At 56.3% G+C, this 60,948-nt stretch overlaps 1 protein-coding gene across 1 annotated transcript; it reads left to right on the top strand.

Annotated features, from left to right (window-relative positions):
- The first annotated feature begins 1,302 nt into the window (after positions 1–1,302).
- On the top strand, positions 1,303–45,943 carry ATP6V1H (ATPase H+ transporting V1 subunit H). The gene is given in 15 exon segments (XM_055128221.1): positions 1,303–1,460; positions 3,005–3,152; positions 5,361–5,463; positions 7,602–7,691; positions 10,138–10,214; positions 10,216–10,246; positions 12,641–12,745; positions 14,765–14,818; positions 19,029–19,126; positions 21,067–21,259; positions 26,716–26,894; positions 28,279–28,404; positions 34,105–34,206; positions 34,514–34,627; positions 45,614–45,943. Coding segments are annotated over 14 exon segments (1,446 nt in total). The 5' UTR covers positions 1,303–1,460; positions 3,005–3,039; the 3' UTR covers positions 45,675–45,943.
- The last annotated feature ends 15,005 nt before the right edge of the window (positions 45,944–60,948 follow it).

The raw sequence follows: 60,948 nt of genomic DNA, 5'->3' as shown, positions 1-60,948 counted from the left end.
CTGCCCGTGCAGAGAGCATCTGCACCTCCCGAGGGTGTCGTCTGTGTCCCTGAGGGTGACTGTCCCCCCCCGGGTGTCTGTGTCCCTGAGGGTGTCCCTATGTCCCCGAGGGTATCCGTGTGTCCCCGAGGGTATCTGTGTCCCTGAGGGTGTGTGTCCCCGAGGGTGTCCATGCCCGGACGGCATCCTGCAGCTCACCGGCAGGCGCGGGGGAAGCCCCTCTGGCCAGCGGGTCCCGCGCACAGCCCCACCGCGGCGCCAAGTGCTGTTCCAGGGCGCAAGGGTGGGGACAGTCACAGAGCAGCGAGAAGCAGAGAGCCTAGAACATTCCACCCGGGCTGCCACTGCGACGCCTTCACCGTGCAGCCCGCCGCCCCTCACAGCTGTCTCGCCCCCTCTCCCGGCCCGCAGCAGCACTGGGGGGCGCCGGCCCGACCCCGGATGGTGCCCCAGCCCCGCCCGGTGCAGAGCCCGGGGGACCCTGCGTCCCACCGGGTGCAGAGCCCGAGGGACGCCCCCAGCCCCGCCCGGTGCAGAGCCCGGGGGACCCTCAGTCCCGCCCGGTGCAGAGCCCGAGGGACGCCCCCAGCCCCGCCCGGTGCAGAGCCCGGGGGACCCTCAGTCCCGCCCGGTGCAGAGCCCGGGGGACGCCCCCAGCCCCGCCGGGTGCAGAGCCCGGGGGACGCCCCCAGCCCCGCCCGGTGCAGAGCCCGGGGGACCCTGAGTCCCGCCCGGTGCAGAGCCCGGGGGACGCCCCCAGCCCCGCCCGGTGCAGAGCCCGGGGGACCCTGAGTCCCGCCGGGTGCAGCCCGAGGGACGCCCGAGCACCCCTGGACCCCGGTGCAAAGCCCGAGAGACCCCCCCCCAGCCCCGCCCGGCTCGGGGCTGAGCACGCCCCGCCTCTCGCTCGGGCCCCCGGTGGGCCCCGGGCCACGCTCCGCGGAGACCCTTTTTGGCCCCTCTCGCCTCCCGCTGGCTCCGGCCGCGCTCCGCGGAGACCCTTTTGGCCCCTCCCGGCCGCCGGCGCCGGCGCCACTTCCGCCCTCGGTCACGTGCCGCGTCACGTGAGGCAGTCGCGCCCGCCCGGCTTCCTGCTGCGCGTCAACGTCCGGCTCGGGTCTCCTTGCGGGCTGCGACCCCGCCGCTCGGACCCGGTAGGCGCCCGCCGCCGCCCCGGGGGTCGCCGTGACCCCGGGCGCCCCTCCCCGCCGCGCCCCTGCGCCCCCGCGCCCCGCGAAGCCCCGCCGTGGTCTCCGGGCGGGCCGGGCGGGCCGGAGACGGGCAGGGGGAGGCCGGGAGCCGCCGCGGGGCGGGAGCGCAGGGGCGCCGGCCTGCGGGTGACCCGGCCCCAAGGGTGCGCCGGACCCGCAGGGGGCCTGACCTGCGGGAATGCGGCTGGACCGCAGGGGTGCGCCTTAAGGGGTGCACCTTACCTGCAGGGGTGCGGTTGACCTGCAGGGGTGAGGCTGAACTGCAGGGTGACCTGATCTGGAGGGGTCACCAGACCTGAAGGGGTGCATCCGTCCTGCAGGGGTGTGGCTGACTTGCAGGGGTACACCTTACCTGTAGGATGGGCCTTACCGGGTGCGCCTTGCCTGCAGGGGTGCGGTTGACCTGCAGGGATGTGGTTGACCTGCAGGGGTGAGGCTGAACTGCAGGGTGACCTGATTTGGAGGGGTCACCAGGCCTGAAGGGGTGCATCTGGCCTGCAGGGTGATCTGACCTGCAGGGGTGTGCCTGGCCTGCAGGGGTGCGCCTGGCCTGCAGGGGTGTGGCTGACTTGCAGGGGTACACCTTATCTGTAGGATGTGCCTAGCCGGGTGCGCCTTGCCTGCAGGGGTGCATCTTGCTTGCAGGGATGCGTCTTCCCTGCAGGGGTACGTCTTGCTTACAGGGGAGCATGTTACCTGCAGGGGTGTGCTGTGCCTGCAGGGGTGCGTGTTACCGGCAGGGGTGCATCTTGCCTGCAGGGGTGCATGTCACCTGCAGGGGTGCGCCTTACTGCCAGAGCCGCCGAGGTTGCGGGGGCCGGGGCCCATCACGGCGGGCCGGGTTCTGTTGGGTGTCAGCCATCCCAGCAGGGCAGCTGTCGCCGGAGCTTCCTCAGTTGCCCCAGATGGCGGCGGTTGCCTGTCCCCTAGATTCCCCCAAGGCAGGTGGACGAGTCAGAGTCCAGGGAGCTCTGTCCGCTGGGGAGTCGGCCCCCGCCAGCAGAGAGTGTAGAGAGGAGTGCAGGGTCGACTGTCTCTCCAGACAGGAGCGCGGGGCCGCTGTGCCCCCCGGGGGTGGCTGGGCCCGGTGTGTGCGTTTCCGAGTTGCCTGTGTGGTCCTGGTCGTGCTTAGGCTCTCTGGCTCCTTGGAGACAGTGACTGTAGGATGCTCTAAACAGCTTCCCGGAGATAGGCCGGGAGGGGCGGGGAGGGAGGGGCCGCGGGGTGGCGGGGTCGGGGTTGGACCTTGGCCAGCGGCAACTGTCTGGTTGTAAATGCCCACGGAGAACAGAGAACGCGTTTGTGGGGAGAGCTCAGTGGCCAAGGCTTGACATGTGTTGTTAACGATGCTTCTCGGGTTTTTGTTTTTTTGCTTTGGGGGCCATCGAGGCAGTGCTCAGGGGCTGCTCCAGTTGGGTGGGCGGGGGTCCTTGCCTGTGCTTTGGGCCAGGCCTTCTGCAGGTGATGCGTGTCCTGAGCCCCTTGAGGGGTTTCTTTGCTTTGGGGTGTTTTGGGTTTGGACTGAGCCCTGGGGAGACTGAAGTGGGAGTAATGATGACCCCCGTGACCCTGCTGGTCCTCGTTAAAGGCCAGGCTGGCCAGCTGGGGTAGCTCGGGGAGGTACCGGGAGGGCTGGAACTCAGCCGCCCCTTGTTCTGTCCCCGGTACCGCCTGGTCCCCAGCCAGCGCTGGCGCTACCCCCGAGCACTGCACAGGGAGCACTCCCAGCACTGCTGAGCGTGACCTGCAGCGGAACAGTAAGGACAGTGTGTTTCCTGTCTGTGCCGTGACAGGTCTGTCACGGAAGGCTGCACACCCTCCGACTTCGATGACCAAGATGGATATCCGGGGCGCCGTGGATGCCGCCGTCCCCACGAACATCATCGCTGCCAAGGCCGCGGAAGTCCGTGCCAACAAAGTGAACTGGCAGTCCTACCTGCAGTGAGTACCCGGCAGTGAGTCAGGCGGGCACGGCCCGTCACGCGGCCCCGAGCACGGCGTGGAAACTCTGAGGTGGCCCAGACGCTGCTTCCCTTTGGGCCGGGAGCCTGTGCTCGGTCGAGGCGGGGCCGTCGGGGCAGCAGTGGGACTCCGGGGGCTGCGTGTCCCTGGGGGGGTGGGGGGACGAGACTCCTTCTGGGAGGGGGTCTGTGGAGAGCAGAGGGCCACAGAATTGGCCCGGGGCGGACAGGCCGCCTGTGTGGATTCTGGTTCCTCGGCGGGTGGGGGGGGTGGGGGGGTCGGCCTGGGGCCAGTCCCGCGGCGGAGGGTGAGGCAGGCGGGCCGCGCCCGTCTCCCACCTGCTGCTGAAATGGTGCATCTTAGCCGGAGTCCAGCGCGGCCCGAGCACCGGGGCTTGGCACGCCGACGGCGCTCTCGAGGTTTTAGCTCTTCCCTCTTCTGCTGTGCACTTACAGTTTTGGTTTGGGGGCCACAGCCCGCGCTGCCCGGGGGCTGCTCCTGACTCAGTGCTCAGGACCACACGTGGCAGCTGGCTGGGATCAGACGTGGGCAGGTTGCGGGCAGTCATCCGACCCACCACACCCGTCAAGTTATGGCGCTGCCACCCCCACCCGACCCCCAGTGCTAATTCTTAGAAGAAGATCTTAACTCTTCCCCAGTGGCGTCACCAGTTGGCGTTACTGGCTCCCCTTTCCTCTGTCTCCTCACTGACTCCCTTTCTTTTCCCCTAATAGGCTCCCTAGGTGGTGCGGGAGTGATTCTCGTTCAGGGCCTGGTTTTCGTTTCTCCGCTGTGAATTTTGAGCACCTCTTTGTCTGCCTTTGGCCGCTTGGCCGTCTCTGGAGCACTGCCTGTTCAGATCCTCTCCCCGTTAGGAGCAGGGCTGCTTTTTGATACTGAGTGATAGGCCCGAATTCTGGTTCCCTGGCGCTTTCCCAGTCCGCTGACTCTGTTGACAGTTTCCTTCCCTTTGCCGAAGCTGTACAGTTTGATGTAATCTCCCTTGTTTTGGCTTTCGTTGCTTGTTCTTCCTGGATCGTCTAAGAACCACGGTCAAGGTCAGCTCGAGACGTGTTTCGCCCGCGTTCTCAGTCCCCGAGAGCTGGTGCCCTCTCCGCCCCGTGTGGTGTGGTGGCTTCCGGCCCTGGCCAGTGAGGGCTTCAGGCTCTGTTTTCTGTTTCCAGTTAAGAGAAGATGGGGGGGGGGGGTGTTTATGACCCAAACACGCCGGTGGTTCCTGTAAAGCTGGCCCTCCGCCTGGACACCTGCTCCCCGGGGAGTCTGACCGCTCTCTGCTCTGCCCTGCCCGGGTCATTCCGCACCTTCCCTTGCTCTTTGCTCGCTTGTCTGTCAAAGTGCTCACTTCCCTCATCAGAAACACGGCTCCCGTCTGCGTCTCCCTGCATGGGGGCTGCTGGCTGCTGTGGGAGGGGCGTGTCTTGGGGACAGTCTCGGGGGCGGGGGAGCTGCACAGGTGGGTGCCCAGGGCGGAGGAGAGGCGTGGCCGGGGGACTGGAGCTGATGGCGCCAGTGATCGCCTGCCTCAGGGCGAGTGACTCAGCCAGGAGAGGGTCCTGGTAGGAGAGTTCCTGCCACAGAGGCCAGAGAGGCCGCTGGCGCCTGCTCGCTCAAGGCCTGCCCCGGCACCACCAGGAGGCCTTCCTGAGCACTGCCCAAGTGACAGTGCGTGGTGGACGTGACCCACGTGATCGGGGCGCCTGCGAAAGCACAGTTGCGACACCTCAGCGGCAGGAAAAGCAGGATCCCAGGCTCCTGGAGAGGGAAGGTCCTGGGGTCAGCGGGGCGGGGGTGCCCCGGGGGAGGGTGCCCTTTGCTCTTGTGGAATCCAAGGAGCAGACGCAGTGTCTCGGGAATGAGGTCTCGGGAATGAGGTCGGGCGAGGCTCCGGGCCGTGCTGCCCGCGGGCGTCTGGCTGGACACTGCCCCAGCCAGGCTGCAGGCGCTCCTGTGAGTCACGCGCTCCGCCACACGCCCGCCCCCGGGGAGGCCTCGTGTTCCTGCCACTCTGCAGGGCAGTTGTCTGAGGCCCCAGGACCGAGGGATCAGGAGAAGGAGCAACCAGCCCCCTCCTGCCGGCACGCGGGTCGGGTGGGGAGCCCGCAGCCTCCGGGCTGCTCAAAGCCCTGTTTCCCTCCTGAGCACAGCCGACTCCCTCCCACTCTCCAGGGGCCAGATGATCTCCAGTGAAGACTGTGAGTTCATTCAGAGGTTCGAGATGAAAAGGACTGCCGAGGAGAAGGAAGAGATGCTCCAGGCTGAGGGCAGCCAGGTGAGCCGCGGGGGCCCGGCACAGCAACACCAATGCCCCGGCAGGGGCCGCTCACAGCAAGCAGACTTTTTAACGGCCACGTAATATTCCACTGCAGATCAGAATTGTCATTTGACTACTCTTTTTCACTGAAGGACCATTGTGTTCCTTGTGTTCTTTATAGATTCTGGGGAAAATGTTGTTCCTCTACCCTTTCTGTATATCGCAAATCTTAGAATGTGTTTCTGTAAGGGAAATCATTGCTTCAAAGTATGTGATGTTTGTAAAGTTGTTTCACTATTTTTTCCCCTGGAATTATATCACCCCCTTTATATTCTTTTTTAAATTGTTAAAAAAAATTTATTTATTTATTTTTTAATTGAGTCACCGTGAGAACAGTTAAAGGGCTTTTAGGATCGAGTCTCAGTCATGCTATGCTCAAACACCCATCCCTTCACCAGTGCACATGTTCCATCACCAATAACCCCAGCATACCCCCCTGCCACTCCCCTCTGCCTGTGTGGCAGATGATTTTCACTTTACTCTTTCCTTACTTTGATTACATTCAGTTTTTGACAGGAAACTCACTATCATTGTTTGGAGTTTTCCCCCAACAGTCAGACCTGTCGGAAAGGCATCATTAGATTGTATGTTTTCTGTTGTTGGTAACAGAGCATATGATGTTGCACAGTCTCGAAAGCGGCAGCCCGGATTTGGGATTCTGGTATTAAGTCCAGAGGTATTTCTGCCAGCACCGCTGCATTCCGAGATTGGTTTCTGTGGTGCTGGGATCATGGCTGTTCAGGAGCGGAGGAGCTGTCCATGGGCGACCGCTCGGGGTCTCATTTGGGCAGGAGGCAGGGCCGGTTCTGCCTCCCCCATTGCAATATTCCCCATGCATCCCATCCCATCACTGCAAACTCCTACCTCTCTGTCCAGTTGGTTCTGAACAGTGGTGGTCGCCATGCTGTCCAGGGGGGAAAAGGCCGAGGGACAGAAACCCCTCCCCTCCCGGGGCTGCACGGGGCCATAGCCTAGTTCAGAGTCCAGGAGTAACTGCCAGCAGCCGCTGCGTTCTGAGATTGGTTTCTGTGCCTCTGGGACCACGGCCATTCAGGGACGGAGGAGCCGTTCCTGAGCGTTTGTTTTTTTTTTTGTACATCAGGAAGGGTTTGGCGAGATATCCCAGTCCCACGTACCGGAGCCATGTTAGTAGAGGCTCAGTGTCGCCGGGACTCCGTCTGGAGAAGGCGCCTTTATGTTCTTACTGGAATATGAGCAAGGTTCCCTGAGGCGGAGCCCTGCTTTCAGAGAAGCCATCTCTGTCTACACTGCTGTATTGTTTGGCGGGGTGGGCACACGCAGCGCTACTCGGCACTTCCTCCTGGCTCCGCTCAGGGCTCACGCCTGCTGCTGCTCTGAGGACTGCACGTGGCTGGCTGAGTGCACAGCAGCCATGAGAGCCGCCGTACTCTCTCTCTGGCCCTTGGTCGTTTGTTTCCTTTTTAAACAGTTTTTATTATTTTTGGTTTTGGGGGCCTACACCTGGCAGTGCTCAGGGGTTTCTCCTCACTCGGCTCTCAGGGATCACTCCTGGTGGGGCTTGGGCACCATACGGGGTGCTGGACATTGAACCCTGGTTGGCTGTATGCAAGGCAGGTGCCCTTCCCGCTGTACTATTTCCCCAGCCCTCCCCCCAGTTTTTTTGGCTCTAGTGTTTGTTGAATTTCAGAGAGGTTGTTGCCGGGCTGCTGGATTGTAGAATGAACAGCTTTTGGACTCTCGGTGCCTCCTCTGATCACTGTGGTCACCAGTGAGTTCAGAAATAGTCTTTGAAAAATCAAAACCAACAGTAATGCTTGGTGATCATGTAACGGTGTTTATGTTATCACCGATGACCCAGCGCTAACTAGCCAGGTGTGGTTTGCAAACAGTAGACGCCCGTGATAGGAATGACTTAGAAAGCCCCGTGCAGTCGTGGTTGTCCCATATTTCATCACAGGTTTTGTGGAAGCGATGTGTCTCTTTGGCACCTGACGTCAGTATCAGGTACTGTCACTGTGTCCAACTTAGAGGAGAGATCATTTCAGCGCAGGTCCACCTAGCGCCGTATCTGCAGCTGGAGCACTGGCTAACGCGGGTTCTGTTCTTGATTGCAGTGTGCTAAGACATTCATCAACCTGATGACCCACATTTCCAAAGAGCAGACGGTCCAGTACATACTGACCATGGTGGACGACATGCTGCAGGTAGGTGTGTCTTCTCCTCGTGCCGCTGGCGACTTCTGAGTGCCCCGCAGAGCGTGTTCGTAGGTGCCGCCTCGCGTGTAGTGACAGGTTTCTCTGTTTTGAGGGACGTGTGATTACCGACGCGGAGATCGGATTGCCCACACCCAGGCGATTTTTGTTATTTTGCTTTTCTCACTCACCCGAGAGTGATCTGCATCCTGTTCACGAGGGTTTCCACGCACACAGCGGCCCGGTGCCTGCCCTCTGCCTGCGTCCCGGGGAGGGTCTGTGGCCTTCTCTGGCACTGCCGCCAGGCCCGCCCGCTTCCCTCGGCTGAGTCCTCTTCCGAGTCTGTGCAGTTTGTTCTGCAGCAGCTGCTCTCGGACCCTGGGCTCTGCTCTCGCGGGTGGTGTGCAGTCCTGAACACGGGCGTGCTCCTGTCTTTCTGACCAGCTTCTGGGCCCGGGGGTGGATGCCAAGAAGTCGAGTTGCTGGGTCACCGGGAGCTGGACTCCTGCCTCGGAGAAGGGGTCCCGTCACTGTCCAGGGCCGTTGGGGGGCTGCCTCCCCCCGGCAGTGGCCGAGGCTCCCCCCCACTGGCCGTGGGCTCGGGGGTGTGTGCCCGCCTCTGGGCGGCTCCATCTGGCTCCCTCAGGGTGCTCGGGGGGACCGCAGGGATGCTGGGGGATGGAATCCAGGTCGGCCACATGCAAGACAAATGCGCTCCCCACTGTGCTGTCACCCTAGCCCCTGTGAGCTTAGTTTGGTAGACAGGACCTTCATTTCTCATGGCCTTACCCATTCGCTATCCCTGATCACTCGGGGAAAGCCTCTCTCTCCCTCCTCTCCCCCCCTCTCTCTCCCTCCCTCTCCCCCCCTCTCTCTCCCTCTCCCTCTCCCTCTCTCTCTCTCTCTTCCTCTCCCTCTCTCTCCCTCTCCCTCTCTCTCTCCCTCTCCCTCTCCCCTCTCCCTCTCCCTCTCTCTCTCCCTCTCCCTCTCCCTATCTCTCCCTCTCCCCTCTCCCTCTCTCCCTCTCCCTCTCCCTCTCTCTCTCTCCCTCTTCCTCTCCCTCTCTCTCTCTCCCTCTTCCTCTCCCTCTCTCTCTCCCTCTCTCCCTCTCCCTCTCTCTCTCTCCCTCTCCCCTCTCTCTCTCTCCCTCTTCCTCTCTCTCTCCCTCTCCCTCTCTCTCTCTCCCTCTCCCTCTCCCTCTCTTCTCCCTCTCCCTCTCTCTCCCTCTCCCTCTCTCTCTCTCTCCCTCTCCCTCTCTCTCTCTCCCTCTCCCTCTCCTCTCCCTCTCTCTCTCTCCCTCTCCCTCTCTCTCTCTCCCTCTCCCTCTCTCTCTCTCCCTCTCCCTCCCTCTCTCTCTCCCTCTCTCCCTCTCTCTCTCCCTCTCCCTCTCTCTCTCTCCCTCCCTCTCTCTCTCCCTCTCTCTCTCCCTCTCCCTCTCTCTCCCTCCCTCTCTCTCTCCCTCTCTCTCTCCCTCTCCCTCTCCCTCCCTCTCTCTCTCTCTCTCTCCCTCTCCCTCTCTCTCCCTCTCCCTCTCCCTCTCTTTCTCTCCCTCCCTCTCTCTCTCCCTCTCTCTCTCTCCCTCTCCTCCCTCTCTCTCTCTCTCTCTCCCTCTCCCTCTCTCTCCCTCTCCCTCTCCCTCTCTTTCTCTCCTCCCTCTCCTCTCCTCTCTCTCTCTCTCTCCTCTCCCTCTCTCTTTCTCTCCCTCCCTCTCTCTCTCCCTCTCTCTCCCTCTTGCTCTCTCTCTCCTTCTCCCTCCCTCCCTCTCTCTCTCTTCTCTCTCTCTCTCTCTACTCTCTCTCTCTTTCTCTCTCTCTCTCCCTCTCCCTCCCTCTCTCTCTCTCTCTCTCTCTCTCTCTCTCTCTCCCTCTCTCTCTCTCTCTCTCTCTCTCTCTCTCTCTCTCTCTCTCTCCCTCTCCCTCGCCTGCTTTGTGTCTTTGTCTCTCCTTTCTGTTTTTGTGTGTAGACATACAGATGAATAGAGCTGATCTGGAATCCTACGAAATAGTAAACTGATGATAGGTTGGTAAAGTCCATCTTTTTCAAATCTTCAAAGCTGGAACTTTTTTTAGCAATATGTGAACATAAAGAGTTAACACTGTGGGTAATTCTGTGATGATACATTTAGGCCATGGACGAGGTGAATCCTGCAAGTGGAAACCTAGTAAGAGGGAAGAGAATTTAGAAGTTTAAAGGGGAGCATCCGAGTTTGCTTTCCCCACAGAAGGGGGATGTTGAGGCTGGAGAGGGGGAGTGGCAGCTCACTGGCTGCGTGTCGCTGGCCGGGTTGGCCCCTGGCGCCCCCATGTCCTGAGCACTGGCGGGAACCGGTCTCAGGGCAGAGCCGGGAGTTGGCCGGCACGTCAGGTGTGCACTAGAGCGAGGCGAGAAGGGAGTGTTGGCGTTAGGTGAGACACTGCCGGCGGCCTGGTCACCGCGCCCTGTCACCGTCTCTCCCCAGGAGAGGCACCAGCGTGTCAGCATCTTCTTCGACTACGCCAGGCGCGGCAAGAACACCGCCTGGTCCTACTTCCTGCCCCAACCGCCAGGACCTCTTCACCGTGCACATGGTGAGGCCCGGGTCGGGGCGCGGGCGGGGGGGAGCCTGACTGGCTCCTGCCTGGGGGGAGGGGACGGTAGCCTGGGCCCGCCCACGTGGCCAGGCAGCTTCTGATGGCCTGTGACCCCCGAGTGGCCCTTTATTAAGGAAGCGGCTGCTGCTGCTCAGCTCGAGTCTTTGGCTCTGTGCTCAGGGCTGACTCCTGGCTCTGTGCTCAGTGCTGACTCCTGACTCGTGCTCAGGGCTGACTCCTGGCTCTGCTCAGGGCTGACTCCTGGCTCTGTGCTCAGGGCTGTCAGGGCTGACTCCCGGCTCTGTGCTCAGGGCTGACTCCTGACTCGTGCTCAGAGCTCACTCCTGGTGGGCTCAGGACCGTGTAGCTTGCCTGGGGTCAGACCTTGATTATGCCGAGGTGAGTGCCCTACCCGCTGTCCTGTCCCCCCTCCCAGATTTTATGTCAGCTGTGTGGCTGCTTTGTAATTTCTTACACACGTGTCTGTTTTTCTGCCCTGTCCGAGAGGCATCTTTGATGCAACGGTCTTTTTTTTTTTTAATCACGAACCGGGTGACGGTTCACGGTTCACACTGTATTTCCGGTGTCAGCGTCACACCTAGAGCCCTGTACACCCCCGTATATGCCATGCATGTACACGTCTACTGGCAAATACGAGTCTGTTGACGTCAGCCACCAGCCAGTCCTCCCACCTGTCCCGCCCCACTGTGCTCAGGGGACCTGGTCACTGTTACGGAGAGCGGAGGGAGAGGAGATCTCTGGGGTTTCCTGGGAGGCCTGGGGGGGAGTCCACGCCCCGTGATGCTTAGGGGTGACTCCTGGCTGTGCGGACACGGGGTCTCTGCCGGCCCCTTCGAGGCCACTTGACCCGTCCCGAGTCCTGAGCTCTCACCTGTGAACCATTCGAGCGTGCGTGTTTGGGAAGTACCCGCCATATAAGTCAGCGTTGCTTTCCAGCGTGTTCCTCTATTAACAGCTGATGCCTGGGATGAGGAATTATGGAAAATCCATGAAATAAGCTTTATTGTAAGGAAACTTTTAAAAAAGAATCAGTGAAACATTTCCTCTTTAAACTTACAGGGGTTTCAAAAGGAGAGAGAGAACAAAAGGGAATGCCCTGCCACAGGCGGGGTGGGGGATGGGATGGGGGAGGGGTACTGGTTCATTGGTGCTGGAGAATGGGCACTAGTGGAGGGATGGGCTCTCGAACATTGAGGGAAACACAAGCACGAAAATGTGTAAATCTGTAACTGTACCCTCACGGTGATTCACTAACTAAATAGATAAAATAAAGTGCATTAAAGGTTGAAAAAAAAACTAAAATAAAAAGTTATTGCATATCTCATGATCAATGTAAAAAAAGTTACAGGGGTTTGTTTTTTTAATGTGGTTTAAATAGCTTCCTGAATTCGGTGGTTTTATGATACTGCCCTTCAGATGGTCTGGATGTAATACGGTCTGAAATCAGTGTTTCAGACCAAATACACATTCCGGGTAGGGTCAGTATTATTACCTGTGTCGTCAGACCTGCGTTTTGATTTCTTCCTGGTTCCACTTCCTTTGGGCTGATCTTCCAGATTTCGAGGGTAGATTCGAATGGGAGGGCGTTGGCTCGTGTTCTTTCACATGTTACTCGTGCTTTCTTTACATTGCTGATAGTTTTATTTTTTTAATTTTTAAAATTAAAAACTTTTTTGCTTCCAGTAGGAAGCACGTCTGTAAGTCTGCTCTGTCGGCCTGAGCTGGGGCTGTGGACGTGCCCTGGGGCCCGGCAGTGCTGACACCCGGCCTGGGGCCTGGCTGTCCCGGGGGCCGTCTCTCCCCAGGGCCGGCTCCCCTCCCCCCTAGCCGTCCGTCCCCTTCAGGGTCCGTTAGGGCCGGGTCACTAGGGTTGGAAGACGTTCACTTGCTTCCAGTAAGGACTCGAACCCTTGGTTGAGTGTGTGTGGGAGAAGCAGCATTGTTCGCATTTCCAGGCTCACTGAGGTGTGATCGACAGTGTCAAGCCTTTGAAGCGTGCAGCAATGGGCCGGTGCACGATGTTCGCGCTGCGTGTCTGGTAGAAAGTCCCGGGGGCGGGGGACAGTTTTGGGGCTCAGGTGCAGCAGGCCAGCGCCACGCGTGCCCTCTCAGCGCCCCCAGGAGCCAGCTCCGAGCACAGAGCCAGGAGTAGCTTCTCAGCACCGCCAGAGGGGGCTCAAAACCATTGAAAAAAAATTGTTTTTAGACTATGTATTAGAATATATTTAAAAACTAAATAATGACTCTTTTTGGGAGAAGTCCCGTGTTAAAAAGCTGGAAACTGAAGTGGTGTGACTTTTTTTTTTTAGTTAAGTTATACGATGTGTAAAATCAACAGTTTTCATGCATTTCCCTCCGTCCTGGTTTCAGGCTGCGAGAATCATCGCCAAGCTGGCGGCCTGGGGGAAGGAGCTGATGGAAGGCAGTGACTTGAATTACTACTTCAACTGGATCAAAACCCAGCTGAGCTCGCAGGTACCGGCCCCTCCAGGAGCCCCGTGCCCGCGGGGTCGCTTGCCCCGACTCCCCCCTCCCCCCCACTCCTGCAGCTCGCATCTTCTCTCCTGCCCCTCTTGGCTTCCTCTCACTCCTCCCCCAGGTGGGGCAGCTGCCCCGAGGCCACTCTGGGCACTCGGCAGGTCCCGTCGCTTCCCGAGTCGCCCCGGGAGAGACAGCGGTCTGGGCGCTGGTTTGGAGTGGACAGCGCCCGTCTGGGCTGATGCACGTCTCCGGGCGCGGCTGAGGCTTCCCGCCGGCTCCTGCCCGGGTCACAGTTTCTCGGGTCGGCCCGAGTCGGTCAGAGGCCGGCTGCTCCTCCTTCCTGGGCGCCTGTCAGGCCTTCCGGCCGCTTCCTGCAGGCAGACAGTGGCTGGAGCATAGCAGCTTCCTGGCTCTTTCCCGTCACTGCCCCCCAGAACCACAGCCCCGCACAGAGGCCCGGCCTGAGACGCAGGGCAGGAGGTCAGGGGGTGGCCTGGGTCCCCGGCACCAGCAGGGGGCGCTCTCGAGTGGCACTGGGGAGTGAGCTGTGGGTGGGCTGCGCTCGGCCAGCCTCCGCCCTGCTGTCCTGCCTCTCGGCCCGCCATTGCCTCCTGCGGGCAGGCCTGACCGGCCCTTCTACTTAGACAGTGCTGTTTGGGACTGTCGTGGCCGGATGGGGCCTTTCACAGGGGCGGGTGGTGTGTGTGTGTAGCCAGTGTCGGGGTCTTGCCCGGGGGCCACACCTGCAGGGGCTGCCGCGCTCGTCGGCTCTGTGGAGAGGAGGACGCAGCATCAGTGGGCGGGAATCTGGTGACCGAGTCGCGGCGTCCCTTCTGAAGTGTCACTCGGGACCGGCACGCTCGCCGGGCACGGCGGGGTCTTCCCCTGCTCTCCCAGCTCTGTGCCCAGTTCCCTCTCGGCCCCGTGCCTGGGTGGCGAGGCGGCTCCAGTCTGGCGCCAGGGTGGGCCGTGCTCGGCCACGCGGCGTTTGTGCTGTCCCATCTGGCCTGTTCCCTGCACGCGAGTGCGTGTGTCACTGTGGGGGTCTCTGTCCCTGTGGTGACTCCGGGTCGCCCCTCGCCCAGGGCAGGGAAGGAGAGGGCCGTGCGGCTCCGGGCCGGCCCTTTCCCCGTGCCTGGGCTGCTCGGAGCCGGGCACGGTCTCCCGCCTGCCTGGCCTGCCGCTTCCTGCTTCCTCTTCCTTGCTCTGGCCGCTCTCCCGGGGCCCCCAGCCCCCACGGCCTCAGCCGGTGGGCCACGATCACCCGAAGTCCTCCTCTTCTCCCCCCTTGGGCCGAGGGCTGCCAGGTGGCCCGTCCTCTGACTCTAGGTGAAGGGGACGTGGCCCTTTCTCTGGGAAGCCTGGCGCGGTCCCGCCCCGTGTCCTCCCCCAGGGCCTCGGTGCCTTCTTGCCTTCTGGGGCGCCTCCTCTGTGCGAGACCCTCCCAGTCACCATCCCCCCTCGGCCCCCTGGCCTGGGCTCAGAAGCTCCGGCCGGCAGCGCTGCGGGGGGCAGGCTCACTTGTCGGTGGACCCTCTCCTTCCGGTCAGGAGCATCTGCTGCCGCCTTACCCCTCCCCTCCTCTCTGTGGAACACGCGTGACTCCCGCGGGCCTTTGGCGTGTTCCGTTCTCCCCCCGGCAGGCGCGTCCCTGGAGCTCCGTGCAGAATGGGGCCCAGAGTTCACCGTCGGCTTCAGCTCAGGGGGAGGACAGGTCAGAGGCGGCATCCTCGGGCCCGGCCTAGCCAGCAGCCGTGCTTGTGAAGCGTCGCTGCAGCTTGGCCGTCAGTTTGTCCAGCTTCTTACCAATGACTTTCAAGGGGAACGATCCGGAAGCGCATAGTGGCACACTTCCATCTTCTTGCTGCTGTTTCTTAGCCGAAGCTGCTCTTCTAAGTAGGATCAGAAACAAACATTGCAGACCCCTCCCCCACCCCGGCTCCCTTTGTTGGCTGGTAAATTAGGATGAACTTGAAAACGAAACTAAGTACTAAGTCGTTTATTTCGTAATAGAGACTGCGAGGTAGCGGTGTCGCTGTTGAATCAGGAACAGTCTCTTCGAGCGATGTAAGTATATCCGCCCTCCCGCGCCCGCCCAGCCCCGGGTCAGACTCACTCTTAGTCTCAGACATCGGACACTGACGGTGCTCCCCAGATGCACACCCGCGGGCTTTCCTCACCTCCCGCTAGGAAAATGCTCCGTGAGGACGTGCAGGGACCACGCTTCCTCGGGGTCGCTCTTCCTCTCCGGAACACGGGGCTCGTTCTCTCCTGCTGCCTCTCTCTCTCTCTCTCTCTCTCTCTCTCTCTCTTCTCTTCCTTCCTTCCTTCTTCCTTCCTTCCTTCTTCCTTCCTTCCTTCCTTCCTTCCTTCCTTCCTTCCTTCCTTCCTTCCTTCCTTCCTTCCTTCCTTCTTCCTCCTTCCTTCCTTCCTTCCTTCCTTCCTTCCTTCCTTCCTTCCTTCCTTCCTTCCTTCCTTCCTTCCTTCCTTCCTTCCTTCCTTCCTTCCTTCCAGTCTGAGCGAGGGTCTGGATTCTGACGGGCAGAGTTGAGCAGATAATCAGCCTTCTTCGTCTTGAGTGCTGAGCTGGGTGCCGCCCGTAGAAGCCGTGCGGCAGGGCGTGGGGCTGCCGCCCTCCTTCCTCTCTGGGCACTCTCACGGCCAGCACGGCCAGTGCTCCCGCAGCGCCCGTCCTGCCGTGTCCTGGGAGGAGCGGGGGAGGGGCGGGCATCCGGTTCTGCCCCTGATCCCAGAGCATCGGGCCTGTGCAGGGAAGCGTCTTCACGGCACCTGGGGGGCCGGGGGCATCCGCAGGGGTCCGGGCTGGCTCAGGTCTCGCTTGGGCAGGTTTAGAAACCAGGAAGGTGGGAAGGATCTTTCGGACAAAGCTGCTGGTTTCAGGCCTTTCTGGGGCGTTTGCCTCGAAACTCACTTGTGTTCTTAGGGCCCGTCCTGAGGTAAGTGGGCGCGTGGCGGGGTGTCCTGGCCTCTGCCCACGCAGTGGGAGCCCGGGGCCGCTGAGGCACACAGGTGGGCGGTGGGGAGGAAGGTGTAGCCCCCGCCTCCTCCCGGCACAGTGCTCCCAGTCCCGGGGAGGTCCCGTCGCTCCCCTGGTTCTCTCCCTTCCCCGGCTGCGTGGCCGGGTCGCTTGTCTCCGGAGCTGTTGTCTTTGCTCCTTCACCCGGGGCTGGGGTGGCGCGGCCCCTCCCTCCGCACCTGTGCCTCCCCCCCGAGTGCCCGCCCTCCCCCTCTGCCCAGCCCGGCTGGCAGCGCCTGTTCTGCCTCGGAGATGGGGGCTCCCCCGCGGAGCTCCTGTCGCAGTGCTCGGGCCGAGCCATAGCACGGCAGGAAGGGCGCGGGCGGCACACGGCTGACCGGCTCCCATCCCCGCCAGGCGACCCCCTGCCCGGAGGCGGCTCTCAAGGCTGGGCCGGGGGGCCCCTGAGCACCGCCAGGCGCGACCCAACACAGAACAAAACAGTCTTGGGCCAGGCGCACCCTGCTGGTTCCAGCCTGGCCTGCCCCGCCCGCCAGGCTGCCCTGGGGGTCTCAGATCTGGACCCAGAGGCTCGAGGCTCCTGGGAGCCGCAGTGCGCGGCCTGGCCACTGGGTGTCAGTGTCGCCCGCCCCAGCCCCTGCCAGGGCTGTGTGGCGTGGGGAAGGCTGTGGGCGCGGCAGGCCCGCCCCGAGCCCGCCCCGAGCCCGTCCTCACCCCTACCAGATCGGGTTCCTCCTGCTGGGCCCCAGACGCGCTTAGGCGAGGCGCGGGGGAGCGAGGGAGCACTGAGGAGTGAGGCTTTCGGGCGATTGTTGTGGGGTCTTTCCTGCCCATCTGGGTCAGTTAGTTCAGGGCCGAGTCGGACTCGGACCCTTCCTGTGTCCTGCCCAGAGGGTTGTTCCCTGGACTCCCCTCGCTGTGGCCCTGCCCGCCTCGCCCCCTTCCGCTGGGCCCCGTGTTCCTGTTTTCACACCTGTGTGTCCGCCCCCCCCCCCTCAAGTGCCCCAGGGCCCAGGGGTCCAGGCTGAGGAGAGTCGGGCTCTCTCTCTCTCTCTCTCTCTCTCTCTCTCACACACACACACACACACACACACACACACACACACACACACACACACGGTAGTTTAGATCTGAGCAGTCTCTTCCCCCAAGGTAACTGAATTAATTCAGTAATTTAAATGAAAAATTAATCTTGCTGGAAGAGTTCTTTTATCATCAGTATTTCCTAGTAAGATAGGGTGTTATGGTGGGATGTAGCCCTGTAGCCCTGTCCTCCCGTTGCTCATCGACTTGCTCGAGTGGGCGCCAGTCACGTCTCCACTGTGAGACTTGCTCCTGTTTTGGCATATCGAATACGACACGGGGAGCTTGCCAGGCTCTGCCGTGCGGGCGGGATGCTTGTTAGCTTGCGGGCTCTCCGAAAGGGATGGAGGAATCGAACCTGGGTTGGCTGCGTGCAAGGCAAACGCCCTCCCCGCTGTGCTCATATACTCTGGTTTCTCTTCAGATCGTGTAAATCTTTCGCTTCTTTTACAGTAGGATGTAGAAGTGAGTTGGGTAACAGTCCATATTAGTTCTCAAGTAGAAACGACTACGTCTAACAAATGACGTCAGGCCACTTGCTTAAGGACCTTCTTGGTTGAAGGTCTGTGGCTTCCCATGCTGTGAACGGTGGTCTCTCGTGCAGGTAATCCAGCACCACACCCGCCACTGTGTACCCCCCTCCCTCCCCGGGGCCGTCCCCCTCCCCCTCCCCTCTCCTCTGACTTCTGGGTCTGCTGATCTTGTCTTCCAGTCTGTCTTTGATTCTGGCTGCAGCCCTGTCCAGCTCAGGCGTGCGGCCCGGCAGGGGTCTGTGAGGGGGAGTCTGTTCAGCCGGGCCGGCCTGTGCTGCCCACCTGGTGTCCGGGCCCGCGTGTCCGCTGCGGGGGCTCCCGAGGGAAGGCGGGCGGGGGAGGAGCGGGAGTGGCGGGCGTCCCTGGCCCTCCCGGGGTGCTGTTGGCTGGAGCCTCTGTCCCTCCGCGTCCTCCCTGCGCCTCCCGCTGGCTCCTCCTCTGCCCCCTCGGGGGCTGCCCTGGGGGAGAGCGGGCCGTGGTTGCAGTAGAGCGGTTTCCTGTCAGACTGCAGACAAGGGCTTTCTTCTGCCTTTCGGGCCACTCCGGGTGCTGAGGGCTTGCTCCCGGGCCTGGGGCCGTGTGGGGGCTGTGTGACTCGGGGCCCTGGGAAGGCTCTTCCCCGGAGAGCCCCCGCCGGCAGCCTCGCTCAGGGACAGCCGCACGCCCGCCCACAGCCGCTCCTCAGTCATCCCTGGGCTATGGCGTTCACGGCTTCGGGCCCATCGAAGCCGACGCGTTTGTTGGACTCTCCCAGCAAGTGCTCTTGTGTCCAGGTACTGAACCGGCAGGCCCGGAGTCTCTGGGGCTGCTGAGCCCGACGCTCTGCTTAAACACAGCAGTCGCCGCGCCTCGTTTCCTGGGCTTCTGAGGCCACCTGGCTCTCACCCCGTGTCCTCCTGGTGACGGCGAGCGGGCGGTGAGGGTCAGCCCTCCAGACGGGTGTCCGGAGAGGTCGGCCGGATGTCGTGCTGTGGGACAGGGGTCTGACAGTGGCCAAGCATCAGCGTTCTTTCCACCGCACGTCTCAGAGTTAGCCACCAGTGTCTGGCGGGTAATTTAAGGGAATTCTACTTTCCAGGAATTCCTGCCGTTTATCTGTCACGGAGCTCTTTGGTTTGTGCTCAGGGCTTGCTCCTGACTCTGTGCTCAGGGATCATTCCTGGGGTGCCGGGGGTTGAACCCGGGTCGGCGTGTGCGAGGCGAGTGCCCCGCCCGCCGTGCCATCTCTCCGGCCCTCCCGTGCTGCCCCTTCCTCGCCCATCACACCCTGCTGCTGTGTGCATCGGGAGGCCCCGGGGAGGGAGAAGGTGGGTCTCGCCCAGGCGCGTCCCGTGTTCCAGACCAGACACCCTCCCCTTTCCCAGTGTGCTCTGGGCCCTCGCCCTGCCGGGCTGCCTTTCCGGTGCCCGGTGCCGCTGTGGGGAGGCAGGGAAGGTACCGCCGTGGTGCCAGGCCGTGCGGGAGGCGGGCCCCGGTGCCCTTCCTCACGCTCACGTGGATCCAGCCGGGCTGAGGAATTGCGCTTGTCGGAAGCGGAGACCGAGGCAGAGCACGGGGCCTAGTTTCCGCGTCCCGGGGCGGCTGGGCCGTGCTGGGGGCTCCGGGTGGACGCAGGGCCTGCTGCCCACCGCGGTTCTGACGGCCGCCGCCCCTGTTCCCTCAGAGCTCCCAGTATGTGCAATGCGTGGCCGGCTGCCTGCAGCTCATGCTCCGCGTCAACGAGTACCGCTTCGCCTGGGTGGAGGCTGACGGCGTTAACTGGTGAGTGCCTGTGCCCCGCGGGCCGCCCCCGAGCCCCCCGGCCTTTGCAGAGGTGGAGATGGCCTGACCCAGGGAGCCTCCCCTGCCGCCTCCGAGAGCCCCCTGGCCTTTGCAGAGGTGGAGACGGTCCTGACCAAGGGAGCCTCCCCTGCTTTGAGACGTCTGTTTGCCAGGGCTCCTGCGAACTTTCCTAGAAGCCAGATACTGCCACTTACAGGCCGTCACCCGGGGCCTCATCTCCGCAGGACAGATCCCAGAGGCTTGGAGGGGGCCTCTGGGCGCCTGCGGGAATAGAAGCACAAGCCAACGGAGCGAATAGAAACTCTGCTCGGTAGTGCTCTTTAGACTCCTTTAGCTTCTTCTTTTGGGCAGGGTGGGGGGCTTGGAGCCGCACCCCGTGGTCCCCAGGGTGTGTTCCTGGCTCTGCTCAGGTTTCATTCTGGGTAGCCCCTGCCTGTGTGCAGTGTCGGGGGTCTGACAGTGCCGGGTTCGGGGAAGAGCCGTCGCGCCCTCCCTGCCCCCCTGCCCTGTAATGAGGCTGCTCTTTCTGGGGCCCTAAGTCGCAGCTCCCCAGAGCTTGCATGTTTAGTAGGACTGCGCCAGCAGATCTCCTGGCCGCCTCTCCCCACCCCCTAAGTATGTAATTCTGTTTGACCACGAGGAAGTCAGTTTATTTCTCCGTAATGGAAGATCTAATTTCTGTTAAGCCAATTATGCCTGTAGTTCCTGAAGAGACCGTTTTCTGCCGGTTCATTGGCTCAGTGGTCTAGCAAGGCTTCGGAGCAAGGAGAATTTATTAGCTACTCTTGGTGCTGTGTCCTCGGAGCTAAGTAGGTTGCCTCCTCGACTTTCGTGTGTGGATATTCTTTCCAAGAGGCTCAGTCAGTTAACCTTAGCAATTGGTTTCTGTTTTTAATGTTTTGGGCTGTGCCAGCTGTGCTCTGGGCCGGCTCCTGGCTCTGTGCTCAGGGGTCACTCCCAACAGTGCCCTCCGGAACCTTTCATTGTTCTCAGCGGCCGGGCGGGTCAGCATGAGCATCCATAGTCACGTGGGAAGGGCGATTAGCTAGTTCCCGTCTGCTGATGGCCGTGGGATCTCTCCAGTGCCCCAAGGGTGGGCAGGGCCGGCATTGGCACAGGTCAGAGGTCAGAGCTGCTGAGACAGACCCGCTGGGGCGGGTGTGCGTGTGCAGTCGGAATCCAGCGTGAGTGGGCTGGCCGCTCGCCCGTGCTGGGGATTCTGGGCTCCTGGAAGGGGGCCCGTGGGCAGGGCAGCATCCGGCGGGGGCCTGCCTGGGTGGGGGCAGGGGCGGGAGAGGCTGGCTCTGCCAGAGCTGCTGCGAAAGAGGCACCTGTTTGCTCTGAGTTGTGTGTTCTGTAGGTTTTGAGTTTTCTGGAATCCTGACATTTTTCTTTTCAGTGGTCTGATCGGGCAATTTCTGCTTTTCGTTGTTGAATGTGAGCACTCCCCAGAGAAGTTTCTGAGTGCTTATCCTTGGACCAGCCTCTCTGGTGTCCACCCAGTGACCGCAGCGTCGGTCAACTGCAGGAGTGACTGGAGGCTTCTGAGGCGATCCTGGCCCCAGCGGGGAGTCCAGTTCAGGCCTCCCCGCCTCCCTCCCGAGTTTCCCAGGCACATTTAACGCCGTCAGTTATTCCTGGTCTTCCTGGCCGTCTGGACAGATGTGTGGCCCGGGTCCTGGTCAGGCCCGTGTCCGGAGCGTCCCTGTTGGACTGGCTTCCGCTCCCTCAGTGCTGACCAGGCTCCCTGTGCCGCCCCCTTTGCTGCAGTGACGGCGGTGTGCTTTCCTCCTCCTGCAGCGCGTGTTGCGTTTTGGGAGAGGGTTGAGGACACGTCCAGAAAGACGCTGTTTCCCCCCTGCAGAAAGAGAACAGTCATCCCCCCCTGCTGTCTGCTGAGTGTTGCTGTTCCCTTGCAGCATCATGGGCGTGCTGAGCAACAAGTGTGGCTTCCAGCTCCAGTACCAGATGATCTTCTCCCTCTGGCTCCTGGCCTTCAGCCCGCAGATGTGCGAGCACCTGCGCCGCTACAACATCATCCCCGTCCTCTCCGACATCCTGCAGGAGTCCGTCAAGGAGAAGGTGACCCGCATCATCCTGGCAGCCTTCCGTGTGAGTGCCTCCTGCTCTTGTTTCGGTTTGCGTGTGTGTGTGTGTGTGTGTGTGTGTGTGTGTGTGTGTGTGTGTGTGTGTGTGTGTGTGTGTGTGTGTGTGTGTGTGTGTGTGTGTGCGCATTCTATGAGGTATTTACTCTGTGTAGAAGATTATTAGTGGGATACAGAGTTGCTTTTTTCCAGAATTACCGGTGGGCTCAGAGCTGGCCGGTATTTCTGGCCCAGCCGCGTGCTGCAGTGGGAGAGACACGTGTGAGGAGGGGGGCCACCCAGCCTTGGAGTGGCGGTCCCTTTCCTGGCTCTGGGCCTACTGAGTGGCGCTGCATTTCTTCCTTTGGAATAAAAACAGATTTACTGGGGGTTTCTGAGGAGGGAGGGAGGGAGAGTAGGGGGAGTGGCTTCTGCAGAGCCCCAGGGCGCCCCTGCATCTGTGTGGAGGTGGGGGGTCCCCGGAGGGGCAGCGCCTGGCTGTGTGCCCACCTCTGTTCCTGTGGCAGCTCCGGGCTGCTCCCGAGGGCAGAGTCCTTGCTAAGTGTGGGTGGCCTGTGCCCTCCTCTCCCCTCGCCTGCTCCTGCGGGAGGCCGGGCAGTGGCGCCCGCAGGGGCGTGTCTGAACACTGCGAGGATCTGAGCTCTCCCGTGGAGGAGTTACTGTTGCTCTAGGGGACTAGAGTGGTGGTCCCGTAGGTCTGCCCCCTGCGTGAGCAGACGGGGAAGCGGAGCACGCGGGGCCGGGCCCAGGTCTGTGGGGACGGGGAGGATGGCGCCGTGGGCCGCCGATGACAGCCGTGGGAGCCGTAGCCGGTGTGTCCAGGGTCCCGGGTCCGAGGGCTCTGCCCCAGGCGCCCGGCTTTGCTGGGGCCAGTGGCGTCACTGTTTGGCTTCCAGCAGCCTCGGCCGGGCACTGCGGTGGGGCCACGGACCCCGGTCCCCTGGTGCGTTTCTGGCCCCGCAAGGTCTGCCCGCGTGGGCTGTTGGTCCTCACAGCTGTCGGGCCGGCTCTGTGGGGTCGTTTCCTAGGCGGGGACGCAGCTGGAGCCCGGGCCACGGCCATAGACTTGATCCCTCCCAGCTCGCCAGCTCTGCTGTAGGAATCCTAAGTGCTGCGTCAGAGGGAAGGTGGGGCTGAGAGGGAGGGCTCGGCTCTGATGCAGAGAGTGGGTGGAGAGTGCGGGTCTTCAGACAGTGAGTCCAGTCTGAAGCCTGAGCTGCCAGCCAGCCCTCCCTGCACCACTCTGCTTCACACAGCCTCCCTCCCTCCCTCCCTTTCTCTCTCCCTCCCTCTCTCTTTCTCTCTCTCCCCCCCTCTCTCCCTCTCTCTCTCTCTCCCCCTGTCTCTCTGTCTCTGTCTCTGTCTCTCTCTCTCTTTTTCTCTCTCTCAGGTGTGGGTGGGGGCACACCTGGTGGTGCTCAGGGCTTACTCTGGGCTGTTTGCTCGGGGATCAGTCCTGGTGGACCCGGGTGACCGGGTGTTGGGGATCAAAATCGGGTCAGCCGTGTGCGAGGCAAGTGCCTACCTCCTGCACCGTCTCTTCGGTCCCTTGCCTCCCGCTATTCTATTTATGGAAAGCAGCACTCTTCTTCGTATAAGCACGGCTCTGCGCCTTTTGGGGACTCGCCTGAGGCTGGGAGAGGGTCAGTTGTGAAGCACTGACCTCACGTGCGAGGAAGCCCTGGAGTCCACTCCTGACACCCCCGCAGAGAAAACCCTCCAAACCCAGAAACCAGGAAACCAAAGTTCCCTCCTAAGAAATAAACAGATGGGAGACCCAAGCACAACACGCGGGGCCTTTGCCTTGTGTGTGGCTGGCCTGGGTTTGAGCCTGGGCATCCCATGTGCCGCCTGAGTGCAGAGCCAGGAGGAACCCCTGGGCACCGCCAGGTGTGGCCCCAAGCCAGAGAAGAAAATTCAGAATAAAGAAGAGGAAAGGAAAGAGAGACCTGTTACCTCTGCTCCTCTTGTCACACCCTGGCTGTTCGTTAGGGCTCTTTTGGGGGGCCCCGGTGGGGTGTGGCACAAACCGCATCCCTGACTTAGCTGTCCAGGTAAGTGTCACTCAAGTCTGGATAAAACATACGGGATTGTATTCAGTAGATGTTGTTTTGGTTTCATGGCTAAAATGAATGTTTTTCTCCTTTTTGGGATGGGCATAGCCCCTCAGCCTGTGCCCAGCAGGCCTTGGGGCCCAGGTGGTCCCGGGCTGCAGTCTAGGTGGTTCTCTGTGAGGGTCCAAGGATGCTCCGGGCCCCTCATGCACCACTCCGGCAGTGCTCTATTTGAGCATCTTGTAAATTGTCCATACTCTTGTTTACTTAGTGAGGATAAGAAGTTCCACACACAGAAACCGGCCCCAGGGCCCTTTCATTGCCGGGGCTCCGTTAGCGCATAAGCGCTCTCTCTCTCTCTCTTTTTCTTTCTCTCTTTTTCTTTCTCTCTTTCTCTCTCTCCCTTTCTCTCTCGGCGTCATGCTGGTCATGGAACACAGATGCTTTTGATGAAGCTGATGCCATGAGCTCGTCAGCTGATGAAGGTGGAATGTGTAAATGAATGTTGGTTTAATGCAGTGACAAGTAATTTATGTGAGTAAGAGTCGTGTAAAGAAACTAGACTCGGTTTTGTTATTTATTTTTTTGGGGAAAACTTCAGAAGAGGTTTTTTTGGGAGTATGTGGGGGGGCCCGGGAGCTGGGTTTGGGCCATTCTCCCTGGTGCTTGGTGCTTGCTCCTGGCTCTGTGCTCAGGGGTCCCTTCCGGAGATGCTGGGACGTGTGTGGTGCCGGGGACGGGACCTCGGCCTCTGCCGTCTCTGCCCTGTGGGGGTGCTGGGAGGATGCCGGGAGGATGCCGGGCAGTTCAGCGGAGGGACGCGGAGAAGCCCCCGGCCAGGGCAGGCCCTGCTGGAGCTGGCGGCAGGGAGTGCTGTGAGGGGGCTGTGGCCCTCCCCGCCCTCGCTGCCCGGAGGTGCAGGAAGGGACGAGGCGGGGCGGAGAAACGGTCCCGCAGGCCGTCCTGAGGCTGGGGCTGCTTTCTGCATGAGGGACCAGTGTGAACAACCAAGTGTCTGCCGGACCCCCGGGAGCTGTTTAAGTGGTCTCGAGACGTCAGAAGTCCTGTTTCCCTCCCGACTGTTCCCGAGTTTCTTTCCCACGGCTCAGACGCTTTAGTGTTGACGTTCAGCCTGTGCCCACCCAGGTGGCCTTCGAGTGTTGGAGGGAAAGGAGAGTTGCCGCCTCTCGGCGGGAGAGGCAGGTGAGACACCGACAAGGCCAGAGCTGGCCATCTCCCGTGCAAGGGTCAGCCCCGTCGTGGACTCCTAGGTGCTCCGGAACTGAAGTGCTCCTGCAGTGACCCCGTCCCTCCACCCGTGCACGTTCCCCACCACCGTGCCCCCAGTATCCCCCTGCCTCCATGGCAGACAGTGTTTAAGTGACATTGGAGCGATTCAGAAGGCTTCACAGAGTGGTCACGGCCCCTCTTTGGCCAGAAGACTTGGCTTACTGCCGATGACAGTTGTATAGTATGTTTTGTTTTTGGTCATTTCTGCAGTAGCACCAACATTAAACTTCAGATGACTTAAAATAGGTCCCGAGAATCATTGGGGATATTAGTTTTCTGATCCTCCTCTCGTAAGCCTGGATCAGTGTGACTATGCTGAATCCGACGGGGACTGGGGCGGGAGGCGTCCCCAGAGGGCCGACACCTCGGCTGCACGCGTGGGTTAGAGCGACTGACCAGCGAGGAAATGAGCAGTAAAGCCATTTGGTTTAGACCCCTGAGTAGGTGAGAAATGGTGTCTTTTAAAAGTCGTTCACAAGTGCCTTCGGACACCTAGATGTGTTTTTGTTGAGACGAAACTGCATGGAGCATTCCACGGCTTACAGGAGTGCCATTCGACTGCTAAGCCTCGCGCAGTGGGATTGCCGCCCAGAGCGAGGCTCCTGCACCGTCAGCCCCGGCACTGTTGGAGACAGTTAATATCCGAGGAGTAGCCTAGTCGGGTGTTTTTCCCCGAAACCTGAAATTCCGGGTGCGCAAGTGTGCTGAAGGGTTTCAGGAACTTGCCTGGCCGCTGTGGGCCGCGGGGCCTGGCAGGGCTGACCAGGGTTTCCTCCGTTTGGCCGGACGAATCTTCCTCTTGCGCATGACCGTCTCCCTGCCGCTAGCAGGTGCTGAGTTCCAGTCTCCGCAGGGTCGACCCTGTTGGCTCCGTTAGCCTGTCAGCCTCCAGGCCCGTAAATAGGTGAGGCTGTTTGGGGTCCTAGCTGAGAAAGGTGGCACGGAGTGCGTTTATTGTCTCCAGTTCCGTCTCTTTTCCCTGCTGTAAGTTTTCTTTAGGCCTTCTTGGTCAGTAGCCTACCTAATGAGGCAGAAAGCAGCATAAATTCTATTTTTGTGTGTGGTTTTCAGCAGAAAGGCTTAGGGAAGAGATCACCAAATTGAATTTTCAGTAGCTACATTAATCCCGCTGCTTCATTCACTCCCACACACTGTACACATTCAGATGCAGGTTTCAGTAACAAAAATGTGGGTGTTTATCACAGTTAAGACTTCTTTTCCTAAAAGATTTTATTTATTAATTTTTGGGTCACGACACTGTTAATAATGGTTTCTCATAGACGTTGGTCCTGTGTGTGCCAGGCCTTTGACCTGCTCCCTGGTCCCGGAGATTAGGAGCCAAGTGCCAGGCATGTCACAGAGACTAAGACTATTGAAGGTGCTGAGGTTCGAGGGTGCGGTAGAATTTGGGTTCCTCAAACAGAGAAGAGATCTGTGGAACCAGAAGGCCAGAATGATGGGTCCCCAGCTCAGAGCCTCAGATGCAGACAAAAGCTTTTTGTATACCGGCCTAATTATCGGCAGTGTGGCTTGCATGCACATTTGAATAAAGAGCTTTGAACTTTGGTGTGGTTGCCACGGAGTTAACGTCTCGCTTTATTTCTGCCAGGAGCCCTTGGGTGGGAGGTCTGCCCCGACTCCGCACGGCACGGCCGTTGTCTTGAGCGCTTACCTGCTCTGGCCCCCGGCTGGGCCTGGGCCTTGCTCTGTGGAGTCACGGAAGGCTGTTTTCAGAGAACACTGTGATCCCGGCTGTGGACGCTCGCAGAGGGAATTGTCTGAGTGTCCCAGAGCTTCCCTGGTGTTACCCAAGCCAGAGAGATGCTTTAAAGGCGCGTCAGTGTGTGGCTGCGCAGTACAGGCGGCGGGCGGCTGGGAAGGCGGCAGACGGGAGACGGGGAAGGTCCCAGGGAGCTAGGGAGCAGCGCAGTGGCGTGCCCCGGGGGCTCCGGGTGCGAGTCGCATCTCGGTGTGTCCCGCGTCTGTCTGGCCGGGCCCGCTCGGGAGACGCGTCTTGGTCAGCAGGAGCAGGGACACTGCGGGCCAGACACTGGGGCGGGAGTCGTCTGGGGTGGGCTGGGGCATTGGCGCAGACTCTGACCGTCTCTGTCTGGCCCAGAACTTCCTGGAGAAGTCGACGGAGCGCGAGTCGCGCCAGGAGTACGCGCTGGCCATGATCCAGTGCAAGGTGCTGAAGCAGCTGGAGAACCTGGAGCAGCAGAAGTACGACGACGAGGACATCAGCGAGGACATCAAGTTCCTCCTGGAGAAGCTGGGCGAGAGCGTCCAGGACCTGAGGTGAGCCGAGGGAGGGGCTGTCCCCGGGCCCCGCCGCCTCCCCGCCTCCGGGGTGAGAAGTCGGGGCTCGCAGACCAGGTGTCTGAGTGCCCAGCACTCCCCTCACGGCGCCGTTGTGGGTGGCAGAGTTCACTGATGGGGCACCCGGGCCTCTGGTGAGTGGCTGGCGGCGCCCTTGGCGTGCGTGGAGGAGCCCCGTGGGAGACGGGGCGGCGGGGTGCGTGCTTCCGGGTCTCAGATACGGATAGGCGACTTCCATGTCACAGCCCAGCAGCAGGGCTTCTGTGTGTGTGAGTCCTGTTGGATCCACCTTGTAAAGTGTCTCTGTAGGAAACACAGGTCTGGGGGCTGGAGCCATGGCACAGCGGGGAGGGCGTCTGCCTTGCACATGGCTGACCCGGGTTCGATTCCCAGCATCCCATAGGGTCCCCTGAGCACCGCCACGGGTGATTCCTGAGTGCAGAGCCAGGAGTAACCCCTGAGCATCGCCGGGTGTGACCGAAAAAGCAAAAACTAAGCAAAAAAAAAAACCCACAGATCTATTAAAGAGGTCTCTAAAACCAAATAACAGCATTATAAAAAGAAATGATTAGTCCTTGTATGCCTAAGACTCAGCTATCAATAACTTATCAGTAAGTCATGGCTCTTGAGTTAAACAACACATTTAAAAATAAGATCAGTGCTATTTCGCTTTCTAAATTACGTTTTACCAATTATGGTTTACTATTATTATTATTATTATTATTATTATTATTATTATTATTATTATTATCGTTTGGTTTTGGCCCAAACTTTCGTAGGGCTTCTCCTGGCCCTGCACTCAGCTCTCTCCCGCTGGGGATGGGGTCACACCCGAGTCCGCCCTGTTCGAGGCGAGCCCCCTCCCCCTGGTGTGTCCCCCCCCCCCAGCCCTCTGATTGGTTAACACAGAGTTCGGTAATTCTCAGAGTTTCGTCAGCCTTGTAAGATGATGTACTGCTGCTGGGTCTTTGTTTCTGTGACACTCTGTCGTGGCTTGAGGCATTCTGTAGAGTCGCCATAGAAGAGGCTGCTTTATTCGTGTTAAAGTCGGGGACTTAGCTGGAAGCTCACGCGTGTGTTTAGTGGGGGGCAGGCGCGGTGTCCAAGGCGCCTGCAGGGGGCTCTGGGCTGATGAGCACACATGCGTCCCGGGTGGCACGCCTGGAGGGAGCGCCTCTTCCTCCTGCTGTCTCAGTCACTGTGGACGGATGTCTCCCCTGCAGGACCCGACACGGTCCACTGTGATTGGCCAAAGGCTCGTCGGCGGTCTGGGAGGGTGGGGGGTCGCCAAGGTGCTCTGCTTACTTTCCTTATGAGAAGCGTGTGAGTCTCAGAAACTTAGAATTTCGTAAACATTTTGTAGCTCCTTCGACGAGTACAGTTCAGAACTTAAATCTGGAAGACTGGAATGGAGCCCCGTGCACAAATCGGAGAAATTCTGGAGAGAAAATGCCGTGAGATTAAACGAGAAGAATTATGAGCTCTTGAAGTAAGTTTGAAAATTCCGGTTTCATATCTGTCTGTTCTGCACACCATTATCAGCACGTTCTTGTTATTCTTTAATCATTTGTAGATATTCCATGATTTTACCTTGTGTTTTGTTGCTCACTACTTTGGTTGAATGTGTTTTCACCTGCTCATGCTCCGTGGGTCTTTAATTTGTTCTCCCCCCACCCCCCCCCCCCCCCCCCCCGCCTTTACCCCGGGATGGGGCTTCTCTCACCATTTGTTCCATTTCATCAGAGTTCCTCTTCCTGAACACGAGTCCTCCAAGAGCCCCGGTTGTTGCAGGGTCTGATTTAAAGGACGCACGCTGGGTGGGCGTGGGCAGGGCTGCGGGAGTCGCTGGTGGGGAGGAGGGGTGTATTCTCAGCACGTCTAGTGCTTTTAATGGTTTTGATTTTTGAATTTTTTTTTCCTTCCGCAAAGCTGTCGATGATGATCTGTTACAGGCGTTCAGTATTCCAGCCCCAGCCCCGCCAGCACTGCCCCTCCCACCGCCACTGTTTCCAGTTTCCAGCCACCCCGCATGCCTGCCCCGCCTGCTCGGTGGCTTCTTTCTTTTTTTTTTTTTTTCTTTTTGGGTCACACCCAGCGATGCTCAGGGGTTACTCCTGGCTTTGCACTCAGGAATTACTCCTGGCGGTGCTTGGGGGACCATATGGGATGCCGGGGATCGAACCCGGGTCGGCCGAGTGCAAGGCAAACGCCCTACCCGTTATGCTATCGCTCCAGCCCCTCTTTTTTTTTTTTTTTTTTTTTAAATTTTATTTTATTGAATCCACATGTGGAAAATTACAATGCTTTCAGGCTTAAGTCTTAGTCATACAATGCTGAAAAAACCATCCCTTCACCAGTGTCGGTGGCTTATTTCATAGCAGTTGCTGTCAGTAATTTGCTAAAAGAATGATAGAAAATGTTTCCTAAGAAGAAGGTCGTGACGACTGCCGCATCTCGCCCTGGTGCCCGGGCCCGGGGGAAGAGGTGCTGAGATGCCAGCCCCACCCAGCCTCCATGTCGCCGGGCTGCTATCCAAGGGCGGCCGCCAAGGCCTTGCACTTCCTAGTGCTTTTTACATTTCCCCACTTCAAGCTTTTAACAACGACAAAGGAACTTGGCCGACAGAGTGTATGTCATCGACATGTCTTGAGGGCGGGGGGCGCGTGGGGGCTGCGGGAGGGTCCGTCCCTGTGCTGCTGAGGTGGCCTGTGAGGGCTGAGGAGGCCTCCAGGCGTGCCTGACCCCGAGCTGTCTCCCGCCCTTTCGCTGTAGTTTCAGGAGGACCAACATAGTGGAGGGGAAGTTTGTGTGTGTGTGTGGGGGGGGGCACGCCTGCAACGCTCAGGGCTCACTTCTGCCCCACAGAGTCACTCCTGGCAGTGCTCGGGGGGTTGAGCTCAGGTTGGCCACATGCAGGGCAAATGCTCTGCCTGCCGTGCTGTTGCTCCAGCCCCTTAACTGTGGTGCTCCATTGGCATGTAACAGTTGTCTTGTGCTCGTACCTTTTTCCCCACACGATCCTGTTTTTGCAAAGTCCCAGTAGTATTTTATTCGATCCTAAAATGATTATTCAAAGGGTCATATGCACACAAATTTTAAACTGAGAAACTGAAGAGTAAGAACAAATATGTCAAATGGTTTATTAGACTAGTCGTGTAAACTCCATTTTGGATTTGGATGGGCGCTTACCACCATTTCTTCTCCAGCAGACACCAGAGACAGAATTCACATTTAGATGAATTCTGAGGCTTTTGTGTGTTCCTGATGTTACTGAAGTGCCTGACGGAATCTCAGCTTGTGGTTAATGTGGTGATTGAGGTTTGCATTGTGGCTGCCTGCCGGTTCCGCTGTTGACTCGCAACTGTTCTCAGAGATGAATCGGGGCAACTCCTTGTTGTGTCTGATGCTCTTGAGCCTTTTATGGATGACTAGGATATAGACACACAGAGTGCGCGTCACCCGTTCACCAAGAATAGCAAAGATACTCTTATTGTCGCTCAAGTGCTCGAAGGATAAGTGCTGGAACCATTGACGGGCCTCAGGGTCTGGCTAAGAACATGAAGTCTCTGTGTTTCCTCGTATTTTGGACGTCCTTTGAGCCTCACACTGACCACACGTACAAGCGTTTCACTTGTACGTGGCGAGCTTGTTGCAGAGGGGCCCTGGTTGGTCGGGTCTGCCTGGGAGTCAGCATTTTCAGGGGCCGCAGACCACAGCTGCAGGACCCGGGTCTCTGCCGTGAGCAGGACTCTGGCCACAGAGCAGGGCTCGGGGCTGGGAGGCCGGGACACGACACTGCGGGCCTCGCTGCAGCTGCCCTCCCTGTAGAGGCTCTGAGCCCCGGGCAGCCTCGGGGGCCGGGGGTGAGTGAGGGGACCCGCCTTCACATGAGGCTGACAGGCGTGTCTGCAGGTCCGGCGTTCAGAACAGACTTGCTCTGAGGCGCACTGAACCTTCTCTTCATCTCATTTTTCAGTTTCATAGTATAACAATACAGTTTCAAAACCATAACATAGAATTAACCCGTTTTGGTTCAGTTGGACTGGGTTTGATAGAGCGGGGTTTGAAATTCAGAAGCGTGCCTGGGAGACGAGAACCTTGTGTTTCTTAGCGGATCACTGCATGGTTAAGTTGCACGGATTGCCGTTGGGCTGCTGTGTGGTGTGTGTGCTGTGGTCACTGAGGGCAGTGGTCAGTGTGAGGGCTGTGGTCAGTGTGAGGGCTGTGGTCAGTGAGGGCTGTGGTCAGTGAGGGCTGTGGTCAGTGTGAGGGCTGTGGTCAGTGTGAGGGCAGTGATCAGTGAGGGCAGTGGTCAGTGAGGGCAGTGGTCAGTGAGGGCTGTGGTCAGTGTGGGCAGTGGTCAGTGAGGGCTGTGGTCAGTGTGAGGGCTGTGGTCAGTGTGAGGGCTGTGGCCAGTGAGGGCAGTGGTCAGTGAGGACTGTGGTCAGTGAGGGCAGTGGTCAGTGTGAGGGCTGTGGTCAGTGAGGGCACTGGTTAGTGTGGGCAGTGGTCAGTGAGGGCAGTGGTCAGTGAGGGCATTAGTCAGGGCTGTGGTCAGTGAGGGCAGTGGTCAGTGAGGGCTGTGGTCAGTGAGGGCATTAGTCAGGGCTGTGGTCAGTGAGGGCAGTGGTCAGTGAGGGCTGTGGTCACTGAGGGCAGTGGCCAGTGAGGGCAGTGGTCAGTGTGAGGGCAGTGGCCAGTGAGGGCAGTGGTCAGTGCGGGCAGTGGTCAGTGAGGGCAGTGGTCACCGAGGGTCCTGATGCATGAGGGCTGTGGTCAGTGTGAGGGCTGTGGTCAATGAGGGCAGTGGTCAGTGTGTGGGCTGTGGTCAGTGAGGGCTGGGGGTCACTGAGGGCAGTGGCCAGTGAGGGCAGTGGTCAGTGTGAGGGCAGTGGCCAGTGAGGGCTGTGGTCAGTGTGAGGGCAGTGATCAGTGAGGGCAGTGGTCAGTGAGGGCAGTGGTCAGTGAGGGCTGTGGTCAGTGTGGGCAGTGGTCAGTGAGGGCTGTGGTCAGTGTGAGGGCTGTGGTCAGTGAGGGCTGTGGTCACTGAGGGCAGTGGCCAGTGAGGGCAGTGGTCAGTGTGAGGGCAGTGGCCAGTGAGGGCAGTGGTCAGTGCGGGCAGTGGTCAGTGAGGGCAGTGGTCACCGAGGGTCCTGATGCATGAAGGCTGTGGTCAGTGTGAGGGCTGTGGTCAATGAGGGCAGTGGTCAGTGTGTGGGCTGTGGCCAGTGAGGGCTGGGGTCACTGAGGGCAGTGGCCAGTGTGAGGGCAGTGGCCAGTGAGGGCAGTGGTCAGTGTGGGCAGTGGTCAGTGAGGGCAGTGGTCACCGGGGGTCCTGGTGCGTGGGGGCTGTGGCGGCACCGTGGCTGTGTCTGTGGGACGGAGTGTCTCGTGTTTCTGGGCACGGAGGAGCTGCCATCGAGAGGCGGCCCGTGGCTTCCGCCCCCCAGCTCTGTGGCGGGCTGGTGGCAGGAGGCGGCCCCGTGGGGTTCTCACGGGCAGGGCCGCCCCGACGGCGAGCGAGGGCCCCGGGCCTGCCCTCTCCCGGTCACGCTGCTCTGAGGGGCCCTGGAGCAGGGGAGACCGTGGCGTGGCTGAGGACGGCGCGGATGGCGGGTCGCTCTGCCCTGCCGGGGCCTGTCCCCCGCACACGGGCTGTTCTCCCCGGACCCACAGTCCTGGCCCTGCTCCCGCTCACTGCCCACATGTCTGTAGCACGGATTCATGTGTGTGCTGCAGAGGTTAAACGTGTGTGTGTGTGTGTGTGTGTGTGTGTGTGTGTGTGAGAGAGAGAGAGAGAGAGAGAGAGAGACAGAGAGAGAGAGAGAGAGAGAGAGAGAGAACGTGTGTGACCCTGTATGTATGTGTGTGTGTTGTGAATGTGAGAGTGTGTGTGTGAGTCTATGTGAGTATGTGAGTGTATGTGAGTGTATGTGTGAGTGTGTGTGAATGCGAGTGTGTGTGTGAGTGTATATGTGAGTATGTGAGTGTGTGAGTGTGTGTGTGAATGTGAGTGTGTGTATGAGTGTATATGAGTGTGTGTGTGTGAGTGTGTGAGTGTGTGAGTCTCGATAGCCCGGGCAGGGCTGAGGAGAGGCTTCCTCCTGCTGTCGTCCTCCCTACCTGTCACCTGCCTGGGCGGATATTCTGGTTCGTGTGTGCGCACACGTGGCTGTGACTCCATCGTCCCGGGAGGGGAGGGCCCACGGCCGGCTCTGCACGCAGGTGCCCTCGGGTGCTGGGAGAGAACCGCCTGGCCGAGTGGCCGCCAGTGTCCCCCCGTGTCCCCCGTCACGTAAGAGCCGGCGCACGGGCGCTCTGTGGGACTGTGAAGACTGTTCCATCACCGGCCGTGTTCCCGGAGCAGAGTGGCAGGACCTGCGACGTGGAAGAGTTTCCTATCGGGAGGACACTCATTCTTGCCGCTGTTGTTACTGTCGTTTGTGTGTGGTTGGGGGCCACCATGGCAGTGCCCAGGCTTGCTCTGGCTCTGCCCTGGCAGGGCCCCGGGCCAGTGAGTCAGGGCCTGTGGGGCAGCGTGCGGGCGGCGCCGTCCCTGAGCTCTGGCCCACGGGTCCCCCTTGCTCCCTGGAGCTGGCCGGGCACCCTGAGCACTGGGGGACTGCGAGTGGCCACACGGCGCCTGAGTACCCTGTGAGCTCGGGGAATTGTGAGTGGCCACACGGCGCCCGAGTGCCCTGTGGGCTCGGGGAACTGCGAGTGGCCACACGGCGCCTGAGTGCCCTGTGGGCTCGGGGGACTGCGAGTGGCCACACGGCGCCTGAGTGCCCTGTGGGCTCGGGGGACTGCGAGTGGCCACACGGCGCCTGAGTGCCCTGTGGGCTCGGGGACTGCGAGTGGCCACACGGCGCCTGAGTGCCCTGTGGGCTCGGGGACTGCGAGTGGCCACACGGCGCCTGAGTGCCCTGTGGGCTCGGGGGACTGCGAGTGGCCACACGGCGCCTGAGTGCCCTGTGGGCTCGGGGACTGCGAGTGGCCACACGGCGCCTGAGTGCCCTGTGGGCTCGGGGACTGCGAGTGGCCACACGGCGCCTGAGTGCCTGTGGGCTCGGGGACTGCGAGTGGCCACACCGCACCTGAGTGCCCTGTGGGCTCGTGTGTGCGTGTCTCAGGGCGAGGGTGTGTGCTGCGTGCAGGAGCCCTAACGGAATCTCCGGGCTGATTCCAGAATCCTCACGAAGCTCCTGGAGGTGTCAGATGACCCCCAAGTCCTGGCCGTGGCTGCCCATGACGTTGGCGAGTACGTGCGGCACTACCCGAGGGGCAAGAGGTAAGTGGGGCCGGGAGCACCGGCTGGGGCGGGGGCAGGGCACCGAGTGCAGGGGCAGGCCGGGGTCTGACGGGCGGCCGCACCTGACATCCAGCAGGCCCGGCCGTCCCCTGGGGCAGCAGCAAAGGCCCGGAGGCCGCCCAGGAGGGGCCGAGCAGAGCTGGGGGAGTGCCGCAGGCGGGGACACGGGGGCGGGGTGGCAGGCGCGGAGAGTCGGGAGGGAAGACTGGAGTCCAGAAGCCCCGGGAGAGCTGGGAAGGAGGTGAGACAGCGGCTGCAGGCCTGGCTCACGGCCCTCTCCCCGCAGGGTCATCGAGCAGCTGGGCGGCAAGCAGCTGGTCATGAACCACATGCACCACGAGGACCAGCAGGTGCGCTACAACGCGCTCCTGGCCGTGCAGAAGCTCATGGTGCACAACTGGTGCGTACCCCCCCTCCCAGGGCCAGAGCGCGGGGTGGCCGGGAGGGCGGGCAGGCCAGCAGAGCCGGGTCCTCGTCCTTCCCACGCCCTCCCCTCTGCTGGGGCCGAGGTCGCTGCTGCGCCAGGGTGGGCTTGTGGGGGTGAAGGTGGGAGCGGGGGTGGCCCAGGAGGTCGTGCAGGGGTGCGGCCTAGGGCAGAGCGGGCTCAGGGCCTGCAGGGCAGAGCGGGCTCAGGGCCTGCTCCGTGACCTGTGCACAGGAGCACGGGTGGATGCAGAGGCCACTCGGAAACGGGCCCGAGGGGGCAGCCTGCGTGGGCTTCTCCCCCGGGCCCCACCCCCAGGCTACAGCACCGTGTCGCCGAGAATTCTCTGGGGCTTCCCTCGTTTGTGTCCTGGGTGAAGTGTCGCTGGAGGAACGCCTGCCATCCCGGAGTCGGAGGCTCTTGGAATCCTGGATTTGGATTTTCCTGATGATTTTTGCAGAGTAGCTGGGAATGCAGTTCTCTCTCTCTCTCTCTCTCTCTCTCTCTCTCTCTCTCTCATTCTCTGTCTCTCTCTCTCTCTCTCTGTCTCTCTCTCTCTGTCTCTATCTCTCATTCTGTCTCTTTCTCTCTGTCTCTCGTCTCTCTGTCTCCATCTCTCTCTCCCCAACTCAGGGTTGCTGCAGTCTGGTTCTCGTTCTATTCATATAGTCAGTTGTTTTGGTGCATTGAGCTTCAGCCTCTGTTTGAGCGCATGCGTCTCGCAGCATTAGCGTCTCGCAGCATTAGCGTCCCGGAGAGGGTCAGTTTCTGATGTGAGGGGGGAGGGCGTCTCCGCCCAGCAGCTGCGGAGACCCGCGAGACGGCCTCCAGCTCCCCGGGCAGCAGTGCTGCTGAGAGGAAGGCGCCCGCAGGTCTCCCCCCGAGGCGGGGCCAGGCAGAGGCCGAGGACGTGCCGGTGCTCTGGCCAGCAGGGCGGGATGGAGGCAGGCCGTCAGGATGGGGAAGAAGCTTCTGGAGCGCTGGCCTTGGTGCTCTAAGGTAAGAGGTCGGTTTCCCACGGCCCAGGCGCTGGCGCCGGCAGCAGGAAGGCCAGTGACTCAGTCGGTCAGTGGGGTGTCGGGCCCGGGCTTCCCTGGCCAGTGACTGGGGCTCACACTCGGCCCCGGTTTTAGGCTTTAATCGCTGTGTGCCTAAGGTTCTATGGACTCTTGAGCACTGTTTGGGCCCTTCTTGGTGGTGATACTCCAGCAATAGGCTTGACTTGCTGTTTCTGACCAAGCGTGCAGAGTCCTCCTGGTGTGGCCGCTGCCCGCCGTGGGGAGAAGGCAGACAGCTGGCAGGAGGGCGCCCTTAGCCCTGCAGGAGCGGTCCGAGGGGTGCGGACGGGGTTGGTGGCGGCTCGTACGCATGGGCAGGGCCACCACTGCCCCGGGTCACGTCAGACAGACTGGCTCACCAGGGGGCGGGAAGGAAATCTCCCGCAGTTACCAGCAGTGCTCTGGAGAGCCGCGGTCCAAGGACAGACGGCGTCAGCTCCTCTCCCTGACAGAAGGCAGGCAGTGCAGTGAGGACCAGAGCCACCGGGCGCGGGCACGCAGGTGCCCAGCAGTTACGGGAGCCGCGCCTAGGTAAGGAACTGCAGCTGGCGGCACGAGCCCGAGGGGCTCTGTGAGGGAGGGGCGGGCGCCCCGCAGGGGTGAGTGAAGCGGCCTGTCAGACCCATCCCTCAAGGCGCTGCTGTGAGCGGCCTCGGGCCCAGCCCATGGGGAAGGAGCTATGGCGGCCTGCCCTGCACGGCGCCTCCTCGCACCCCGCACTGCCCTGGCAAGCGATACAGCATCGCCGAGCAGCCCGAGTCTTGGCCAGTGCTGGCTGTGCAGGTGCGCCCGCCCGCCCGCAGCCCAGAGGCCGTTGCGTCTCCCCAGGGGCGGTGGCCAGGGGAGAGGAACAGCGAGGCAGCGAGTGGGTCAGCACGGCCCAGTCCTGTCCGGGTGCGAGTGGGCGCGGCCAGGCCAGGAGGCGGGAGCAGTCTCCGAGCACTGCCCCCTTTAAGCCAGCCGCGAGAGGTCCAGGGCGGGATATCGGATGCCACGCGGCCACTGGCGGCCAGGGGCTCGGGCCTGGGAAGGTGTGTCTGAGTGGGAGCCTCGCGCCACCCTGCCCTGCCCGGGGGGCTGTGGAGGCAGGAGCCTACTACCACGCATGCCCGTGGCAGGAGAGCCCACTGCACGTGCCGAGTTCACCCAAACAGACCTGTTGTGAACATCGGTCTCTGGGGGCCGCAGACACTCTCGGGTTAGGAGCAAAGTACCGCGGGGCATCCACAGTCGCATGTTCTTGGTTGGGCAGACCGATTCATAATGTACCCCGGGAGAACCGGTGACACTTGCTTGTCACATAGTTTGCCAATTCTCCGTTTTAAAAAACCAGTGAAGTCGAGGCTGAGTTTTCAAACAGCCTCTTTTCCCCTCTCCAGTCCCTTATCGTCAGCTAGCATGCAGTGCATCCCCGCGGTCTGACCTCTCCAGGAGTGACGAGTGGGACCTTACTCTCTGAAGCTGCTGATTGGTGCCGGTACAAACACACCTTGTAAAAATAACTCGAGACTTTTAAGCAAAGCTCAGTGATCAAATGCTCCTCGATGTGTTAAAATTTTGTTCATCCACACTTGCTCTCTGACCAAGTTAACTGAACTTGGAAATAATTAGCTACTTTATTGTATCTTTGCACCAGTCAAGAATCTTGAGAGACCATATTATTTACCATCCAGATATCCTTAACCTTGCTAGTAGAGTCTTATATCCAAATTTAAAACCTGAGAAGTTTATATCTCAAACAAAACGTTGCTCTTTAAACCAGTTTTTGATTTCACCCATTACTTCAAATCATTAGTTTCCCAGACCAAGCGATCAATTCCCAGCTGAGACAGAAGCTAACATACGCTAACACATGCTTTCAGACACGAAAAGAAGCCCCTGGTTTTCACTAGACTTTCAGATACCAGCCTAAGAAAACATTCAAACTGCCAGTGTCTGTGAAAACACGAGAAAGTATTTCTTAATGTAGTTTTGGTATCTTCTGTATCGGTTATTGGCGAAGAAGCCTGATTTCTCATTAGGTTTCAGCCGGGAAAGCAGCGCGTGTCAGGTGACCTCTGCGCCGTGTCACACAGCTCCCGCCTCGCCTCTGTGCTGGGCTCTGACTCCGCAGTCTCTCCTTGCAGTCAGCACCCAGGTCAGAGGCTTTCAGCTTAGCCACGGCCCAACAGGCCCAGAAGCACCTTGACTTCACAGTTTTCACACTCAGACAGACAAGCTGGGCACAGACAGAGAGCACAGAGCTGGGAGTCAGCCGGGAGTCAGCCAGCGTGCACACAGGCAGAGCCCTCCAGCCATCACCGTGCTGCTCTCTGGCTCTCCAGAGAGAGCGTGGGGTGGGCAGGGCCCCTGCCCCGCAGGCAGCAGGCCCAGCTTTGGTTCCCGGCATCCCGTGTGGTCCTCTGAGCACTGCCAGGAGTGATTCCTGAGCATCAACAGGGATGGCCCCAAACAAAGCAAAAAAGCCAAGGGGACGAATGATTAAACTTCCCCTCTCACGTGAATTCTCAGTATTCTGCCCGACACAGCAGAATACGTGGCACAGAGTGGGCTGTTCAGAGAAGCAGTTTCCCGGTGTAGGCTCGCACGAGAGGGAGCAGGATGTCTGCTGAGAGTGGACTCTGCGAGGCACGGCTAGTCTCCGGTTGGACTGAAAGGGGCCAGGGCTTGCTCAGATGGCAGAGGACGTGCCAGGCGTGTGGGGACCCAGATTCTACCCTCAGTGCCCCACTAACCGCAGCCCCATTACAAACAGTAGAACAGGGGCCAGAGAGATGGGAGATGGGGACGGTGCTTACCTTGTGCCAGCTGACCCAGGCTTGATACCTGGTACCACGTAGTCTCCTGAGCCCAGAGCCAGGGGTGAGCCCTGAGCACAGAGCCGGGAGTCAGCCCTGAGCCCAGAGCCAGGGGTGAGCCCTGAGCACAGAGCCAGGAGTGAGCCCCGAGCACAGAGTTGGGAGTGAGCCCTGAGCACAGAGCCGGGAGTCAGCCCTGAGCACAGAGCCGGGAGTCAGCCCTGAGCACGGAGCCAGGAGTGAGCCCTGAGCACAGAGCTGGGAGTGAGCCCCGAGCACAGAGCTGGGAGGAGCCCTGAGCACTGAGTGGGGAGTCAGCCCCGAGCACAGAGCTGGGAGGAGCCCTGAGCACAGAGCTGTGTGAGGCCCGAGCACCATGGGCACGTCCTCTTCCCTTCAGGACGGTGTTGGCCTTCCTCAGCCCCCGCTCGTGAGCGTCGTGGTCCCTGGACGACACCCTTCCCGATTCCCAGTGCTCCCCTGCTTTTCGCTGACCTTTCTACTGCAGACGCACTATTGTTTTCTCCTAGTTTTGTTTCGAGGCCACTCCTGGGTGCTGGGTCTTGGGCGCTTGGTGCTGGGGTCGGACCTGCAGTGTAGACGCCTGGGCTCGGCCCATGAGCTCTCTCCTCTCTGGACCCAGACACGGGTTTCTGATTCTCTGGTAGTGCTCTATTCCCCGCGTGTCTGTTCGTCAGACCAGATCTTGGGTTTGGGTTTCCCTTTCCTTTTCTCCAGCCTGGGGGTGTTGCACAGCCCGGCCACGTCCCGAGCACCACGGCACGGCTTTGCCTCGAGTGAAGCTGCCGCTCTTGCTGGCAGGGAATTACTGTTTGCTGAAGCAGAAGTTTCAGTGGTCGATGACTGCAGGGCATGGGACTGCACTGGCTTTGAAGCCGCTCAGTGTTGTTTCCGGCCAGTGTGCGGATGGGTGAGCACGGGAGGGAGCCCTTGGCACGGAGCCGGGAGTGATCCCTGAGCACAGAGCCGGGAGTGATCCCTGAGCACAGAGCCGGGAGTGGGCCCTGAGCACAGAGCCTGGAGTCAGCCCTGAGCACAGAGCTGGGAGTGAGCCCTGAGCACAGTTGGGAGTGAGCCCTGAGCACAGTCGGGAGTGAGCCCTGTAAGGAGCTCTAGCGGCCCGTGATGATGCTCCGTTCTTCTTGCTGCCTGGAGGCTGGCGGGTGTCTGAGGGGCCTCGGGGTGCTGTGGAGACTGACACGGGCAGGGACACGCGGACAGTGACAGGCGCTCGAAGAGCTTTCATGTCTGCCCTCGGTTCGTGACTATCATCACCGTCGTCAGGTGTCAGGGTGCCTGCAGGGTGAGTCTGAGGGTGACCCCCCGGTTCCGCAGCAGAGGGGTGTGGCTGGCCCGGGGCTGCAGGAGCACTGGCCTGTGGTAGGCCGGGCACCCCGGGGGCTTCTCCTTCTCCCCTGACCTTCCCACATTTCCTCCTCCAAGCAGAAGTTGCTTCAGCGCCGTGCTCTCCAGACCTTGGTCGCAGGTGACCGAGGCTTTGCGCGAGGTGTGGGTGGAAGGGCTCCTGCCGCTGATGTCACAGTCTGGGTGTCCAGGCGCTTCCCAGGGACGCAGGCACACGCAGTGGCAGCTCGCACGGACGGGGCTGGAGCGAGAAAAAGTCTTGCAAAGCTTTTGAGTTCATTAAATAGCTGTTTTATGAGCTGCTTCCTAGTTGAGTTTTAGGCACGTAATGGGGTCCCCAGCGGGCCTGCGTGCCCCCTTCCCTCAGCGGGCCTGCGTGCCCCCTGCCCCCCGCGGGCCTGCGTGCCCCCCTGCCCCCCGCGGGCCTGCGTGCCCCCTGCCCCCCGCGGGCCTCCCTGCCCCCCTGCCCCCCGCGGGCCTGCGTGCCCCCCTGCCCCCAGCGGGCCTGCGTGCCCCCTGCCCCCAGCGGGCCTCTGTGCCCCCCTGCCCCCCGCGGGCCTGCATGACCCCCTGCCCCCAGCGGGCCTGCGTGCCCCCCTGCCCCCAGCGGGCCTGCGTGCCCCCCTGCCCCCAGCGGGCCTGCGTGCCCCCTGCCCCCAGCGGGTCTGCGTGCCCCCTGCCCCCAGCGGGCCTGCGTGCCCCCCTGCCCCCAGCGGGCCTGCGTGCCCCCCTGCCCCCAGCGGGTCTGCGTGCCCCCCTGCCCCCAGCGGGTCTGCGTGCCCCCCTGCCCCCAGCGGGCCTGCGTGTCCCCTGCCCCCAGCGGGTCTGCGTGCCCCCCTGCCCCCAGCGGGCCTGCGTGCCCCCCTGCCCCCAGCGGGTCTGCGTGCCCCCCTGCCCCCAGCGGGCCTGCGTGTCCCCTGCCCCCAGCGGGCCTGCGTGCCCCCCTGCCCCCAGCGGGCCTGCGTGCCCCCCTGCCCCCCGCGGGCCTGCGTGCCCCCTGCCCCCCGCGGGCCTCCGTGCCCCCCTGCCCCCCGCGGGCCTGCGTGACCCCCTGCCCCCAGCGGGCCTGCGTGCCCCCCTGCCCCCCGCGGGCCTCCGTGCCCCCCTGCCCCCAGCGGGCCTGCGTGCCCCCCTGCCCCCAGCGGGCCTGCGTGCCCCCTGCCCCCAGCGGGCCTGCGTGCCCCCTGCCCCCAGCGGGCCTGCGTGCCCCCCTGCCCCCAGCGGGCCTGCGTGCCCCCCTGCCCCCAGCGGGTCTGCGTGCCCCCCTGCCCCCAGCGGGCCTGCGTGTCCCCTGCCCCCAGCGGGTCTGCGTGCCCCCCTGCCCCCAGCGGGTCTGCGTGCCCCCCTGCCCCCAGCGGGTCTGCGTGCCCCCCTGCCCCCAGCGGGCCTGCGTGTCCCCTGCCCCCAGCGGGTCTGCGTGCCCCCCTGCCCCCAGCGGGCCTGCGTGCCCCCTGCCCCCGCACTCTGCACCCCCCACCCCGCCTCCGTTTGGCCGTCACAGAGCCTCACGGCTGCCCCTACACCTCGTGTCTCCAGTGTTGCTGAGACGTGTTGGGGTCCGTGGCTGTGCCGCTCTCCCCCTCGGGGGACGGGGACTCGGTCCCACGCGGGCTGGTACTGCCCGTGCTCCTCCCCGCCCGATTTTGAATTGCTTCCTTAGTTGCCTTTCATGCATCCCATCTAGATGTTCCATCTCCTCGGGGGAAAGACTCAGGGGTAGTTAGTGATTACACAGTACAGCACAGTGGGTAGGGTGCTTGCCTTGCACACGGCCGACCCGGGTTCGATTCCTCCGTCCCTCTCAGAGAGCCCAGCAAGCTACTGAGAGTATCTTGCCTGCACAGCAGAGCCTGGCAAGCTCCCCATGACGTATTCAATATGCCAAAAACAGTAACAGCAAGTCTCACAGTGGAGACATTACTGGTGCCCGCTCCAGCAAATCGTTGAGCAATGGGATGGCAGTGATGCTGTAGAAAATTGAGAAATTAACCATGGATGGTCTTTCACCTTAAAGAAACATACCTTTTCATATGAATATTTGACTGGATTCTTATTGCATTTCTATTTGAAAAAATCATATAAAGCAAAGCATAGGTACCAGTTTCTATTTTAAAACCCCTTATGTGAGTTCAGTGAAATTTATCTTCAATCCTTGCTTAATTTCAAAAGTGAATTTAGGGACGGGATAGCTGACCCAGGGTTTGAGGGGGTTAAGGCTGGCCTTGATCAGAGACCTCGCCAGGAGTGATCCCTAGGCACAAGCACGGAGAAAGCCCCGAACCCTCTGGGTGTGGCTCCCAAACTAAAACAAAACAATTTTTTTTTAAAAGGCGAATTCACTGAAAAGGAGGGTACTGAAGTATTAGTGCCAATGTGTGTGTGTGTGTGTGTGTGTGTGTGTGTGTGTGTGTGTGTGTTTTAAATATATTTCTTTTTCTTAACACAGTGTCAAAACTTGGGAATATTTATTTCCTTGTTCTTTTCCGTAAGGGTTATCTGTGTCTGTGGGTGCCAGAAATCAAGCCTTTTCCTCGGCAGTTTTCCCCTGGAAGTGCCAGTTCACGCCCCTGTGTTTGGTGCTCTGTGCACTGTGCTTTTACCAGATCCTGAGAGATAACCTGACCACCAGTATTTTATCTGAGTTGCCTTGCGGGGGGCGGGGCGGGGGGCAGACAGGAAGGAGCAGACCCTTTGCGTTCCAGAGTTCAGTTCCTGAGGGCTGCTGGGATTGTTTCCGTTTCTTCCTCTGTAGCTCCCAAGTACCACACAGCCCTCATCTGGGTAGGAAACGAGAGAACTGTGAGAGCTTCAGCTTCGTGACTCCCGTCGTTCTGTGAAAGTGGCGTTATGCCCGCTAGAGCACCTCGAAAGCGTTTTTGTGATATGGTGGGAGAAGACTCCATAAAGCTACTTGAAATGTAGCAGAAGTTGGTTCTGGCTTTCAGTTGACGCTCACTTGAAAGGTGACCGTCCTCAAACGTTAAAAGAGTTTTCAGAAAGTTTATCCGAGAATGTTCTGACTTCTCCAGACTCTTGTGAAGAATCATACGCATGCTAACTTCTGGGTTGCCTAAAAATAAACTTAGGATGTTTCCCATTTGTATACTTCCGTGCCTGAGGCTGCAGAGGCATCTCTCGGGCAGATTGGGGAGACCGTAAGGGGCCAAGACACTTGGGTGTGGCCCAGCCCTGTCCCTGCTGTCCCCGCATTGGTCACTGAGCTGCCGTGAGTGGGCCCTGAGCCACAGCCCGCCCCCCGGCCCCAGCTAGCCCAGTCAGCTAACAACCCCTTTTGCAAGTGGAAGAAAGTTTAAGCAGCCCTGATACCATGGAGTGCAATGTTTTATTTGATAAGGTGATTTTCGTATTGTGGTTAGTAATGTTTTTGTGCTTTTGAAATTTGTCTTAAGTTTGTTCAGCCTACATCAAAATTACGTCTGCATATCTGTGTGTATGTGTGTGTAGATGTCGACATGGATAAGTTTTCTAAGGTTTTCGGCATGTTCTAATGTTCAAAGTGCAGTGTATCCAGTGTCAGTGTGTCACTCTGACAGCCAACAACATTTGTTTCTCAGTAAGTTAAAATGATTTAGATATGTGTTTTATGTGCTTAACTTAATATTTACGGTTAATTATTCAGCCCGCCAGGAGTCATTTCTGAGCATAGAGCCGGAGTCAGTGCTGAGCGCCCGGTGTGCCCCCAGCACTAACAAGAGAAGGGAGTAGACTCACACGGGAGGCGGGAGGGGCCCTAGGACGGGTCCTGAGGTGCGGGCGGCTGCTCCTGCGGGCAGGGCTGTGGAGGTTGCCGGGCAGGACGGTCCTGAGTGGCCTCTGGGCGGTGAGGGCAGTGGCCGCTCCTCCGCAGAGGCGGGAACGTGCGCAGGGCGGGACTCGGTTTGTCTCTGGAGAGAGGGGATGCTTGCATTCTCCCGGTGAGCGGTGGTGCAGGGACAGTCTGGGGGGAGCCTGCCCTCCCTCCAGCCCCCCGCTGGGCTCGGATAGTGCACACGTGGCCGGAGGGAAGAGCCGAGGCAGAATGGCGGGTTTCTCTTTCCCCCTGTTCTTGGCTCACACCTGCAGTGCTCTGGGCTTACTCTGGGCTCTGTGCTCGGGTCATTCCTGGCAGGACTGAGGGCCCAGCTTGCTGCCCTGCGGATCCGGTCCACGCCCCACCCTCTAGGGCAGGGCGCCTCGCCCTGACTCTGAGCACTGGAGTAGGGGTCCCTGCCGTGGGCCGGAGGGGCAGGCTTTCCCGACTGTGCCTCTGTGGAGCGGAGACCCTCCGCCCGCTGACTCGCCGGTGAACAGTCTCGGGCATGAGCGGTGAGCTGGGAAGACCAGGTGACTCTGTGCCAAACGCGTGTTTCCCTCATGGGTTGTAAGCAGGGAGACTTCCCTCCTGGGTTTGATTTTCTTTACGTGCCAGAGTTTGACTTTGCGGGTGGGTAAAGCAAGGCCGGTGTTGGGTACGTTTCCTCCTGCTGCTGGCCGGGGGGAGGGGCTGGAGGGGCCGCAGGGGTCAGGGCCTGCCCCGGGACCTGGGCACGGGAGGAGGAGGATGGCCCACTGGGCACTAGCTGGGCACGCCCCAGGTCTGGGCGGGACAGACGTGGACGGGCGGCAGTTGCTGTTGTGTTTCCGTGGACGCGAGGGCACTGCCCAGTGCGGCCTCAGTAGCTGCCCGGCTCTCCCTGGGCCTGCGAAGTAGTCCCGGGGGCACCCCCAGGCGAGGTGAGGCCAGCACAGGCTTTGGGCCGGGCTGGCGCTGCAGCCTCCCCCGGGGCAGCACTCTCCCCGGCCCTCCGCTGCCCGGCCTGCGTCCCTGCCGGTGACGTTGCTGGCGCCTCGTCACTTACCGCCTCACGTTTCCCTGAGGCGGTTCCCTCTGCCCCCCTGCAGCCCTGCAGACCGCTCGCGACTGTGTTGCAGAGGAAACTCCCGATTCGAGCCTTCTCCCCTTGCTTCTCCCGCGTGCTGGCGCCCGGGGCAGCTGCTCTGCCTGTGGGCCGAGCACAGCCTCTCTCCCACACCGGCGGCTGGGCGACCTTTCCTCCCCTCCCCTCCCCTCCCCTCCCCTCCCCTCCCCTCCCCCCTCCCCTCCCCTCCCCTCCCCTCCCCTCCGCCTCACTGGATGGGGCTGCCCTGGCCTTCGGTGATGGACGAGCTGATCTCCCGCCCCACTGCAGTGCTCGTGGGAGGATTCCACTCCCGACCAACGAAAGGTTCTGACTTGAGCGTCTGAGCTAAGGACAGGAGACCTTTCCCCTACAGGAAACTTCTCTGCCGACTCCCTGCCCGAGGGCTGAGGAGCTGCCCCAGATCTCAGGCACAGGCCGAGTGTGTCAGTCACTCAGGAAGTCGAGACTTGGCATCACAAACTTCAGATTTGACAGGGGAAATGGACGCAGTTTCCGTCTTTGCTCTGTCCTGGCCAGAGGGTGGGTGCTCCTTCGGAGGCCGTAGTCTCCCCCACACCTGGTCAGGCGCATGCCCTGCAAGCTCCTCCCGCCCCTGGCCTGGACTCTGGTTGAGCTCAGACATACAGTGCTCCGTGTTTGCGGAACAGACTGAAGCTCGCTCGCCGTATGGCATGGAGGGCGCAGCCTCCACTTTCCGAGGCTCTCGGCTCGAACCCCCGCGTCTGTGACAGTGCGTGGCTTTGACGTCGACGCAGCCCTCTGGCTGGCCCCTCACCCCTGCTCTGTGCTTCGTTTCAGGGAGTACCTCGGGAAGCAGCTGCAGTCGGAGCAGCCCCAGACGGCGGCCGCCCGGAGCTGAGCCGCGGTCGCCGCCCTTCCTGCTTGCCCTGCAACGGAGGACCCGGGTGTGAATCTCAAGGGTCAGGCCCGGAACAAATCATTCCTCTTCTGACTGTCACCTCCTCCCTTGTGTCGCTCCTCCCCGTGCTGATTTCCACGGTGTTTGCCCACAAGTGAGCCCACTCGTGCTTCTGTACCAAGGAGACGTTACTGTTACATGCGCTGCTGTGATTCCGCTATTTATTGCTCTCTGGAAATGAATATAGTTATTAAAGGATTCTCACTCCAGATGCGTTTTTCTCTTACTCTTTACTTGGGTCTTTAGCAAGTGACTAGCCAGGTTCTTACTGCCAGCGTCGACTGTTGTGAGGAGAAAACAGTCAGTGACAAACGTTTGCAATGAGCCGTAGTGTCCATCCCTCGCTGCCCCCGCACGCGTCACGGCAGCCTCTCCGAGGCCACGAGAGCTTCAGGTCGTTAAATTAACGGTTATCACGGTGCTCGGCGTGGTGTTGCTCAGAGCATACTCGTACCCGGGACGGGAATGCGGGTGCTGGGACTTGCCGGGGTGGGGGCAAGTGGCCTTGGTGCGGGTGGGGGGTGCTTTCTGTTTGACAAGGGGACAGGTGACTTCTCCCGCAGTCGGAAAGATTAGCTTTTGGCGCTGACGATTCTTAGGTTCAGACTTAAAAATCAATTCTGTTGATTTGCTTTCATCGTAGTCCTGAATTGCAGTAACTCACGCCAGGTGTGTTTGAGAGACGGAGTTGGCGAAAGTGTCGCGTGGAGGTACTCGACTTCCCGTCCCCACGGTGGGGCGACAGGCCTCCCTCGGGGCCTGCCCTCTTCCCCTCTGCTCATCCCCCTCCGGGTCTCAGTCTTGTCTATTAAACCCATCAGCTGAGCTGCCCGACATCCATTTTTCATTCACTTTCATTATTTTGACTTTTCATTTCTAGAGATTTTCTGAACATGAGATTGTTAAGTAAATGTGAGTTGGCTAATCATTTATTCTGTTTTTATTTATTTATTACTTATTATTTATTAATATTTATTTAATAAATAGATATATCTATTATATATTCAATAAATAAATATGTAATATTTATTAAACAGGATGCATGTTTTAGTGTAAGTGCCAAAAAGATTTTTTTCCAGCGTAGAAATCAGGTGGGAAAAATTACAGTGACATAAGTTTTTCTGGGTCAGGGAGTTTCATGTGAGTGAAAGATTTTTCTTGGAGTTGACTTCATTTTTCCAAGGAAATAGCTTAATTGAACCACCTTATTTTTCCTTGATGAAAGTTAAAAATGTTTAAATTGCTTAGACCTAGGTGCCACTTCCTTCTGCAGTGTGGGAAAGCCCTGGATACACTTTCCCTGAGAGCAGCCCTGGTTCCTCATTGGCCAAGTACTGGCTTTCATGTTGCTATTTTCATGATCTATAACATCAATAGCTTTTGATTTACTTGTTAATTTTTTGTTTTGGGGGGTGTTCAAGACCGAATCCTGTCTCTTTGTCCAGGCTCATTCCTGCAGGGCTGGGGGACCAAGTGGGGCCCTGGGGATCCAGCCCGCTGGCGCGTGCGAGGGTGGGCTGTGCCAGCTGCTCTCCCGACGGCCTAAACATACGTAGCTTTTTTTTTTTTAAATTTTATTGAATCACCATGTGGAAAATCACAATGCATCAGGCTTAAGTCTTAGTCATACAATGGTGAAACAACCATCCCTTCACCAGTTCCCATATCCCACCACCGAAGACAAAAAAAAAACCAAAAAACCACAGTACGCCTCCCATCCCGCCCACCCCCGCACCTCCCCCCACCTTGTAACTGATAAATTTCACTTTACTTTCTATTTACTTTGGTTACATTCAATATTTCAACACAAACCTCACAATTATTATTAGGAGCACCCCACTAGAGTCAGACCTGTTGTGAAGAGAAATGAGGTCTCGCGGCCGCTACTGCGTTTTGTATTTCTGTACTTTAACAACTAAGTCCAGGGAGATTTCTTCCAGATCATTGCAAGCTGATAAACCCCATCTGTGGTCGTCATAATAAGGCGGTCCCCACGCCCTTCATCCCCGGGAAGGGACAGGCGAGAGAGAGAAATACCTTTCCCCTCCCGGGCGGGCATGGGGTCGCAGCTTAGTTCTCTGGCAGGAAACAATCTGCTAGGAGCAGTCCATGTTGTAGTTGGTTCAGCTGGGTCTGGATTCACACGGGTGCAGCTGCGGAGGAGCCGCACACGCGTGCGGCCCCCGGGGTCACATCTCGGCAGCGGTCCGTAGCTTTTTTTTTTAATTGAATCACCGTGAGCTACAGTTACAGAGCTTTCATGTTCGAGTTTCAGTCATACAATGATCGAACACCCATCCCTCCACCAGTGCACATTCCCCACCACCAATGGCCCCGGTATACCCCCCTTTCCCACCCTCCCCCTGCCTCCATGGCAGGCAGTTTCCCCCACGCTCTCTCTACTTTGGGGCATTATGGTTTGCAATACAGATACCGAGAGGCCGTCACGTTTGGTCCTTTACCTACTCTCAGCACACATCTCCCATCCCGAGCATCCCTCCAATCATCACTGACTCAGTGACCCCTTCTCTGTCCCAGCTGCCTTCTCTTCAGCTCATGAGGCAGGCCGCCAACCATGGGGCAATCTTCCTGGCCTTGTGTCTGCTGTCCTTGGGTGTCCGTCTCATGATATTTTATATCCCACAGATGAGTGCAGTGCTCCTATGTCTGTCCCTCTCTGACTCGTTGCAATAAGTAGCTTTTCAAGGACACTCAGTCCCAGGAGTTCTGCCCACAGGGAGACGGCCGTCCTCTGAGTCTCTGAAGAGCACATTCATTCTTTGAGGTTCTTGGCTGGTTTAGGTTCATCTGGCACTGTTCTGTTGTTCTAAGGAGATAGCAGTGATGATTATTCTGGTGGAAACAGTTACCATTCTCATGGCATGTTTTGTTCGTGGGAAATCTATGGAACAAGGATTCTAGTCTTTTATTTTCTTATCGGCCCATATATTAAAGTCACTATCTCCAGGGACCTTTCCCTTTAAAATTTTGCACTCAGTGTACAAAACTTATTTACAACACTTACGGCACTGTCCATTTCATTTTTTCCTTTGCTTGATGTTTTTAACATCCAGTGATGAAGTCCTCCTAAAAATTCAGTTTTATTTACTAACTTGCAAATAGCTAACAAAGTAGACAAATCTGACAAGATCTCAACATGTTCTCTTAGAAACCTTTTATTTATTTTTTTCCAATTTTATTTTATTTTATTTTAATTTTATTTTTTTATTTTTATTTTTTTTGCTTTTTGGGTCACACCCAGCGATGCTCAGGGGTTACTCCTGGCTTTGCACTCAGGAATTACTCAGGCGGTGCTCAGGGGACCATATGGGATGCCGGGGATCGAACCCAGGTCGGCCGCGTGCAAGGCAAACGCCCTACCCGCTGTGCTATCGCTCCGGCCCCCTGTCTTTGTATTTTGGTCACTGTTTCTCTTAGAAATCTTTTAGCAGAATAATTTTATTAGTATTTTTATCATCCTCTAAAATAATGATTATAATGATTATAAAGTGTGTTACTGAACATTTTTTACACTTTTTAGAACAAAATAAACATGGGATTAAATGATTTATAATATATATATTTTTAAATGTAATTTTGCAAGTTCTTTGTGTTTTATTGCCCGTTTTCAATTTGTCAGTATTTTCGCCGAAGATGAAACAGTTTGAGAAAAGCCTGGTGTAGGATTTTGAGATGGTTGGATTTCTTGTCAAGGGGCACAAGAGATACTTTAAGTTTGAGAGAAAATGGAATTAAATAAGTCAATTTCTGAAGTATCATCCATTAGTGATTTGTAATAAAATCAACTTGAACAAGATATGCGTAGGACTGGGAAAGCCTTAAACTTCTTAGCCGAGAGCCTGAGCGTATACATAGGTGTTCACGCTAGCGTAAGCTGGAATTATGTTTTGCTTTTCTTTTTTGACTCCACTTTCAGGTTCTGTGGACTTTCTGTCACGGTTGAAGGGCTGTGTGTAGATCGCCTGCAGTAAGGGAAGCTGGTTTCCATACCTTGCATCTGGCCAGTCACAAGAAGCAAATTTAATACATACAGTAAAAATTTTCTATCTAGTGACATCAGTAATTGAGGTTAATCTTTATAGAGTTAAAATTCATGTAATTTTATAACCTCCAGCTGTCAAATCTTGGAAAACAGCCAGATTTTCATACCTTTGAGTTATTTGATAATTGCTTCAAAGGATTCTTTGTTCTCATTCTTTGTCTTTGAAGATGAGAATATTTGAGACTAAGTTCTGGAGCCATTCAAAGTTAGTAGGTGTCAAGCTAAATTCCAAATCTGAACCTTGTGATGAGATGACTTTTTAGTTTGAAATTGTTCTCTCTGTGCTGTTCAGAATGTTCTGTTCTGAGGGAAGGATGTGTCTCCTGCAGCTTCTGGGAAGGAGCTTCCAGCGGAGAGTCAGCTGAAGGGAAGAATGAGCGGGCAATAAGGTTTCATTAGTTCAACATTTACGCTGGTCTGACAAGAGTTCACATTTCCTTTCAGTCCTTAAGTGTTGATTACTCTTCCAAAAATAGAGCATAAGTGGAATAAATGGTTTTCCTATTTGAAGGAATACCTGTCCCAAGAGGCTATACTTTCCAGAAACTATTTATACCTTTATCTTTTCCCCCATCAAAGAAATTTTCTGGGAATTTGTTGGAAGGAATCCATGTGCGAAAATTATAGAACAACACTGTAACATAGGTAGAAACATTTGTCGTCCAAACATATGGGCAACAAGAGCACAAAGTTGGTGGAAGGATAAATGGAATTTACCCTTGGGAAGGACTTAGGTATGGAGTGGAGTAACGTTCACCAAGTAGATTGTAGTAAGTATGCATATTTAACCCCCTAGTGCAACTCGAGAACTGAGGTTAAAATTAACGAACTATGGCTGAAGAGCAAAAGTGAAGAGAAAATAGGACACAAAAAACTATCTCAAAAGACGACAAGAGAAGGGTAGCAAAGAGGAGGGAATACAGAGAATATAAATACCAAGTCCTGGGGACTCCTACAGTTAAAGCAACCAGACGGTTAAGTTCAGTGCCACACAGCCAACCTCAGGAGACCTAGCTGCATCCGGAAGGTTCCCAAGACCAGGAGTGTGGCTGTCCAAAACCCGTAAGTGACTTGCTTTTATCACCCCTTGAGTCCTTCTGACTGGTGAAAAATAGACAGCAGTCAGTTACCATTGTGCTTCATCTCCCGCTTCCCAGCTTATCTCGGTAGCATTTTCAGTCACATACGTTTGCTTGTTTGTTTGTTTGTTTGTTTGTGGTCATACTGGGGTGTGCTCCGGGGACCATGAGGGGGTTCCAGGGACGGAATCAGGATTGACCCTGTGCAAGGCAAGCACCTAACTGTCCTATCATGCTGGTTCCAAAATAAATAATAATAAATAAAAATTTTCAATTCTATCCCTGGCAATCAATGTAGACCTATTTTTTAAAAATGAATCATGTTACATGGAAGTCTTGAAAAAGTTATTTCCTTTCATAGTATTAAAACTAGAATATTATGTTCATCTAACTGCTATTGTAGAAAACAGGTTCTAGATTTCACCCTTCATCTAAAGTCATTTTTAAGTTATATGTAAGGGTCTTTTTTTTTTTTTTGATGTTGATGTTCTATTTGTTGCATTTAGAATCTGTTCCTCCGCCATTTAAATTTTCTTTTACTTACATTTAAAATTCATTTATTTTAATTTGGTGTTGGTCCAAAATCAAAATTTTTGCTGTCTGTTTTTCTCTACCCCATTTTTTTGTAATTTGGCAACTTCTAACCTATGAATTATTGTGACATAAGGAAAGATTTAATTGTACTCTGTATCAGTAGTAATGATTACATCATGCTTTGAGGTTTTTTTTCCATATACTGGCCTTTAAATAATTAATGGACAATTGGCTTTAAAGGTAGGTCTGTTAACTCTCTTTGTGTGTTCCTGATGGAATTCACCATAGCCTTACAGCTTTTCTCAGAAGGTGACTTGTTAGAAGAGAAGTGGCATCTGCGTGTTCCAGAATCTGAACCTGGACAGTATATAAAGCATAAAAACCTGGAATTTGATTTTAGTTCACCACGTTCAAGGATCCAGGATGCCAAAAATATGTGTGAACATTTGAAACATTTTTCATTTGCTGCTTTTTCCCCTTTGATCTAGTTAAAAGAATGTATTGTCAATTGGCATACAGTACTGCCTTTAATAGAAAATATAAATACTGGGACACATTTCACATATTGACTACCTGAGAAATTGTTTTGTGTCCCGCTGTTATTAAAGCAAAAAGTATAATGTTCTTCACTTGAACTAATCAAATACAATAGATTATAAATTGTGTATTACAAATAAAAGTTCACTCTGAGTGCACATTTTGGTAAATGTTAGCATTTAAAAGTTTAAAAAATATGCATTTGACCAGGATAAATGAGGTATGTTGATCATGGCTCTGCTTTATACCTTGATATTAAAGCTGGTTTTTCATCCTGGTATTTTAAAAGCTGCTTTGAGTTTTTTTCTTTTCCTTTCTTTCTTTTCTATCTCTCTCTCTTTTTTTTTTTTAAATGTAAACTAACCTCCTGCATGACAGAGGTTAAAATTTTGTCTGCACTTGAGTTCACTTGAGTTTACATTTGAAATGTGCATGTTTATTTATACAGATTTCAATAAAGCTACTCAAGGCCTTAAAAAATTATTTATTTTTTTATTTATTTTGTTCTCTGTGAGTTTATCCCATTTGTTTTTGTTTTATTTCTTACCCTTACAGCTTTTGTAGACTGGAGCGATAGCACAGTGGTAGGGCGTTTACCTTGCACGTGGCCAACCTGGGTTTGATTCCTCCATCCCTCTCGGAGAGCCTGGCAAGCTACTGAGAGTATCCCGCCCACACGGCAGAGCATGGCAAGCTACCCATGGCTTATTCGATGTGCCAAAAACAGTAACAATAAGTCTCACAATGGAGACGTTACTGGTGCCTGCTAGAGCAAATCGATGAACAATGGGACAACAGTGCTACAGTGCTATAGCTTTTGAAATGTTATTAGAGGGAGGGAGGGAGGGAGGGAGGGAGGGAGGGAGGGAGAGAGAGAGAGAGAGAGAGAGAGAGATACAAAAAAGAAGACAGAGACACAGATGGCCAACAGGAAAAAGAATAGTATTTTGATTATCAACTAAGTACAAATGAGATTGACAATGAGGTATCACCGTGCACCTATGAGAGGAGCGCAGAGAGTGAAGGGTGGTTGGGTGTGTAGAAAAAGCCGAGCACAGTTGGTGAGAATGCACGTTGGCTTAACCAACGGGGAAAGAAACGAGGATTTCTTTTTGTTTGGTTTTTGTTTGGGAGGCCACACCTGCTGGTGCTCAGGGGTTACTCCCGGCAGGCTCAGGGTGCCATATGGGAAGCCAGGGATCGAACCCGGGCTGACTGTGTGCAGGAAAGGGCCCTGCTTGCTGTACCGTCTCCTGGGCCAGAAATGAAGATTTCTTAAAAACTTGAAAGTAGAACAGCTGGGGGCCACAGAGTGCAGGGAAAGGTGGAATATGTGCACTGGTGAAGGGACAGGTGTTTGAGCATTGTAAAACTGAGACTTAAGCCTGAAAGCTTTGTAATTTTCCACATGGTGATTCAATAAAAATATTAATTAAAAAAAAAAAAGAAGTGAGCTTTGCTGACGTGTGGTAAACGGGCATTGGTCTGGCTGGCAGATGCTTTCCTTCCTGTACTGCAGCTCCCTAATTAAAAACTGACACCGTGAGCTTGTCAAAAGAGACCTGGGAATTACGGTGGAAAAAGAACATGATCTAGCCTTGCTTAGAGTTAATCCTAAAAATGTTTCTAAGCTCCTCCGGTCCTGGTCAAGGATCAGCTACTCTCCTGTGCAGCCAGATTGTTCCGGAGACGCTGTCTCCCCCGCAGGCGTGTCTGAGCTGCTCCTCTTTCCGGCTTCCCTGCCACAGACGGTACAAGCCAAGGGAGGTCCAGGCAGGAGCCTGTGTGGCCCTCGCGTGGAGGTGTTGTGTTAGAAAACACTCCACGTCTTTTATGCAGAACGTTTTTACTCAAGGAAATTCATTTCTTGGATTCTTTGGAAGGGACTTGGGTTCATTTTAACCTAGAAGGATGTAAAGCACAGGCATTAAGATCCCTGTCTCTCTGGCTCACATCCAAAAGAACAAAAGCAACCGCTGTTGGTGTGGATGTGGGGAGAAAGGAACCCTCCTGCACTGCTGGTGGGAATGTCGACTGGTTCAGCCCTTTTGGAAAACAATGTGGTTGATTCTCAAAAAATTAGAAATTGAGCTCCCCTTTGACCCAGCAATACCACTCCTGGGAATATACCCCGGAGAAGCAAAAAAGTATAGTCGAAATGACATCTGCACCTATATGTTTATCGCAGCACAGTTTACAATAGCCAGAATCTGGAAAAAAACTGAATGCCCGAAAACAGATGACTGGTTAAAAAAACTTTGGTACATTTACACAATGGAGTACTATGCAGCTGCTAGAAAGCATGAAGTCATGACCTTTGCATACAAGTGGATCAACATGGAAAGTATCATGTTGAGTGAAATGAGTCAGAAAAGAAAGAGACAGACATAGAAGATTGCACTCATGTGGACTATAAAGTAGCAGAGAGGTACGAGCTAGCAATGATGCAACCTCTAGCAGAAAGCCCTCTGGACTTAGTCACTAAAATACTAAAATACAGAAATCTAGAACCTCACGGCCGCTACTGTGGCCACACGACCTCATATCTCCTCATTCTTAGCAATGGAAAACAAATTATCAAATGCTTCCTTTCCAGCAGGTCCAACTCTGGGGGGGAAACTCCAAACAATAATAGTAAGTTTTTTTGTTTGTATGTAATCAAAGTAAAGAGAAAGTAAAGTGAAATTTATCAACTACACAGGCAGGGCGGGGGGTGGGGGGGAGGTTTACTGTGGTTCTTGGTGGTGGAATATGTGCACTGGTGAAGGGATGGGTGTTCGAGCATTATATAACTGAGACTTAGGCTTGAAAGCTTTGTAACTTTCAACATGGTGATTCAATAAAAAAAATTAAAAAAAAATCCCTGTCTCTGCCATCCTGCTGCTCATCGATTTGCTTGAGTGGGCACCAGTAATGTCTCCATTGTGAGACTTGTGGTTACTGTTTTTGGCACATCGAATACGCCACAAGGAGCTTGCCAGGCTCTGCTGTAACATTAAGGTATTTTACTGAATATGCCTCTTCATCTCTTTAGATACCAAAGGGACACAATGATTTGGTGCTGTGTGGTAGCATACTTGGTAGCAGAATTTTCATTTTAAAGAATTCTTCCCTTGTCTACCTTGGATCCCCCGCCCAAATGTGTGTCTCGTACCTAAGAGTATAGGCATGAGGCCAGCTCCACCAGGCTCATAGCTGAGTATTTGGGGTTCAGGAAATGTTGGGTGCTTGGTCTCTCTTCGTGGGGGACATAGACTTTAATCTGCTAGATAGGAATAAGCTTTTCAAAACTCATGCTCTCAGAATAGAGCTGTTAAAGTTGTACATAAAGTTATATATAAAACCCGGAGTTCATGCAGTGTGTATTTTATTTTATTTTATTTTATTATTATTATTTTTTTTGCTTTTTGGGTCACACCCGGCGATGCACAGGGGTCACTCCTGGCTCATGCACTCAGGAATCACCCCTGGCGGTGCTCAGGGGACCATATGGGATGCTGGGATTCGAACCCGGGTCGGCCGCATGCAAGGCAAACGCCCTACCCGCTGTGCTATCACTCCAGCCCCTTATTTTATTTTTTTTAATTTTTAAAAAAATTAAAATTTTTTACTGAATCACCATGTGGACAATTACAAAGCTTTCAGGCTTAAGTCTCAGTTATACAATGGCCGAACACCCATCCCTTCACCAGTGCACATATTCCACCACCAAGAACCCCAGTATACCTCCCCTCCCCCCAGCCTGTGTAGCTGATAATTTTCACTTTACTTTCTCTTTACTTTGATTACATTCAATATTTCCACAAGAAGCTCACTATTATTGTTTGGAGTTCCCCCCCCCCCCAAATCAGACCTGCTGAAAAGAAAGCATTTGATAGTTTGTTTTCCATTGCTGAGAATGAAGAGGCATGAGGTTTTGGATTTCTGTATTTTAGTAACTAAGTCCAGGGAAATTTCTGCCAGAAATTGCAACATTGCAAGCTCGTACCTCTCTTTAGTGGTCCTTATAAGATGGCAGTCACCATGTCTTTCCCCCCCAGAAAGGAAAAGCGGAGAGAGAAAGACCTTTCCCCTCCTGGGGCAGCATGGGGCCATGGCTTAGTTCACAGTCTAGAGACATTTCTGCAAGAAGCTGCTGGTACCAAAAGTAGTTAAGCTGGCCTCCAGGATCATGGTCATCCAGCAATGGAGAGACTGCACACGTTGCGGCCACCTGGGTCACATCTCAGCGGAGAGCCCATGCAGTGTATTTTAATACAGATTTTTCTCAGAGGATGTTGAGTGGCTGTATCAATCCAAACTATGCAGTTACTATAGAGCTCTTATTGGTGCAGTAGAAATTTTAATGCAATAAATAAGTCTCCTAAATCCTGCTAATCTTATTTTCCTCTGCCAATTTGTTGCTAAAAATAAATGACTATCAGGGAATGAATATTTATTATATGCTAAGTACCAGGCGGAACCTGGGCAGGAAAAGTAAGCAAGAAGGTTGAAATCAGCTTGCCGTGAGCCCCAGACACGGCTTGCTTGGCCCCATGGAATACATGTAACATAAGTAAATAGCTTTTCCCTCGCTGAATCGCTTCATTTCCTGATCATGTCACGTGGGAAGAAGGCACGAGGGTGTTTGTGATGAGTATCACTTGGTGCCAGGCTGCACTTCCTGCTAGACCTGGCTCAGGGATAAAGGTTTAGAGCCGTGTTCAATTGGCTTCCCGAGTCTGCTGAAGGCTGGGGGTGAGGCTAGTACCTGCTTCAGCCTTGCCAGAGCCTGTAGGGCCAGTGCTGGGTTCTTAGTTCTTACACGTGACACTCGACGCCAGCTAGTGACTTCTGAAATAGAATCCAGACCCAGGAGCCTTCACGTGGTTATACCGAGGACTAAGTGGCGTGTAAAGGAATTCAGAAAGCACAACAATTCTTGGTGAAAAACCAGGACAGTGACCTTCTTGAGAAGCAGGTTAAAATGATAAGTGGAAAATCAAGAACCCATGTAAAGTCATACAGATGGGATTGATTTCAATCAAAACGGTTCTGTGCAATGAAAGACATCAAAATAGGGCCAAGAAGATAGTGCAGTGGGTAGGGTCCTTGCCTGGCATGTGGCTGACCTGGGTTCAATCCCCAGTCTATGGATGGTTCCCTGAGCACCACTAGGAGTGACCCCCGTAGTAACCCAAGTGTAAGTCTTGAGCACTGCTGGGTGTGGACCACCCCAACCTCCCCAACACCCCCCACCAAAAAAACTCAACACATCACAAACCCAAAACCAAAAATCCAAAAATAAAAGGCTCTGATGTATCATCACTGGACTATGTAGATCTCTTTCTTTTCCTTCCCCTTTGATGGCTTGTTGTTGGTTCACTTTATTCTCATTTACATTTCTGATTCTGTTTTATTACTTACCACCTTGCCTAAGATTTTTGTTTTTTTTTTCTCTTCATGAAAAGGACAGAATTGATTTAGTCTAATAATCGTAAGATAATACCAACACTGAGAGATAGTCTTGGAAATGAAAAAACCAACCTACATAATTTTCATAATAATGAAAAAACCAAAACTTAGGAGCAGCGACTCTTATAAGAAAAAAAATATCAATTTCGAGAACTGTTAGGGAAAATAGGCAAATAGAAACATATGGAAAAAGAAACATAAGAAATATTTTAAAAATCCAGAAAGTTGAAGCACAGCGCCATGTGGGTACGTTCTTTTCTGCTGCCACTCGAGCTCGACCCCGGAGGCAACTGAACTCCTTTGGACACGAGCAGCGCCCCCAAAATGCCTCCAAACTGTGTGATTGGAGCTACTGGCCCCTGGGCCTCCAGCGGGGCACGGTCTTTCCTCTCTCAACTCTCTCTTATTGACTGCAGCGAGGTGATTGCCGGTTTTTAGAGTATGCAGATACCCGCGGAAGTCCGGGAAAGCCGAGGGGGCGGGATTTCCGGATCCGCCCTGCGGCGATTTAAGCACGGCGCCATGTGGGTACGTTCTTTTCTGCCGCGGCGCGAGCTCGACCCCGGAGGCAACTGAACTCCTTTGGACATGAGCAGTGCTCCAAAAATGCCTCCAAACTGTGTCATCGGAACTACTGGCCCCTGGGCCTCCAGCGGGCACGGTTCTTCTCTCCAGGCTTCTCCATCATATGAGCACCACGAAAGGGAAGTAAAAGATTGCAGTGATGCAATTACCAAAAGAATTTTCCCTGGACTTCATATAGAAATCCCAAACCATATGGGGGGAAACTCCAAATAATAGTACCGAGTTTTTTTTTTCTTGAAATATTGAAGGTAATCAAAGTAGCAGCTATTTCTTTAAACTGTGAACTAAGCCAAAGCCCCACACCAGCCGAGGTGAGGAAATATCCTTCTTTCTCGGTTCTTTTCCCTTTTCTGGGAGAAACGCGGTGTGGTGTCCACTATATTATGAAGTCTATTAAGCAGGCACGAACTTAGAGGCGCGGGAATGGGAGGGGAAAAAAAAAAACAAAAAAAACCCTATATACTTGGAACAGCGGGACGCTTGTGAAGTCTCGGACCAATGCCAACGCATGCTCCGCCGAGACTCGACCCGGGTGACCACATTTTGAGTGGCCTCGATGTTGCTGATCAACCAGAACCCGGAGCCTAACTAGACTACTTCCGGTTCCAGAAACTACTTGTAACCATGTCTCTAGACTGAACTAAGCTATAGCCCCACGCTGGCAGAGGACTGGAAATATCCTTTTTTCTCATAGGGCGGCGTGGTGTCAACCATAAGATGAGGACTATTCATTAAGCAGGCACGAACTTGGTGGCGCGGGAAGGAGGGGGGAAAAACTCTATGTACTTGAAACAACGGGACTTCATATCTCTCCAGTTTCAGCAATGGAAAACTAATTATCAAAGGCTGCATGGGCAGTAGGGCTGTCTTTTTTGGTGGAAAACTCCAACAATAGTGAATGTTGTGTTGAATGTAGTCAAGGTAAAGTGAAAACGAAGTGAAATTTATCAACTAAGCAGGCAGGGATGGGGGTGGGGGGCGGGGGGTGGGAGGTATACTGGGGTCTTTGGTGGTGGAATATGGGCACAGGTGAAGGGATGGGTGTTTGAGCATTGTATAACTGAGACATAAACCTGAGAACTTTGTAACTTTCCACATGGTGATTCAATAAAAAATAAATAAAATTTAAAAAAATCCAGAAAGTTGGTGGTAGAATAGAAACAATTACATAGTCCTTATAACCTGAGTTTATGTGACTATTCTTAGTTCTCCAATTCATAGACACAGACTGGCAGTTGGTGTTAGTAGGATCTGGGCTGGCTTGAGGTGCCAACCAGGGTTTTGTCCTGGTGCTACATATGGTCCCTCACAGCCTCCAGGAATGATCCCTGCGCATAAAGTTAAGCGTGAGCCCTAGACATCATTGGGTGTGGCCCCCAAACAGAAATTTTCACCCATTTATATTACATATGCAAGAGAGCAACGTCAGATCTAAAGAACAGCACAAGCTCACAGGGAAGGCTGGAGTGAGGGTTTTAAGTCAGTAACACGGTGGCAAGGGGAGGAACTGTTATTCTTAGATATTTTAAAATCTGAAGCAAAAGACAAAATATAGGGGCTGGAGCAATAGCATAGCAGGTAGGGCGTTTGCCTTCCACGCAGCCAACCCGGGTTCTATTTCCACCATCTCATATGTTCCCTCGAGCACCACCAGGACTAACTCCTGAGTGCAGAGCCAAAAGTAACCCCTGTGCATCCCGAGTGTGACCCAAAAAGAGAAAACACACACACACACACAAATACCAGATTGTTTCTTTCATATGTGAAATAACAATAGTCACTGTAGCACTGTCGCCCCGTTGCTCGTCAATGTAACATCTCCATTGTGAGACTTGTTCAGTAGTCAAAGCAAACAAATTCTCAGACCCTGAAAAATATGGTGGCTATTAGAAAGGAAGAGGAAAGGGCCTGGGATGAAAGGGCTGAGGGTTGCTCTGATAAATATTCATAAACAGATGAGTGGATAAAGAACATATGGCATATAAACAGTGGAGTACCACTTAGCTTTTTTTTTTAAAAAAAAACAAAGCAATGTCACTTATGACAAGATGTATCTGAAGATTATGAGTGAAGTAGTTAGAAAGAGGAAGACAAAGTTTCTCGTATCTTGAAGATAAACAAAGCAAATGAACAAAACCAGACAAAAGAGAATGCTTAGATTCTGATGACAGAGTATGCATTTGCTAGTGAGAAGGGGTGGCGGGAAGGGGCTAGGAGGGGCTCTAGGGACCAGTTTGTATGGCGGAGGGGACTACGAGGCACATACGGAGATGTTGACGTGGAGAGATGCAGTGGCCGCCTTAGCGGCAGCGACAGTAATGATAGCTTTAATACTGACAACAAGAAGATCTAGGAACTTAATGGAAAAAAGGGAATGAGTATATAAACAATGTGGATAAACCCTGATCACAGAGAAAATGGAAAAAGTCGGCCACAAATTATCCCGTTCATCTGAAATGTTCAAACGGAACATGATGGAGACAGCATGGGCCTGCGGACCTAAGGGGGTGAGTGATTTTTCAGGGAGGAGAACCCCTGGCAGAAGAGACAGGTGACGGCAGATGGCACGGCGTCTCTTTGGAGGTGACAAAATATTCTGAAACAGCCGTTAAACATAGGACAGTGGGTGAGCCCTTGCCCGGGGCTGCCCCGGGTTACATTCCTGGCCCCCTGTCTGGTCTCCCGAGTCTGCCAGGAGTGACCCTTGAGCACAGAGCCAGGAACATGCCCTGGACTGGGTGTAACCAAACCCCCTGACCCCAAATTGTGTGCTTTAAATGGATATGCAAATCACATATCAACGTAGAATTATGTTGAAACCTTTAATTTAAACTTTGGTTTATTTTAGTACCTAAGACTTATTTCCTAGAGGCATCAAGAAGCTGAATTTCTGTTTGATTCATTTAGCCACAGTCTTTTATTTATTTATTTATTTATGCCACACCCAGCGATGCTCAGGGGT

This window comes from Sorex araneus, chromosome 2 (genome assembly GCF_027595985.1).
Source record: "Sorex araneus isolate mSorAra2 chromosome 2, mSorAra2.pri, whole genome shotgun sequence".
Lineage (NCBI taxonomy): Eukaryota > Metazoa > Chordata > Mammalia > Eulipotyphla > Soricidae > Sorex > Sorex araneus.
This window is presented reverse-complemented; position numbering and strand designations above follow the sequence as displayed.